Here is a 60707-nt window from a genome sequence, read left to right on the forward strand (position 1 = left end):
TTTGATCTTGTTCTTGTAGTGTGACTTGCATCCTTCAATTTTATCCAAGTCCAAATTAGTGGATCATGAGTGAAAGGTTAGCAGTGAAAAAACTAGATTTGGTCATTTTGTTTAACCTTTAAACTTTATAGGGTTTCTTTTTCATTTATATAATATTTTATTGCTTTTCTCTTATATTTAAGAGAGTAAATTGAATCACGTTTTTGAAGAGAAAACAATTCACTCCTGATTTTGAATTTAATGTTTCATGATAACATACTACTTATTAATTTTAAGAAGAAAATAATAAAAATGCCTGTAACTCTTCCTCTACTAAAAACTGTTCTAAACATGAAACACTAAACACATAAATGGGTCCAAAGCACTGAAAATAATATATCTTGTGATTCATTACATTGTAGTTCGCTAATGAGGGTTCATGTTATGCAGTAATTCAATTGTGGATAATCATGATTTAATTACTCTTCCTGCATCTAGTAATTCTATGTCTGGAAGTGAGAGTGGTGAACTTCGGGATGTGGATGATGGACCCCATCAAATGGATTCTCAATCTAATAATGTTGAGGTTGAAGATGGTGAAGTGAAAGATGAGACCCTGGAGAATGAAGGGGGTATTAGAAACCCTCAGAACCTTTTAAATTTGGAAGCAAAGGTAGACAACACTCTTGCAGGCAATTCATTTGACATGGAAATAAGTGATGAAGAAACTGAAACCCTTAGAGTTGAAAAGAAATTGGATGATGTTAGCTCTGGAGCTCATTCCATATCTTTTACAGTTGAAGAGAAATTGGGTGTCTCTTCAGTGTCTACCGAAAAGCGGCGTCTTGACGTCCTAATTGGAAGTCCCATCCAGAACCACACAATGGATGGTATTTGTATCCTTCTTCTCTGTTATCGTACTTTTCTTTATTGTGTACTCGCTGACTCTAGCTTAAGAACTTTGCCTCTGAAATTGTATGTTTCATAAGCTCAATTCCATATGACAGAAGTAAATATTTCTCTAGAATCTATGGTATGATTGTTTTTGTTTTCCATAATTAAATGTGCCAGCTATATCTGGTGTTAAAAGACCCAGGATGACATTTGATGACCAGCAACCTTCTATTCGTATTGTGTATAATTTCTTAACAAGGTTAGGACTGGAGACTAATTCTGAAAATCAATGAATGAAAATCTTCACGTTTTTATTCCTTTTGTTTAAGTTTAGTTTTGTTTAATAGACTGAAGTAGGACTTGTTAAGATAAATAGTAATTTACTTTCTTTTTAGTTATATTCCTTATTGTTATCTCCCTCTTACCTTTTTCCAGAGCTAGTAAACAGAAGCTTGAGGAACTTTTACAGAAGTGGTCAGAGTGGCAAGCTGAACATGGTTCATCATTGCAAGTATGTTTGGTTGAATTTTTGGTTTTCAGTATTCTACCTCCATTCATCACTAATTATATCCGTTTTCAAATTTTAACCGAGGGAAGATCATTGATTTACCTTTCCTTATCTTGCATGATTTGGAATACCCCATCAACAGGTTGTATATTGTTGTTTTCACCTTGAGGATATCGTATACTTCTATGTTTGAGAATCTAATGCAATTACCGTTTTACAGTACCTGCATTTTATATTGACTTAGGTATCGTTATGGACTTGTGGAGTTCATTCAGAGCATCTAGTCCTTCTAAGAGTGTTCTTTTGTAAGATAAAATTTTGAATTTATTCTTAAAGAGTAACTTCGAAAGAGATGTTATATCTAAACCGGTGTCTCCTACTGAAAGCTGTGTTATAGATGGATGGGTGCATGCATATTTTGTTTGATTGTATCTATGTGTTTTGTTGTGTGTTTGGATGGGTATGTTTTTAGGTGTACTTGTAAAGGAATATACATGTGCATATGTTGATGGATAAATGTATGCACTTGTGGGTGCATAAGAACAGATGTGTATGCATCTGTCCCTTATATTGTTATGTATTGCAGTTTTTCTAATCCTTAACATTAAGTGTAACTGAATCTTATTCAATCTGGTCAGGAAAATGAACCTACAGAATCAGGAGAAGAGACATACTTTCCTGCTCTACTTGTTGGTGCAGAGAAGCCCTCATCTGTGGTAAGCTTGTCTCTAGTCCCCTAGGCATTCATGTTTTGAACTGATGCATGCATTTAGATCTTTGTAGTTGGAATATTTTTTTAGTAGAGGTGCAGTTTGTACCTTTTAGCATTTTTTTTTCAATTAATGTCATTAGAGATCTGCTATGTTGTGTAGTAATTTTTTCATTATCAGAATTTTGAATCGTGAGTGAATTTGTTTTTCTCTTGAAAAAAGTCATTCTATTATTTACTCTCTAAATGGATTTGACATTTCAACCCTTACCATTCCTCCCTTAAAAATTGTAAATTTTATGCACATTAAAGTTTCTCAAGGTCTGTCATTTCTGTTGCAAAAGGGCTCATGGTGCAGTAGAGTTTAGTGTTTTTTCTCAATATTTTAGTTTGATTTTTATTATTGGATTTGTAGTCATTCTGGATTGACAACCAAACAAGGAATCTGCATGATGCGGAGTTCATCCCATTGGACAGTAACATTGTGCCACTTTACGATCGTGGGTTTGCAATGGGTTTGACTTCAGCTGATGCTTCAAGTAATTTGGAAGGGTAAATATCATCTGTGATTCTGTAAATATTGTTTGCCATGTAAATGGATACTGACATGCAAGTTTGTTATAAGCCTTTAGGGCCTATTTTATGTCTTTGCACAACCCACCCAAAAAAAGATAAGAATAATTATGTCGAAAAGCAGCAGTGGTAGGTTGATTGTTAAATCTGTTTATGTGCCAGTCACCTGTCGGAATTATCAAAAACAAAATATATATCATAGCAAGGAGATCTTTTCTTGCCAATTAATTCTATTAAATTCCAGAAGAAAGAGTCTACTAGTTTAGTAGATATAACCATAAGCATGGTGCATCTTGTGTCCTGCATGTCTCTCCTATGTCTATGTCTGTGATTCCACCCTTCCACTTTACATGTTCAATTTTTGTTACCTATTTATGTTTCATGTTGCATGTTGCAGAGGCCTGGAGTTAAAAGACGAGGCTTCCCGTTGTTTCAACTGTGGTTCTTATAGTCATTCCCTGAAGCAATGCCCAAAGCCTCGTGATAGTGTTGCTGTCAACAATGCTCGAAAGCAACACCAAAAGTTCAAGCGTAATCAGAATGCTGCTTCTCGCAATGCAATTCGCTATTACCAGAGCTCTCAAGGTGGAAAGTATGATGATCTAAAGCCTGGTGTTCTTGGTGCTGAAACACGAGAACTATTAGGCCTTGGGGTAATATTCTTCTCCAATTCCATGACTACTCCCACCTGCTCCCTTCTTTTTGTGGTACCTAATGATACACCCAAATATATTGTATGGAAATCAACTAGATTTTGCGTACAGTGCTAAAGTTCCCAGTCATCATACATTTGTAAATTGAAGCTTTCAGTCCCTCAAGTGACCAACATCCTATTTCAAAAGATTTTTCCTGTTTTCATTTAGTTTTATTTCCTCAACTGTATGATTAGCCTTAGTGGCAAGCCTGTCCACTCCATTAATTGGTGCCAATTATAGCTGACGAATGCATTCTGCATTTTTCTTTTGTTCGCAATGGCCATGGACCAATGACTTATTCTACATGGCTATTGAATTACATTATTATTTTGTTCATTATGAGCATGGATTATGGACTTATTCAAGTCACAAAGCAGTAAGAAATGTGGTCATTTTTAAGTTGTTGAAGTCTTATTTGACTGTTATAGATGAATACTAAAGTCAATAGAAAAAGAATTCCATCATTATCTATGGATGAATATATTAACAAGAAGCAGATGTTAATTCCTTGTTTATCTCCTTCCACAGGAGTTCGATCCACCACCATGGCTTAACAGAATGCGAGAAATTGGGTACCCACCAGGATATCTAGGTAACTGAACACATCTCAGCTGAGTTTCAACCTTATTTGAGATATAGCATTGAAACATTTTTGGTAAATAATCATGATTGGAAGAAATTGCAATCTGCCATATCTGAAGGGCCATGCCATTTGCCCCAAGCCCCCAAATATTTTTGGTCGTCTGTAATGTTAACAGATAACAGATGAGGGGTTGACCAATAAACTATAGTCAGTTCCTGCAAATAATTGGAGCAATAATGTCGGAAGGGCTCCACATCTTCAAGAAATGCATGAAGACAAATCTTATTAATTCCTGGCCTCAAATAAAAATGGCTTCCCCTTTTAGCTCTTAAATTCTATCTTCTGATCTAAAACCACCGTGTGTAAGATTGAACCATTGTTTGGCAGTTTAAATTGTGCATTAGCAGCTTAAACTTCATTTACTATTCTCTCATGATACATAAAATTGACTATCTCTAAAACTTTCAGTACCCGAAGACGAGGATGAGCCATCTAGAATTACAATATATGCTGATGCAGAAACTGATGGACACGAAGATGGGGAAATTGCAGAGATGGTGCAGCCTGAACCAAGGATGAAAATGACAGTTGAATTTCCAGGAATAAATGCATCGATCCCTGCAGAGGCAGATGAAAAACTTTGGGCTCCTGGTCATTCAAGTTCCGAATCGATTAGGAATAGGTCACAGTCATCACACTATAGGTTAAACCATTCTTCTGAACCTGGCAGCAGGGGGCTCGAACGAAGATACTATGATGATTATGAAGATGAAGGCCCTCCTGGAGTTGACACTAGAGTTAGCTCATCCTATCCCCCAAGGTATGGTAATCATGATTCTGCTTACAGTTTTCAAAGTCCAAGACAGCCTATTTCAAGGCCGCGTAGCCCAACCTCGGGAAGGTCCTATTATGAGAGGGGTAGAAGGAGCCCCTTGGTATATGAAGATTTTGCTAGTCATGGTTCCTATAGATTTTCAAGACATTCACCAAGTTCTCATGGTTCAGCCAGATATGAAAATGAGATTGATGATGGATTGGATAACAGCCATCAGGAACATTCATCTCGGTCCAGTCATCGATATCACAGTCGATGGTGAACAGCATTGTTGTAACTTCTGATTTTGTCACTAGATATGATTGTTTAGCATCTGATAAGGCCATAACTTGTAAAGGTTTCCAGATAGATGATGGATGCATTGATACTTTTAACACCAGAAAAGTGGGAGGATTATTGTACAATTGATATAGACAGGCCTTAGATGGATTTAAATGGTTTCTTTACCTAGGATGTATTCATGTTGAATTTACTATTGTTCTCTAAATAAGACCTTAATTTTGGACAATTTATCCAATATTTGAATTCATTTGTATCTGCTTATTGTACAATAATCAATATGCTCGTGATTTATACAAATTTGCATCAAACAGACTCAAGTCTGAGATCAAACCAGACACAAGACGTCCTGATCCTCCATGCCATTCTTCCTGATGGAAGCTCAATATCATAGTTCTCCAACGAGGTTAGAGTCTAGCCAACTTACAAGCAAGATCGAGGCAAGAAAACTACGAAGATTACTTTCCCTCGGACTTTAGCTGCCTTCCAAGTAAGAAAAGTCCGATCGAGGTAAGAACAGACAAGATGGTGGACGAATAGACAAGTGCAAGTAATGCTCCCCTTAGTGACTGCATCACAGACTTTTGAGTTTTAGTATCTAGCAAGGGTTAACAATTATGATAAGAATAAGTTCTAATGTAATCCGAGGTTGCGGTTTTCAAGAACCTTAGCTAGAACCAGAGCATTGTCATTTGCATATTCCAACGAACTCTCTGGAACACTTTGGATGCCCTGTGCTATTTGCCATGAAAGGATCCTGGATTTTTTAGTATTAAGAGCTGTTATTTTTAACATTTTTTTTAGAATTTGCTTTGTAGAAATCACAGTGCAAATGAGATACTTACCCGAAAACAAAACCTATAGCAGATCCAATGTTAGCTTTCTCCGATGTTACCTCAACCTGAAGTTCTCCAAACTGTAAGTGGTAAAAGCTTCTCAATGATTTAGACCCATGCAATTGAATACACGACCTGGAACAGGTGGAGAAATGACATCTACCTTAAACATTCTAGTTTCTGTTTTTGGTTGTTCTTCAGTTGTTGCAGATATTGAACTTGCGGACAAAAGTTTTCCAGCTGCATCCATTGCTTTCGCAATCTGCAATGGTTCAATGGAATGTTTTCTTAAATTTTACAACACTAGAAAAGTTTCACAGGGTTAAAACAATTATGATAGGCATGCCCTTGGAGGTAAAAATTTTGAGGAACACTTTTTCAGTCTGTAGGAAAAAGTGAGAATGTTCATAACCGTGTTACAGACTAGAGGCATTGGATGCAAGTATGTGTCAGGCACCGTTATGCTGAACTTTTTCAAAGGTTTTCATACATTTAGAGGACCATACACTCCATACCTAGGTTCAAATATGTATTGGACACAGGTTTCGGAAATGGATACTTTAGGGAAAATGAAAAGTCGAGCAATTTAGGATAAAATAGAAAAGAATACGAGAAAAAGCATCTATTTCCAGGTTACTTGAAATACCTTTTGAAGTTCCCCTTGACCATACTGTCCCATTGACTGGAACCTTCTTCCAGCAGCTACCAAGCGCCTTCCACATGCTAAAGAAGCAAACAGTAGGAAACAAACAAGATTTCAGAGATAAATTTCTTTAAGATTGATATTTAGATGACACTCGCATACGCTTTTTTCTTGCCTGCTTTCGCACTGTCGTTCAAGGAGTTCACCAGTGATGGGAACTTGCTTGCTATTTTGTAGGAAGTTGATGTATCAGCTAACTCCCAAGCTCTTGAGAGATTTAATAATGCTTCTCCCAACTCCAAGCCACACTGGAAAAGATAATTCAAAGAAAGAAGCTGCTTGTGACCAGTTTATTGAACAACATGCCTATTGCTATAATGGAACAGTTTGTCCAATCCAGAAAGCAAGATAGAGAATACGAATTGCTCCTGAATGGGTTTAGGCATCCTATCAAGTGGATTTAGACTTAGTAATGGTGGAAAGGACACACAAGGGCGGTCATGAGCTAGAAACGACACGTTAGCGTTAAGTGTTCAACCTAGAACCAATTGGCAAAGAGTAGATTGACCAAATCTGAATACAAGATCACAATTCACAGGCAACCCTGGACATAATAGATGTGATATAACACTACTTAACACTCATCCCACGTGTGACTCAACAAGGGCCATGGCGGTCTACACGACAACAACCTCACATGAGTTAGGCAAGGAGAACATAACACACATGATCCTAGTTACAAGACCTCGGGAAACCTAAAGATTTAATAGGGGTAGCACCATTAACATGACTATTTAATTGATGTGGGATAACACCATTAACATGAAGATAACTAGATAAGAACCCATTGAAATGACAATGAGGCAACGAAGCATCAACCATTTCTAGGATTATGTTCCATAATTCTTCCTAGAAAAAGATATATGATTTAATCTTCATATAATCTTGCAATTCGTTCTTTACAAATCACCTAAAAGTTTTTCCTTTTTTATATTTTTTGAAGACCAAAATATTAATTCAAGAAATTACGCTACCAATAAAGAGAGTAGAGATAACTAACCTCATCAATCACAGGTCCATTTGAAAGATCAAAAGCTGCATCATTCAACTAAAAACACACATTTATAACACCCCAAAACAACATCAAAATTTACGTGCTTTAAAAAAACCAATGAAAACCCATAAAAATAATATTAATTATATCAAAAGGGTCACTGAATTTCATTTTACATCTAATCGAAGATCACCCGGTAGCTGAGAAAAGTAATCTGAAGGAAGATCAAAGCTATCCTGCAACCATAAAAATGGCATTGAAAAAACAATGCAAATAACAAATTTTGATCAGAAAGGATAGGAATTCAGAACTTACAGAAACATGTTGGAGAATGGTTTGAAGGTCGGGTTCAAGGGACTTGGGAGAGTCTGATTCAGTAAGAGCAAATGGGACGACAAGAGGTTTTGAGATGTGGAGAGTTTTGGAGTTGTTGAAAGTGGTTTTGAAGGGGATAAAGATGGGATTATTGTGAAACAAAACGGCATTAGACGGGCATGGAGCTGAAGGAAAGGTTAGAGATTGAAATAGAGAAAAAGAAGAAGACATGTTTCCAAGTAAAGAGTTATTCAAAGCCAGAAGCTGTTTGGATTTTTTATGGTTTTGGAAGTTAGTTTCTTGGACTTGAATTTTCCTCTAAGTTCACTTGTGGATATGGGTTGGGGTTTCAGTGTGATTAAGGACCCACTGCTGATTTTTTTTTGGATAATTTGTTTATATGTATCATATATATATATATATATATATATATATATATATATATATATTATATTTTATGAATTATTTTATTTTTTTATAATCATATTTAATTTATTGATCGGTTAATTTGTATCGAATATTATTAAGTTCAATTATAAACGGATCTCTTAATTCAATTTTTAAACTCCAAACATTAATTAAATCTATCGCCTTTAAGTTTGGAACGTTAAAACTAAAAAATACTCTAAAAAAAATAAAGACAAAATAATCATTTCATGGAAACAAATTTTAACATAATACCTATTGATAATGTCTATAAATTTCAAACTTTGCATTCTTTTTCATTTTATATAAATACTCCTCTCTAATACTTATACCCTGCATATATTGGGACATAAATTTGAATGTATATCTTTTATATATATTTAAAAATAAACATATCCATACTCATTTGTTCAATACATATCCCCGACACATCTACATTGCATATAACTAAAAACAATGGATTTTTCCTTTTTGGACTTAAAGAGAGAGAATAAATAAGTCGAACAGAAAAAAAAATGCATGGTTAAAAACTTCCACCGATGAAAATGGGAACCTATGAGATACAAAAGTACCGATAACCATGTTTCTCAAATACAATTTTCCCAAGCCTAAACTTGAAAACGGGTTTAACTTACGACCTTCGCCACCTTCCTCTGCTCGAGTTGGCCCATCAATGGGCACTGCATCTCCGTCCAGCTTATTGGAACCATTGCTGCACCTACAGTAGACAACGAAGCAGAAGTTGAGGAGTCGTTGAACACATAATACCGGACACTTATGGTAGAATGCCAACGTTACTGCTAAGAAACATCTATGGTCCGGGCCATAGTTAAAAAGAAAAGAAGAGGAAGAGCAATCTTACCAGCTGAGCTCTCGGCAGACACAACACCCAGTTCATTCTTAGCCGTTGATAGGTAATAAGCCCGTGCATCTCCAAGAGATAGCTTAATAAAGGAACCGTGTTAAGGAAAACAAAACACGTGTCAAAACAAATAAATGGCAACACATTTCTCGAATTCTAATCTGACTCACACGAAAGTTAAGATCTACGAATAAGACACTGCTAGAATATAAAGGATACCGCCATAGCTCTGACAATATCACCGGGACGAAATGACAAACGCATATCCACTTCGTCAATTTCAGTTGCTCTAACATCCTGTTGCCTGTTAAAATAAAGTGTTTTTCAGTTAATGCATACCGCTCTTGAAAGATCTAGCCAGAAGTACATAAAATTGATCAAACATTTGAAAATCTCATGGAATCTATGCAACTCAAAAGTGATGGAAAAACAGCATGTTTAAACTAATAATAGAATGTAAACACCGTCAACAACCAGAGAATTATATTAACACACACACAAACAGATGTAGCAAGGATATGCATGCTAAACTCTTAACAGGAGAATTTCGTAAATCCATTAAGTCTAAATGAACACTTGGCTGTATGGAACAGCTAGCTTCCAAACATGGCGTTTATCACATAAATCATAGGCTACACCAAAATACAAATATCTTGAAAACAAATTGGTTGTACGGCCCCGGGTTCATAGAACCGAAGTACATCATGTGGTTCTAAAAGGAAATAAAACAGTTCTTTCATGTTAGAGAGAAAGGAAAGGTGTAAGTAGTTTTTGGGATAACAAATTCAACAAGGATATTTAAAACTTAAACAGTCCTTGTCAGAAATACTGACTACCCAGTTATTGAAATCTATAACTGAACATGAAAGGATGAAATCATTTTCAAATACGAAACTCAACCGTACTCCTAATAAAAGAGAAAAGAAGACTATGTACCTAATTATACCAGTGAATTTTTCTCTCACGGACTTCAGACCAACACACATGATATCAGCCGAAACTGTCCTAGCCATCACCTTAGTAACCTGTTCTATTCAAATAAAAATCACATTTTGATACCACAGAGTAAAATTAGGCTTGTTATATATAGAGAATCACGATCAATCAGCATCATATTTTCAACCAAAAACTTAAATTTAAGAGTAGCTCTCGGATAAAATGCTTCTTCAAAAAAGATAAATCCAAAACTTACTCGGGCAATGACAACCGAACCTGGCTCTGGTACAAGACCATGAGCTTTGTGACCATTTACTTCCACAATTGATCTCTGTAAATGATTATGATAAAATATGTTCAATAAAAATGTCCAGTACAGTAAACATTATATAACATTAATTTTGATTCTCAGAGCACTAATTGAATTAGAAGTATGAAAGTATGGTTTAAAGTAAGAATTATACCTAGAAGGATTTATACCTACCTAAACATACAAGAATATATTCCATCCCATGGAAGAGAAAAGAGAGAAGAATTTATCTAAGTTAAATCATAAAGCTAAAACCTTTGAGATTATTTCTATGAAAATAATAATAAACATATTGGTAAAAACTGTTCAGAGTAATCTAAATTAAAACCCCAAAAAAATACATTGAGAAACAACATATACTAAACAAGGAAAAGAATTGTGGGTAATATTAATTCAAGCTAAAACCCAGAATTATTATTAATGGAAGAATATAAAAATAACAAGAAAAATATGGGTTAAAACTGTTGTATAAAATAAAGAACCAAAACCTGGTGTTGTTCTGAGACACATTGTACGCTCCTTTCCTTGCTTTCAGCTCGGTGGCTCTTCCCAGTACCTCTCCTGGAGTTACCATCTCATTTGCTTTTTCCATTTTTCTTCTAAATTTTCCTCTTTGAAGCTGTCTTCGCTTGCTGCTGCTGCTTTGTTCTTGGCTGGAGGCTGCTTTTACTAGCCTATTATAAGACTGTTGTTAACTCAATTTTGGTTCCACAATTAAAATAAACTTTTAAACTTTTTATTTATAATAAATATTTTTGAGCGGTTATAAATAAGGGCCTAATACTTCAGAACAGTTGAATAACAGCCTTACAATTTTTTAAATTTGTTCAATTAAAGGCTATCATTTGAGTAGATTATAAAATGTTAGATCCTTATTTGAGCATTCTCAAAAGTGTTAAGCCATTATTTGTTTTTTTAAATGTTAAACTTTTATTTGAGCAATGCTTAAACTTGTAACAACTCATAAAAACTGGGTCCTAATACAACTATTTAACCTATTATATGTGGAGAATAATGTGAGGTAGTGTCAGCTTAGTTCATCGATGAATCCACACCATCCATTTTGGTACATTAGTCAGATTTAATTATGGTTATAGTCAACATTCAGCAATAGCTTTATCGTTTGGATTTAGAACTTTTTTATTTTATAAACAATTTAGGTTTAGAAGTTGGAACCACATGTAAGTTTTCTTTTCTTTTCTTTTTATAAATCTACCTTTAATTTTGATGCTTAAATTATTGTCACACATCACATTTATAAATTTAAGTGTGACACGCATTTATAAAACTTTTATTTAAATGCACACTAAACGAATGACCTAATATTTGAATAGGTCTAATCATATGAGAAATAATTATATTATATTAGTTTTAAATTGTAGATATAATAGTTGTAACCCCAGACACGGTCTGTAAATTAGACCCAAACTTAAATTGTCATATATCTCATTTAGAGATTTTTTTTATATATATTTAAAACAACTTATAAAAACATTAGAGATAATACAAAACAAAATATCGATAATACAACTATATCCAAAACGATAGCAAAATACATGTCACAAAATACAACTGAAAAACATATAGAGATATACGTTCGTACAAAATAAAGTAGTTGATCTCCCCCGACGCCAAATATGCTAGCTTATTGTCTGTTGTTATCTGAAAAATATTAAAATTACAGAATGAGCTAAAAAGCCCAGTGTGCTTCAAACAGTGTATAAAAACATACTAATAAAATATTTCAGTAAAATCAGTTCATCAAACATGTTTGTTTTATTTAAAATATGAACACTATCCCCGTCTGTCACGAACAAAATGTGTAGATTCCCCATAACCATACACCCCGTCACGTCCAGTAAGACCCTGAACACAAAGCCGAGGAGCCTGCAAGTATTCTTCCTCCAACAATATTCCCCCCAATGTCAGTAATAAACAAACATGTATTCAAGTGAAATTGGTGAATAATTCATAAAAACATGAAAATGTTTCATGCATAAAAATCATATATAGAAATACAGAAATCAGATATCATGTAATCAATATTCATAAATCAAGTATCATGTATCATGTCATAACAGTATCATGTATCATGTCATAACAGTAACATGAATTATCACTAATCTAAAACAATTCAAATAATATTTTTAAAACAGTAAAATAACACTGTCATGAAACACACCTGTAACAGTCTGAGAAATCATATAGGGAAGCTTATTACTGGGTTTGTCGATCACGCTCTACTGTAGCGCTAGATCCTACGAATTGGAAAAATTCATATTGGAATCCTAATATAAATAATCTTAATCTTTATTTAAATAATATACGGAAACCTACGGGTAATTCTTGTAGTACGAGGTTCGGGATGATCTGACGCACGAACAACTCCAGACCTAACTGATCCTCGCTCAGGTGAAACACGAGTACCTTCATAAAATATTTTATTGAATCAATTCCTTAACCAAAACTCAAATAAATAATCAAAATATTAAAATACTAAGTCTGTTGGGTTCACATGCTCGATTCGGTGATTTCGGGTCAGAATTTGGAAAAATGAACTTCGGAATCAGATTCAGGACGTCGAAAAACATAAAGTATGGCCTTCCGAAATTTTGAATTCTTGGTCGAAATCAAAGTCAACGATTTGACTGACGATTTAGAGACTTTCGGGTTCGAGTTTGGTGAAACAGACCACAAAAACGGATTCAGAACATCAAAAAATATTAGGATAGATATACTCAAAAAAGATTAACAGCCGTTTAATGGCCGGTCAAAATTGGTCAAAGTTCTGGTCAAAGGTGGTCAACAGATGATCAACAATTTTACACAATTATCACCCTTTTAAGAAATATTTACAAAATATCACCCTTTTCAAAAAAATACTAAAATATCACTTTTTTCAAAAAATTTATGAAAATATCACTTTAAAAAATTACGAAAATAGCACCATTTTTAAAATAATTACCAAATATCACCATTTTCAAAATAATTACTAAAATATTACCCGATCAACGGTCAAAGGTCAACGGTCAGGTCGGGTCGAACCGGTTCGAATCGGTCAAACCGGTTATAAACTAATCAAGCTACGGCCGAGTCTTCTCCACGCACAGTGTCAGCCCGTGGTGGCGTGTGGGACCTCCTACGGCGTACAATAAATCACGAAAAAATTTCTAAAAATTATTTTGAGCGATTTCGAGATACTTACAAAGCTCAGTTCAAATTTTTGAACGGCGAAGAGCTCGATTTCAACAAATCGGAAACTTTGATCGCTTAACCTCCTCACGCGCCGCCGTCTACGGAGACCAAGGATGACACCGACGAACTCAGAATGGCACAAGGAACACGATGGTGTGGGAGGTGTTGAAAACCGAGCGACGATCGGTGATGAATTTAAGATTTTCTCGGCGATGATGCTAAAAAAATTTCGAGACTTTGACTTGAAATTCACGACGTTTGGCAGTGTTTCACTTCAATTAATTTAAGGGGCTTATTCCTCGCTCGATGATGAACACGATGGTGTTTTCAAAACAACGATCGGAGGTCGGACGGAGTCGGGATCGTGGTTGGAAGTTGAGATGCGTGGGGGTAAAAACTTAGCAAATTGTTCTGGTATGAAACCATAATCAATTTGCACACATATAAACAAAAATTCTGCCGACACACTTTGGAAATATTCAATGATTGGTCATTGAATTTCCTTTACATTTTAAAACAGGCTACAAGTTTTAAAAACTTCCAATTAAATCCTCAATTTCGTCAATTTACTTAATTAAATATTTTTTTTCAAATTTTTGGGATGCTACAATTCTCCCCCTCTACAAGAAATTTCGTCCTCGAAATTTACCTTATGAAAATAGATGAGAAAATTGAGCCTTCATTGACTCTAAAGTCTCCCAAGTAGCATCTAAGGGGGTACGATTACTCCACTAAACTTTGACATTGGAATATGCCTATTCTGAAGAACTTGCTCATCTCTCTCTAAAACCTGAACAGGTTCATCCTCATATGACAAATCAGATCTCAGCTCTACCTCATCAACCTGAATGATGTGATCCGGATCTGGACGGTATCGCCTCAACATAGACACATGAAAAACATCATGAATACGACTGAGCTGGGGAGGCAACTCAAGTTGATAAGCAACAGGTCCAATTTTATTCAAAATACGATACGACCCAATAAATCGTGGACTCAGTTTACCCTTACGTCCAAATCTCTATACCTTCTTCCATAAAGATACCTTGAGAAAAACCTGATCTCCAACCTCAAACTCGATATCCTTACGTCATTTATATGCGTATGATTTCTGCCTATCAAATGCCTCTTTTAAGCGATCACGGATCAATCTGACAGTATCTTCAGTCTCTCGAACCAAGTTTGGACCCAAAGTTTTTCTATCATGCAACTCTGTCCAACATATAGGAGTACGACATCTACGTCCATACAGAGCCTCGTACGGTGCCATGCGAATACTTGCCTGGTAACTATTATTGTAAGCAAACTCAGCTAATGGCAAGAAATCTTCCCAAATACCACGGAAATCAATCATACAACCCCGTAACATATCCTCCAACACTTGAATAACTCGCTTAGAATGTTCATCAGTCTAGGGATGAAAAGATGTACTGAAATTCAAACGAGTACCCAGAGCCTCGTGCAAGGCCTTCCAGAACCTGGATGTGAACCTCGGATCTCGGTCAGATATGATAGACAACGGTACACCATGAAGTCTAACGATCTTAGAAATGTACAACTTAGCCAGTTTGTCCAGAGAATAATTAATCCGGATAGAAATAAAGTGCGCTGACTTGGTGAGTCGATCAACAATCACCCAAATAGAATCATTTTTTGAAGGAGTTAGAGGAAGACCAATAACGAAGTCCATCGTGATGCGCTCCCATTTCCATTCAGAAATCTTAATTGACTGTAACAATCCAGATGGATGCTGGTGTTCTGCCTTAACCTGCTGACAAGTCAAACACCTCGCCAAAAAATCTGAAATATTCTTTTTCATACTAGTCTAAAAGTAACGCTCATTAAGATTATTGTACATTTTGTCCCCGCCATGATGCATAGCATAAGGACTACTATGAGCCTCTTGAAGAATAACCCGTCTAAACTCATCATCTTTAGGGACACAGTAACGACCGTGAAAACACAAAATACCATCCTGATCAACAGTATACTCTGAACTCAATCCCTGCTTAACTTGTTTAATAATGGGAAATAATGAGCTATCCAGAAGTTGTTTGGCTTTGATCTCCTCGGCCAAAGTGGGTTTAACCTGCAACTCTGCTAACAAACTGCTACCATCAAATAAACTCAAGTTGGCGAATAAGGCTCTGAGATCTGATAACGCCTTACGGCTCAAGGCGTCTGCCACTACATTAGTCTTCCCTGGATGATATTCTATCTCTAAATCATATTCTTTTAGAAGTTCCAACTAGCGACGCTGTCTCAAATTCAATTCTTTCTGAGTAAGCAAATACTTCAGACACTTATGATCAGTATAAATATAACACTTTTCTCTGTATAGGTAATGTCTCCAGATCTTTAAAGCAAAAACCACGGCAGCTAACTCCAGATCGTGAATAGGATAGTTACACTCATGCGGCTTTAACTGACGCGAAGCATAAGCGACAACCTTCCCACCTTGCATCAAAACACATCCTAATCTAGAGTGAGAAGCATCATTGTAGATAGAAAAATCTTTCCCAGATTCAGGCTGAATCAACACTGGGGCTTGAGTCAGAACAGTCTTCAATTTCTCAAAGCTAGCTTGTTGGTTTTCAGACCAGACAAATGGAACATCTTTCCTCAATAGTTTCATCAGAGGAGTTGTAATAAAGGAGAACCCCTCAACGAAACGAATGTAGTAACCAGATAAGCCCAAGAAACTACGGATCTCAGAAACGTTCCTGGGTTACTTCCAGTTCAGAATAGCCTCCACTTTGCTTGGATCCACCCGAATACCATCAGCAGAAACGATATGTCCAAGAAAAGTCACTTCGCTAAGCCAGAACTCACACTTGCTCAACTTAGTGTATAGCTTATTCTCCATTAGAGTCTGTAGAACAATCCATAAATGCTCCTCATGTTCTGCTTCACTTCTAGAATACACCAGTATGTCATCAATGAACACAACTACAAACTGGTCCAAATAAGGTCGAAACACCCTATGCATCAGATCCATAAAAGCAGTAGGGGCATTTGTTAACCCGAATGACATTACTTAAAACTCATAAAGCCCATACCGAGTACGGAAAATAGTCTTCGGAATATCTGAATCTTTCACTTTGAGTTGATAATAACCAGACCTCAAATCTATTTTTAAAAAGATAGAAACCCCTCGAAATTGGTCAAATAAATCATCAATCCTGGGCAGAGGATATTTGTTTTTAACCGTGAGCTTGTCCAGTTTCCTATAATCAATACAGAGTCTTAATGTCCCATCTTTCTTCTTGACAAAGAGAACTAGGGCTCCCCACAGTGATACACTGGGTCGGATAAATCCCCTGTCCAACAACTCTTGGAGTTGAACTTTCAGGTCCTTAAGCTCCTTTAGAGCCATACGATAAGGAGCCATTGAAACCGGAGTGGAACCAGAATAGACTTCAATCTCAAAATCAACTTCTCTATCCGAAGGTAATCTAGGCAACTCCTCGGGAAAAACATCGAAAAATTCCTTGACAATCAGGATGCCTTCAATATCAGATTGAGAACTCCTAAACAATATATAAGCAAGAAACGCCTCGGAACCTTTCCTGATCATCTTCTCAGCTACCAAAGCAGACACAACATTCGTCAGAAATCCACGGCGTTCCCCGATCATTACAATCTTCCGATTATCTGGGTATTCAGAACAACTCTCTTGGTCTCAAAATCAATATATACTCGATGTTTGTCCAACCAATCTATGCCGAGAATCAAATCAAACTATTTCAAAGGTAACTCCATCAGGTCGGCCAGAAAAATCTCCCTATTGATCTCTATAGGACACTCTCTAAGAATACGATTCAACATTATGGACTTGCCTAAGGGACTTTAAACTATAACCGAATGCTCAGTATTCTCAACAGGAATATTTAGACCCTCAGAAATGGAATGCGATACATAGGAATTGGTAGAGCCTCTATCAAACAATGCAAAGTAAGGAACTAGATAAATAGTAACAGTACCTGCAGTCTTATTAGGCCCATCACGATCTTGTCGAAGTCTGGCAGTATAAACCAATGCAGGTTGTCTGGCCTCAGATCTGATTGGACCCTACTTTGAGATACTTGGCCTCTATTAGCCGATATTGGTGCTCTACCTTGACTATGACTCACTGCTGGAGTCTGAACAGTACTCTGAGTACGAGCTGGTGTCTGAACATAATGAGGTATCTCTGGACAATCCTTCAAATGATGGTTACCAAATCCACATTTATAACAAGTGCCCAATTTCAATCTGCATTCCCCAAAATGATGTTTCCCACAGTAATCGCATGTTGGCAAAGATTGCAACTCAAAAGAACCACTATGTTTAGAAGATTGAACAGCTGAAGAACCAGATGCAACAGGTCAGACACTCTTACCACCTCTCTGAAAGGACTTACCCCTGCCTCTTTTGCTAGGGTGTGCAGAAGAATCAACAGAACCAGAAGGCCTCTTGAATCGAGTTTGAGCTCGATCACTATCTCTCTTGTGCTCCATACCCAATCGCTTTATTTCCTCAGCAGTCTTGGCTATCTCAACCAGGGCATCAAAATTCCTCTCCCGATGAGTAGCGAGTCTACTCTTGATCTCATACCTGAGTTCATTCTCAAACCTCAAGCATTTATCTGTCTCCGTGTCAACAAGTCCATGAGCATAACGGCTCAATCGGATGAACTCAACCTCATAGTTCATAACAGACATGCTACCCTACTCCAAATTCTGAAACTTCTGGCGTCGTTCCTCCATATATCTCTCCCCAATATAGCGACTCTGAAAACGTGTCTTGAAAAGATCCCATGTTAATTGGCTCCTCGGAATACTATCAGAAATTGATTGCCACTATCTGAAGCTCTCTTTCTTTAAGATAGTTAAGGCCTCCTTCAAATTCTGCTCAGATCTGAGGTCCATCTCATCCATAATCCTCTCCGTGTCATCCAGCCAATACTCAGTGTCTGTCGGAGGTCCACCAGTAATACCCTCGAATGGAACTACACCAGTAGCAATCAAAGAATTCGAAATCTCCACTACAGTCATATTACTAGGGGCTCTTGCAGCTCTCTGAAACATGCAGAATATAGCTCTATTAATGGCGTCTTCGTTCATGTCAGTATCCTTATCTCCAGTGACGGGAGGGTCTCTCACATGAGTAAACTGGTCATCATGAGAAAGGGTCGAATTTACTTGCGGAACAGGAGGATCACGTGGAGACATCGGATCATCGATCGTAACAGAAGGTCGAGCAACTCGTCCTCAACCACGTCCACGTCCTGTCCTACGACCTTTAGCAACACTCATCGTCGGATCTATAAGGCTCTACAGAAAGAATTTAAACATATATCAGATTAGCATCAGGGATCTCGAGAAAACTTTAAATCATAAAATAAGGTGGCACATTTTTTTTCTTCAAAATTTCTTAAAAATCCAAAGTTTAGGACCCACATACAGTCTGAGTGTTTAAAACCGAAAGCTCTGATACCACCAAATATACCCCCAGACCCGGTCTGTAAATTAGGCCCAAACCTAAGTGATCACATATCCCATTTAGAGATTTTTTTAAATATATTTAAAACAACTTATAAAACATTAGAGATAATACGAAACAAAATATCGATAATACAAATATATCCAAAACGATAGCAAAATACATGTCACCAAATACAACTGAAAAACATATAGAGATATACATTCGTACAAAATAAAGTAGTTGATCTCCCCTGAAGCCAAATCTGCTAGCTTATTGTCTGCTGTTATCTGAAAAAGGTGCTTCAAACAGTGTATAAAAACATACTAATAAAATATTCCAGTAAAATCAGTTCATCAAACATGTTTGTTTTATTTAAAATATGAACACTATCCCCATCCGTCACGAACAAAATATGTAGATTCCCCAGAACCATACACCCTGTCACGTCCAGTAAGGCCCTGAGCACAAAGCCGAGGAGCCTGCAAGTATTCTTCCTCCAATAATATTCCCCCCAATGTCAGTAATAAACAAGTATGTATTCAAGTGAAATTGGTGAATAATTCATCAAAACATGAAAATGTTTCATGCTTAAAAATCATATATAAAAATACAGAAATCAGGTATCAGGTAATCAATATTCAGAAATCAAGTATCATGTCATAACAGTATTATGAATTATCACCAATCTAAAACAATTCAACTAATATTTTTAAAACAGTAAAATAACACTGTCATGAAACACACCTGTAACAGTATGAGAAATCAGATAGGGAAGCATATTACTGGGTTTGTCGATCACGCTCTGCTGCAGCGCTAGATACTACGAATTGGAAAAATCCATATTGGAATCCTAATATAAATAATCTTAATCTTTATTTAAATAATATACAGAAACCTACGGATAATTCTTGTAATATGCGGTTTGGGCTGATCTGACGAATGAACAACTCTAGACCTAACTGATCCTCGCTCAGGTGAAACATGAGTACCTTCATAAAATACTTTATTGAATCAATTTCTTAACCAAAACTCAAATAAATAATCAAAATATTAAAATACTAAGCCTTTTGGGTTCACATGCTCGATTCAGGGATTTCGGGTAAGAATTTGGCAAAACGAACTTCAGAATCAGATTCAGGACGTCGAAAAACATAAAGTATGACCTTCCAAAATTTTGAATTCTTGGTCAAAATCAAAGTCAACGGGTTTGACTGACGATACTTTGATTTGGAGACTTTCGGGTTTGAATTTGGTGAAACAGACCCCAAAAACAAATTCAAGACGTAAAAAAATGTCAGGATAGGTATACTCGGAAAAGATTAACGGTCGTTTAATGGCCAGTCAAAACTGGTCAAATGTGGTCAACAGATGATCAACCATTTTACACAATTATCACCCTTTTAAGAAATATTTACGAAATATCAACCTTTTTAAAATAATTACCTAAATATCACTTTTTTAAAAAAAAATTACGAAAATAACACCATTTTTAAAATAATTACCAAATATCATCATTTTCAAAATAATTACTAAAATATCACCCGGTCAACGGTCGGGTCGGGTCAACAGATCGAGTCGAACCAGTTCGAACCGGTCAAACCGGTTCAGACCAATCAAGTTGCGGCCGAGTCTTCCCCACGCACAATATTAGCGTGTGGGGTCGCGTGGGACCTCCAACGGCGTCCAATAAATCACGAAAAAATTTCTAAAATTCATTTTGAGCGATTTCGAGATACTTACAAAGCTCAGTTCAAATTTTTGGACGGCAGAGAGCTCGATTTCAACAAATCAAAAACTTTGACCGCTTCACCTCCTCACGCGCCGCCGTCTATAGAGACCAAGGATAACACCGGCGAACTCGGAACGGCACAAGGAACACGATGGTACGGGAGGTGTCGAAAACCGAGCGACGATCGGTGATGAATTTAAGATTTTCTCGGCGATGGTGCTAAAAAAACAACGAGACTTTGACTTAAAATTCACGACGTTTGGCAGTGTTTCATTTCAGTTAATTTAAGGGGTTTATTCCTCGCTCGATGATGAACACGATGGCGTTTTCAAAACAACGATCGGAGGTCGGACGACGTCGGAATCGTGGTTGGAAGTTGAGATGCGTAGGGGTTAAAACTTAGCAAATTGTTCTGATATGAAACCAGAATCAATTTGCACGCATATAAGCAAAAATTTTGCCGACACTCTTTGAAAATATTCAATGATTGGTCACTGTATTTCCTTCACTTTTTAAAACAGACTACAAGTTTTAAAAACTTCCAATTAAATCCTCAATTTCGCCAATTTACTTAATTAAATATTTTTTTCAAATTTTCGGGTTGTTACAATAGTTGTGACAATTGATTATAGTTCATCGTTTAATTGTGAATCGTAACATAAAGTTTGAATATTTTGAGAATAAATATGAATACTTTGATATAGAGAAGAAAAAATATTTTTTGAGAAATTGATGACTAAAATAAGATGGTGTTGAAATATTTTTTGTATATCTCACCAGTATAACTAGTCGTATACCATCTTTTAATATATATATATATATATATATATATATATATATATATATATATATACAAATAAAGGTTGAATTATGATGATGGAGAAGAAGGTGCAAATTGATAGTGTTTATCAATGGCGACAGATACATCCCAAGTACAAGTAAGATTCTGAGAGAGAGTAACAAGATCACCTGCTCCAAATTCTGTAAATTAATATGGCCCTTTTGGATAAACCTTCATTTTACCTCTCACCAAATAACAAGTCTCTTCTGCATCAAATTTCAACATATGTTTTCCTGTTGGACATCCTCATCTACCATAACCACAACAATTTAGAATACCTACAAAAACATCATTCTTTTCTTCCTTTTAAAAAGAACAAAAAAGTATATATATGTACTTACTTTGGCCATGATTGAATACCCAGCTCAGATAGTCGAGCAGCAGAAGGATTGGTTTCGACTGTAATACTTAAACTAGAAGATGAATCTGGTTCTGATGTTGAGGTTTTCGCATGAATTCAAAGCAGAACAAAATAAAAAGGAGGGTGAGAATAAATAAAGGAATGAGATGGCTAAGTAACAGCTGGTCGTTGGTTTTTTGCCTTTATATATATATATATACACTCGAAAAAACAATAAGGCTAGCTTAGCTGCCGGTGCATTTAATTAATATGAATAAAAACATATATTCTTATTTTTGGTACATTTTCATGCGTTTATTTAATTTTTTATATTTTTAATTAAAATATCATGTAATAAAACTTCGTGATTTTTTAAAGGTCCAGGACCTGATAATTTTATACTGAATGAAGTTTGAGGAATCAAACTTACCAAAATAGTAAAAATATTAAAATAAATAGGATAAAGTCGGTATTAAATCTTTTTTTTTATAAAAAAAATAATATAATTTTATTCAAAATAAAAAATATTTTAAATTACAATAAATATTTACAATCATAATCGTAAATTAAATACATAATTAGGACAATTTCTTATAATCATTGAAACAAAACTAGTAACTTAAGATCACATAAAGATCATACAAGAAAATATTAATATCTAACCAAGAAAACTCGAACAAAGATAGATACAAACATATCAGATCGCATCGGCTAACGAACCATAAAAAGGATCAAGCTATTTAAAGACCACCGAAAAATTGCAAATCAAACTCGACCGAAGTGAAAAACTATACACGAACGCATAACGGGTATCCAAATCCAAAGTAGGAAATATCAACAATATAACAAATAAGTGTCATCTTAATCAGTCGTGACGATGTCTATTCAATACTTAAAAGAAGATGAGTGAAAACAACGTTTAAACGGCCAAAAAATGTGTCAAAAGATAGAAGAAAACATGTTATACAATTAAATTTATTAAAAAATAAAAAAATAAAAGGATAATAAAAAAATATCTATGATCAATCACTAATATTAAAATCGGTGTCACCGTCGATAAAAAAACAAATAGAAAAATAAATGAATGACCTATCAATGAGAAAAACTATTTGATTACTTTGTTACCTTCAACAACTTTCTTTCAACAGTATTAAATCTAAATATAATTAAACATGTAAAAGTATCTTTCAATTTTTTTATTACTATTTTGAACGTTTTCGTATTAGTCTAAAACATGTCCGGACAAGGAAGTTAAGTTTTGGGCCGCAGCTTTGCATGGCCGACGGCTTATGACAAGTACGCTCTATACAATTTGAAGTTTTGGTTAGATATAGAGATGTTTTTATTATCTTTTTAGGAAACATGTGAAGACGTTAATTAATTTCTTTTGTTTTTATTCCTTCGTAGTTTTTAATTTTTAATTTTAATAATATTATCTCTAAAATTTAAATATTGAGTTCTCTCTTTATAAATACATTGTACTTTTTCGTTATATCCAACTCTTGTTAGATTTAAGAAGGATCGAGATGGCAACGGTCCGGGTTCGGGTCGGGTATTGGTCCTTCCGTCTCCGTCCCCGTTTAAAAAATTTTATCCGTCCCCGTTTAAAAAACTGCAGGGATTTAAACGGGGATTTTCATCGGGTAATCGGGGAAAATCGCGGGGAAACGGGTATCCCCGTTTAGCATAAACGGTTATTTAAACGGGTATCGGGCCGGATATATATATTTAAATTAAATATATAAATATTATATATATTTTTTAATTTAATTTAAATTTATTAATATTATATATATATAATAATAATTTTTAATATTTATCGGGCCAGGTAATCAGGGCGGATATTACTAAACCCGTCCTCGTTTAACATAAACGATTTTTTCCCATCCCCATCCCCATCCCCGTTTAATTCAATTTTCGATTTTCCCGGTCGGATTCAGGTTTTTTTTTGCCATTCGTAATGACCACCTTTGACGCAGCCCATTTCGATGGCTTCTGTTTTGGCTTGAAGCACACACACATCAGTCTGCTTTAATTCTATCCAAATACATATTAGTGTAAAAATATGTCTTTATTTTATTTTTTGTATCATAAGGAACTGATCAGCGTTGTTTTGCTCTCTCCTTTCTTTCTTTCTCCGGAACAATTTCTTCAGTATTTCATAAAACGACCTATCTCCTTTCTTTCTCCGGAACAAAATTGTTCTCATCCTCAAGTCGCTCGCACAATTCACGGGCAACACATTATAACGGAAGTAAGATTTTATGTTAAAAATGACGAATTTATAAAATTTTAAAGGGACGCGAATTTATAAAATTTTGAAAATGGTGAATAAATTTTAATAGAAAATAAAAAAAATATCCAAAATATATATATAAATTTAAAACTTTTAGGGAGACGACCATCCTCATTCACCTCCTTGCTCCTTGATCCATCAACAATAGAAATCTTGATTATATACATGTACAAATTGAAGTACCCTATGGAATTTTTATATATTACAAAACTAGTAAAACTATGGACCAGGCAGCTTGTTTAGGATCCAATACTTTAATGGGTTCAAAGTCATTTACAATTTAAGCCTGCTTTAGGCCTGCAAAACATCCTTATTTCTTTAATCTCTTTTTTCCTTAAACAAAACATCCTTATTCCTTTCAGTTAATCCCAATTTTAATCACCTAAAATCAAACTTTAATAAAATAAATGTAATTTTCAAAAATCCAAATCAGAAAGTTCAGATGATCAAGTAATTATAACCATAATCTATGGTTATATAATATTATATATCTAAGTGTAAATTAAAATAAATCTACATTAGAAGATTTAAATTAGGATAAATCTTTAAAAAAATTAGTATATACAATGATAGTTAAATCTATTATCACAAAATTATTGCAAGCTAAAAAGATCTTGCAGTAATAGTACTAATTAACCAGTTTCAATGGAATCCAAAAATGTAATTATTTATATATTTTATCCTAAAATATAAAATGAGTAAATGAAAAAGGCTCATTCCCCAACATCAAACATTGAATGAAATTGAATACGATGCCACTACACTCAACTGCCAGCCTTCATTTCCTGAAATCCATTTGACTTGCCCATTCGCTTCTTTTGTTCCTGCCTCCATCAATTTAATATTATGCCTACCTTTTTCTACCTTTCTTGGGAATAACATGCTCCTCCTTCACTTTGTGTTTTTCAATATGCCCTAAACCTTTTTGCCAAAATTGAAATCCAAAATCCTAATTAAGTTATGAATGTTTTAATTTTTTTTTTATAATTTTTGAGGATGTTAATTCTTTTTGTTCGTTTATACATATGATTTGACTAATTTTAATTGAATATTATAGAGATATATTATAAAATCATCCTCTCAGTCTAATTTATTGTACTTACAATATCATATTTAAATCTCTACTATTGGTTAAAGAATTTAGTACATCGTCTTATTAGAAGAATTGATTGTTGTTGAATATGTCATTTTTTAATTGTAACTTTAACAATTTTTAAAACCAAAAACATAATCTAAATTAATTATTTATATTAACCAATTAAATTAAATCTGTTTTTTCAAAAATACAACTAAATTTACCAATTTAAAAGCTTAGACTTAATTAGCTTAGTCAAACAAAGATTTGAGTCTATGGTAATGGAACAATACTAAAAATGTTACAATTAAGGGAAAAATCACATTGAACCATAACCTATTCCCAAAACATTGCTATTTCCATGATTGTAAGTGCGATATTTGCCGTTTGTCTTACTTAACTAATAATACACATTTCCTTCCTCGCCATTAAAGGCCAACTAAATTTAGCAAAGCAAAAAACAAGAGTTGAAATAGCATAATACATACTTACACAAAATTAAGAATATTTTGACAATATTTTTTGCGCCATCTAAAAAATAATAGTTTATCATAAAATCGACCAAACGTCAATAATAACAACGATGATGATGATCAAGGACACCGTGGATTATTCCCGGGCCCTCCGTAGTAGAAATATGTGCCCCATTCGTTGTTGTAAGAGTTCTTGATGTTGTAACAATTTGTATTCTCAGCTAGGGTTGATATGTCATGGACCGAAGTCAAGCTATTATCGGTATCAACTATCTCTAGGTTTCGAAAATAGCTTGCTTTTCCAAATCCGTCTTCGGCGAAATGACCGGAGCCCATTTCCGTTGATGTGTGCTTGCCGTTGGCCCTTGAGTTCACTACTTCACCACCCCATTCCACCATGGTGGCATGGTCTGCTAGGTGAGTAAACAGCTCTGCTGGCCAATAACCTACTAGGGTATTATCACCAAATCCCATCCACCAATTTCCTAGCTTAGGATCCTAAATTTGATAAAGAAAAATTACGATTAAATATTGAATATATGAATCAATTGAATTAAATTACAAGTTTATAGTATTTATAAAATAAATTAGTTACCTTCCAAATTAGGATGGTAATATCATATTGATTTGCAGCATACTGGGAGAAAGGAGAAATGGCAGCCCCAATGGCAATTCTACTATTTGTTTGGACAAAGCCTGCACATAGAAGGTTGTAGCACCCTGTTGCTTGATAGGAATCAGTCTGCAAATAATAGAAAAAAAAAGGAATTTAATCTTATTAATAATTGCACAAACAAATTAAATAATTGTATTGATTATTATCTTTTTTTAAACAAATTAAAAATATTCAACTTACCATAAATACATCGTATTATAAATATTAAAGATATCTTGTATTTACCTCATATTTAGAAAAAATAATAATGTTCTTGTCATTATATGAACATAAATATATTATCCTTAACAAATAAATGCCGAATTCCACCCAATAAATGAAGTCTTTTAACTTCAACATATTTAAAAAATCTGTTGAGAAGCTTAAATCAAACAATCAGAATATTGTTTTTCTCTATAGCGTTAATATAGATATAAGTTGACATAATAGGAAAATACGATAGGAATAACATCTGTGCATATGTTTACATGACGGATAGAAAAATAAAACACCACATATGTACACGACTTATTATGTGTATTGTTGAATGTTTCAGATATTTATTGAGATGTAATTTATATAATATTTTTTTAAAAATAAAATCACTCACTATTAGATTAATATATTGGAATATTTTATAGCCCACAAAAGTTAATTTAAAGAATCCGCAATAATAATGGACCCCTTGTTGGTTTCATCTAATTATGGGATGTTTTAGATTTGGTTTTGATTGAGCTTTAGCTTCAAAGAATGGTTTAGCCAATCAGCTTTAAAGAACACAACTTCGAGAGTAAATGATATTAAATACTAAATTTTATTTAAAAGATTTTATATCTTATATCACTAGATCAAATGATAATTTCTTTATCTTATTTTTATGCTATAAATCAAATTGTATAATAAAATTAGTGAAAATTATAATTTTAGGAGAGAAAAAAAAAAGAGAAGTTATAAAGAACTCACCGTCCAATATGTGAACAATCTTGGCCTGCTGTCACCATAAAGCTCCGGACTGACCTGACTAGTAGAATTATCAAAACTTCAGAAAACTCTAATACCTTATTTTTTTTCTTTGTTTAATTATGTTAATAAAATAAAACCACTCTTTTTTTTCTTTTTTTTAATTTTTAAAAACCATATAATTAACATATAGGTGTATTATCAATCGTACCCATTTTCTTAGTATATCTAATATTTTTAAAATATTTTTTATAAAAATGATCTATTTTGAATTAATTTTCAATATACATACATAAATAAATGAGAAATGGAAAAATAATTTAAAACAAAATAACAATATGCACAATCAAAGAAGAATCTTAAAGTGAATAAATACTAATAATGATAGTAGTTATCATTGTTTATCATTATTTCGTAATTGAAAGAAGAGAATAATAATAGTTAATAAGTACTATAGTAATAATAAAAGGACGGCGTATGGAATTACGTGCATGTAAGGACAGGAAATGGAAGGAGTACCTGCCATCCAGCTTCGATGCTGTTGAGATCAGAGCCGTCGAATGATCCCGAAAGTATCCAAATCTGTGATAGACTGAATTCGTTGACCTCTTGGATTGATGGGTCCCACACGTTTATCGTCGCCTTTGCCCCGTAAACCTCTTGGGATGTTCCCGTATATGCAATCGCATGCTGAGAAAATGTACACATGCATCAATCACCATCCAATTGCGATTCGTTTTTTACTTTCTTCGAGAAAATGAACTATCGAAGGTGAAAGATACTAGTCCCCCAAAATTAATATTTTGGGACCCATATGTTTATATTCATGCAATTAGAAGATTTGTGAACGATAATTAAGGAAAAAAGTAATTAGTTAATTGAAAGAAAATTTAAAAATCCCATTTCACTTTGAAAGGCCAACAGCTCATTTTCAAGAAGATGATCAATCACATCTTTTTCTTATTTTCAATCAAAAAATTTATCCATTAATTTAGGGTCATTAAACTTTTTAGAAAATAAAACCCTAGCAAGTCAATGCCCTTTTTTATACTACTTGTTCTTGTCAATTTCTCTTAATTTGTTTTCTTTTATAAATGGGATGATTTTTTAATTTAAATTTATAAAAAAAGTAAATAAACTAACGTACTTCGTGTCCGCCGCCACTAACGACATCAGGCGCGTCGGTCCGGCGAGACGTAGGGTTGATGATGGTAGATTGTTTCTTGCCAAAGTGAAACAAAGACTTGGCTCTCAAAACATCATGAGTTGTGCTCCGCCGTATGGGAACCGTTCCTTTGGGGCATCTTGTTCCATTCCTATGCCACATTTGCCATACTAAATCTTCTCCTTCTCTCCTCTTTGAATCTCTTTTATCTTCATCGTTTTTCAACATTTTCACCTTTGGCATCTCTGGGGCAACTTTCTGTCACGTATTTCACCATTAAAACTCAGCAAGGTTTTCAAAACTAATAAACTCGACTTTTCAAAATTAATATATTTACCTGAATCTTGTGATTTTTTAAAAGAGGATGATCCAAAGCTGGCTGTTTCTTTTTATGAACACAATCTATGATATCTCCATCTGGACTCTGATTTAAAAAAAAAAATCCATGAGAACAATGAAGGAAAAAAAACAAGAAATATAGTCTAGGGCAAGGGTTATATATTTATATGTATATAATATGTACCTCAATGGTGATGACAGCAGGCTTGTTAATCTTTTCCAAGTGCTTCTGAATTCTTTCAAGCCTCAAGCTACTCACTTTCCTACTGTACTTCGTGTAATTTAAGCCCGAAACGAGATCGAATTTCGCGGCAAATAAGATAGAGAAAAGAAGAAGAAGATGTCGAAGACGACGAAGATGAAGATGAAGATGAAGATGAGACGAAACTCCTCTCTTATTAGCAATAATGTTAGTGTTGGAAGCCATTATTATCACATTCAGAGCCAAAGGAAAGAGGTGAAAGGAGAGAAGCTAACAAAGCATTACTATAAAAAAATATAGGTAAAAAACACTCTCCCTTACCTTGGGACTTTTTCTACCAGAGAAACAAAGAAAATAAATGAAGAACAATGGTTTTTTTCCTTTTTTTCTTCTTCTGTCTATAAAGCTTTAATGGCGGAGAGAAGAGAGGTGGTGGAAAGGGTTTTAATTAACCCTGAAACAATGAACACAAGCAAGGCAAAGGCAATGGCTGGCTTACTATTTCACTATCAAAATCATGATTGCCTGCAATCGCATTGGTTTCATATACTGAACCGAAATGCAAAATCATATATTTTATTCAAACCCCATTTTTTTAAAGTTTAATTTTGCGGTGTTAATTTGCACCAAAAGCAAAGAAATCAGAAAAAAAAAGAGAGTTGAAGGCATTAATAAAATCCCAGACCTACCCAACTAAACAGGTCCCCCTTTTATTTTCATTGCAGTTCTCCTTCAATGTTTGTATCTGCCACCTTATACTTTGCCATTAATATTTCTTCTCTCATTCATTATTTATTTATTTGCTTATTTACAAATTATTTAATACATAAATCCATTTTTCTTATTTATAAATACTTAATTTATTTGTTTTTGTTATATGTATACACAACTGTTCAGGTTGTTGTATCTTTATCTTTTCTTTACTTCTCAGACTCCCCATTTCTTTTACCTTTTATTGAACTCCAAGTAGCACTCGATTGGTATCGTCTTTTTTATCCTTCCTTTAAGGCCACCACATGTCAATGCATCAACATTTCCTCTCACCTAATTCGTACCTCTAATTTATCCAATTCTTTAACATTAAATCTTACCATATTCTTCAACCCCATACATCACTTTTCATCATCTTGTATAATATAAATCTTATATTATGAAATTGTAATTATATCTGCATTCTTATTTTTCTCGTATTCATTGTCTGTTCAATGATAAATTATATATAAGTAATTAGTCGTCATTATCAGCATTTAATATAGATTTAAAATAATAATATTACAATAAAAATAATATGTTAAATAATTTCAAAAAAATGAAAATAAAGCTCTTGTTTGATTGAGAGTGTTAATCAATATAATAATTATTAGTGTCTCGAGTTTAGATTTGGTGATGAAACCCAAGGAAAAATAAAAATAGAGAGCGTGTTGTTTGTTGAAATTTCAACTTATTGGGGAGGCTTCTACGCTTGTAAGTTTCTTCTTTCTTTTATAATAAGTTTAATTTTCCTTTAAATTGGTAATGTAAACCGGAAGCAATCCAATTCCTCGAAATGTGCTGCAAAACACTCATCTCTATGCTGGAATCCGATCTACATATACATTAAATCAATGAGGGTAGAACATTACTAATAAATAAATAAATTATTCAAGTTTAAAATTAAAATAAAATAAAATTTTATCATTTTTATTTCATTTCAGTGAAATCTCAATTTTTTTATTCACAATGAAAATTTAATTAAATATAAATAAATAAGTTTATTTACATACAATAAAATATAAAATTATTATTTGATACATCAACATGAATGGAGAAAATTTTTAATTTCATAAGTAGAGTTAAAATACATTTATCTATTTTATTTATTTAGTTTTATTTTTTTTAAAATACATGATAATTTCTAATCTAATTTAATAAGTTTCAAAAAAATTTGAATCACATAATTATCCCTATATATAGAAATAAAATAATTTAAGAATTATTTAATATATGAACTAATATTAAATGCAATTGAAGATAATGAATATAGCTATTTATTATGGGATTGGATTAAATTGAACGAAGATCTTCTATTCTCAACCTTGAATTCTTTCTCCGCTCCTTCAAAGTAGATAAAAATTGATAAACAAATAAGTATTATTTTGAGCTTCCTTGACTCTACCAACCTGGAACTCTGGTTTTGACTGAAATAATTATGCGAAGCAAAAGTACTAAATAACGTTTTCATGAATTAACCTATATGCCCCTATTTATAGTTCTATTTATTTTTAATTGCTTGGCGATCTTGCTCCAAAGTTATATTTAATGCTGTCTGGTTTGATCGTGTGTAGATGAGATATTAATTTTAAATCTTGAGATTAATTAATTCATCTTAAATTTAGGGTTTGGATTCTACGATTAGTATTATAAATATATATCACAGATTAGAAAGTCAAAATATAAAGAAGTTATTGATGCAAATATTTAATTGGGACGCCTAAACTGATCCTACGGGCGGATTTAGTTTTAGGAGTTAGTTCAAATGTTGCAAGTTTGAGATTTAGCTTTTAAAGTTTAGAATTTTTTTATTACATATTTGTGAATTGAGTTGGATGGATGAATGATCGATTGTTGTTCATATTTTAAAATGAAGTTATGGTTACACTCGATAGTTTGCGTAAAGTACCAAAATGTTATATTAAAAATTAATTTTATTATAGTTTAATTTCTTATCACTTGAATTTTGTGCTTGTTCAAGAAAAGATGATATAATCGTCGTGAATGACGTCATTAGTTGTATGTTATTCCGATTTCTATATACCATTCTTAAATTACTTGAGGGTGATATTAATGGACCAAATAAATTCTTTTACAAAATATAAGTCGTTCATTTTATTAAAATTGAAAGAATATCCAAATTATAATAAAATTTTATAATTATAATCGTAAATTAAAATACATAACAAGAATATTTTTTTATAATCATTAATACAAGAAACTAACTATTTAAGATCACAATGACTATATAAGGAAAATGTTAAAAACCTAGCCAAATAAACTCGAATAAAAAGTAGATATAGGTAAATCTGACTGCATTAGCAAACAAACTGTTAGGTATGGCTCATAAATATACCAGTAAAGAGGACAGGAGATGGAGCGGAGTGAGCGAAGCGAACATCAACTGTCCTTACAAAGAAAGTCTCGTTGTGGGGTTACGAATTATGTGGGTTGAGGGTGCGGGGGCGCAGCCCCCGCGGTACGGTACAGGGTTAATTTTGTAATTATGTACCAGGGTTTTCTATTATAAATAGAGATGTAACCTAGACCTAAAATATCATTGAATAAAATTCTAGCGCCGCCTAGGCACCGAGGACGTAAGCACATTGCCGAACCTCGTAAAATTCTCGTGTTCTTTCGTTTTCTTTACCCGTTTTCGTCAACACAAACTAAAAGAGGGGATCAAGTTATTGACAGACTATCGACAAACCGCAAATCATAATTGAGCGTGTCGAAACGATTTTTTTAAACGGGGGCGAGGGTGATTTGGAAAACCGCATCATCTTTAGTTATTATCTTTTCAATTGGATTTTTAATTAAAAACAGTGCGATTTTAGAAAACCTCTCGTTTCGAGAAAATTGGAAATTCCTTTACGATAAAAATATAAGGTTCGAGGAGTCGCCACCAATCTTTGATTAGGGTGTGATTGGGCACCCAAAAACATTGTCATTTTAAATAAGAATTAATTTTAATTAAAACGACAAATTAAGGTCTGCGTTATCAAAATCTGAGTTCGGGAGTCGGTTACGCGTGGGGAAGGATTAGCACCCCCACAACGCCCTAAATCGGTACCTCGTCGATTAATTATTGTCTTTGCAACGAATTTCACAAGTTCGAATTTAATTTGATTTATGATCCCTTAAGACAACAAAATGCAAATTTGAAACATTGAAAAGGAACAAAACAGATTTAATTAAAATTACCAAGTCATTAGAAAGATAAAGGATATTCGATTATTTAAAAATATCGAGACCAGATCTTTAGTTCAGTTCTAACGACCTTTTCTCGAAAAATTTAAATAGTCGAATATTTTCTTTTCTTTCGCTCCCAAATTTTACAATGATATATCCAAATTTAATTAGGTGTTACTGACGGGATACCATTTTAATTTAAAATCGTCAAAACAACTTTCTTGTAAGTTAAGAAAAGCCATTCTGATAATTTTAGATTAAAAGGGCATTACCCTTAATTCCGATTATGTGATTAGATCGAGTTATTCACGTGAGGCTATCATGCAAATTATGTTGATTGAATGTCATGCAAAGAGTAATAAATATTATGATTAAAATATCATGTACAAAAGAAAAAAATATATACATATATTTTAATTTAAAAAAAAAATTAAAATAAAAAAATAAACCACACATGTTAACGTATAATGTACAAACATGACTTAAATGTAATAATAAAAACATGACATGCAAAACTACAAAATTAAAATATATATAGATATATACATATTTTAAAAAGTGACTAAATATGAATAAAATCAAAACTAAACATACTAATCAAAAGTTAAACAAGGGTTAAAATATAAAGAAACTAAACAGTAGGCTCATTTCATAAAAATTCATTTCCATGCACTGCAAGCATAATATTACAAAAGTGCCATACAGGATCACAATGCACATTTCCGAAATTACATAGCCAATGTCAAATTTGCACAAAATGGCCAACATAGGTAACTGGACTAAAATAAGATGAGCTATAAATTAAGAGCCGAAATTAAAATTGCAACAAATCTCGGTTAGGGACTGTAACAGAACGGGTTGAAATTGGGAGGACCCAAACAGATACTACACCATCTAACCCTAAAACGCACCGTTTCCCCCTAAACATCAAAATGCCGCCGTTTTGAACCTACATGATGCGACGCCGTTTTGGCGTGGTAGCATATGAGACATTAGGGTATCTTCTAACCTAGCCTTCATTTTATTCTCAACCCTAAACAACTCTCAGCCGTTTTCTCTCAACCTTTGCCAGATACCCTGCCGTTTTCCTCAAATCCCTCTCCTCTCTTCGCCTAACCCTACGCGAAACAGAAGGCCACCGCGGCCTCCGTCGCTCAACGGCTCCGATGGGGAGCCACACAAGCCCCGACGATAACTCGAAGCAGACCTCTTCCTAAAATAAACGCGACCCTAACCCATGACTCAAACCAAACCCTCGAATCCCACTCTGTTTCACTCTCCAGTAGACCTACAAAAACCACGGCCATCGCGACCTTTTTCCTTCCCCAAAAGACTCCGATGAGAGCCACCATCCAACTACCCGGCCAACATATGACCAAATCTACACCGAACCCTCCAAATCCCTAAAGCTCGAGACCTAAAACCGACATGCACGACTCCAAATGAACGGGAAGCAAAAGGTTTTACCTTATCGCAGACGGGGTGTGGATTTCTAGTGACGAAAGTTACTGGATCGAAAGGGTAAGTGTCTTGCCTTGGGTTTGTGTTCTATGGTTGCTGGTTGCTGGGTATTTCGTTTTTTTTGTGTTCTTTTTGGGTTGTATTCTCTGTTGTTTTCTTATGACTGAGGGATTGGTGTTTCCCTTTTTTTTGTTCCTCTCCGTTGCCGATGACCGAGGGCTCTCCCTTACCCCCTTCCTTTCCTTTATATTTCTAGTTGATAGATTTCTTTCCAGTTTTCTTCTTTTCTGTTTCTGTTCTCGTTTGGTGTGTTTGCAGGGCTCTGGAGCGAGCAAGTCACGGGCGCGAGCAGCCTGGGCACAGGCGATGGGGAACAGTCCCGAGAGACTTCACGTGGGTAGCACCCGGTTGGTTCGTGCTGTCTTGGAGTTCCGAGTGCGTTAGGAGCCGTTGGATCACCTCCGATCTAACGGTGGAGGCTTCTGGGAGGATTGAGAGTCGTTGGATCATGAAGCCAGATCCAACGGTGGAGGCTCAGCTGCGCATGGAGATGGTGACAGGAAACCCTAACGGGTCTAGGGTATCCTCAAATGGGCTGCTACTTTGGGCTTGAGCCTGTTGTATTTTAATTGTTTGGTTCGGCCTGTAACAAAAATGGCAATATTTAGGGCATATTTTATATATTTAATTATTCAATTATTTAACTATTTAATTACTTATCCGTATATATATATATAACTACATAATACCAAATTTATGCTAATAACCGAAATTGCAATAAAAACAATAATAAAACCCGATTAAACACGAATAACACCCCGGACAAATTGAGCGTCTACAGCTGCCCCTCTTTGCTCATTGTCGTGTAACGAGAATAGAGCAAAGATCAATAGATGGACAAATTTGTCTGGTCATGAAATATTCAAAAGATTAATCCGTTTCCGCAACTTCGGGATAGTGAGACTTAAAAATATTCGGAAAACGAGCTCGCTCCCTCATTTTTAGGGAGTATAGAACTCGAACAATTTTCTGCGAACGAGTTCACTCCCTCTTTCTTCGGGGAGTATAGAACTCGAACAATCTTCTGTCAACGGGTTCGTTCCCTCTTTCTTAGGGAGTAGGAACTTGAAGAATCTTCATCAATCGTGTCTGCTCCCTATTTCCTCAGAGAGTATAAGACCCAAACAATCTTCAACAAATCTTGTCTGCTCCCTATTTCTTCAGAGAGTATAAGACCCAAACAATCTTCATCAATCGTGTCTGCTCCCCATTCTTTCAGAGAGTATAAGACTTGAACAATCTTCATCAATCGTGTCTGCTCCCTATTTCCGCAGAGAGTATAAGACTCGAACAATCTTCATCAATCGTGTCTGCTCCCTATTTCTGCAGAGAGTATAAGACTCGAACAATCTTCAACAATCGCGTCTGCTCCCTATTTCTTCAGAGAGTACAAGACTCGAACAATCTTCATCCATCGTGTCTGCTCCATATTTCTGCAGAGAGTATAAGACTCGAACAATTTTCAACAATCGTGTCTGCTCCCTATTTTTTCAGAGAGTATAAGACTCGAACAATCTTCAACAATCGCGTCTGCTCCCTATTTCTTCAGAGAGTATAAGACTCGATCAATCTTCGATTATCGTTGGGAAATCTGCAAACATTTAAAATAATCATGCAATGTCATGATCCTATTCATGCCTACGATGTATGCAATTTAATCCACTTTCTTCTTCGAAAGAATACTATCCCCTTTGATTTCAGTGGAACTCGGTTTCGCTTTGGGCATAGAGCATTTCACCAGTTCACCCCAGTTGATACTCTCAATACTATAACTTTTGGCTTGACAAGACTTTGACTTCTTTCTTTCTTGAGGCCTGCCAGTACCCCTGACCAATCTTCTTGATAAATGACAACATCCTTGGGTCATCTATTAATGGCTGTGATTTTCTATGAATTCCAAAGTTTTAGCTTTTCCCAACCATACAAGCTTATGGGTAAAACCATTGCTAGCTTCAGAATACATGCATTTCCAGAACCTTTTGCATAATAATACAAAATGATCTCATGTACCACCAGTTAAGCTATGCGTTTTAACTTTCTCAAGATTAGATGCTTGTAAAAGGGAAATTAAGAAGGGAAAATATCTCTTTATTTATATAAATGGCGAAGAATTTTTAGGCAACTACATGACAAACTTTTAATCGGAAAAGAACAAAAGGATAGGTGTCTTCAAATATCAATAACACAAATGCTTTTGAACTGGCACGCCGTCAGAATGACTCGAGTGTAGCTTCTGTCAAAAGGACCTCCAAAATGGTGATGACACCTAAGAGTGCGAAACTCTTTCTGAGCCCCAAAATCTCCCATTATTGGATGCCATAAACCAATATTGAATCTCACGTGCATTCAATTCCTCCTCTGGTTGTCCTCATCGAGACTCATTGATCTTTGGTCTCAACCCCAATGGCCATTGTCGTTACCCATGTCAGGAGCTCTTCCTACTTCCAAAAACAATTCAGATTATCCACCATGCACGAACTCTGAATTTAAAACTCAAGTCGCCCTTTGCGGGTTTTCGACTCGAGACCTCCTTTGGTTTCAAGACGCCCTTTTCGAGTTTTCATCTTGAACCCTTCTTTTTTTCCATTTTTTCATTTTTTTATTTTTTTATTTTTTCTTTTTTCATTTTCACTCATTTTTTCTTCTTCTTTTTTCTTCAAGCAAAATACTTCTTAACTGCGTCAGAATTCACTGGATGAGGTAATTCAGACCCATCCATCTCAGTTAAGACCAGAGCTCCCCCAGAAAAAACTTTCTTGACAACATAGGGTCCTTCCCACTTGGGCATCCATTTCCCTCGGAAATCTTTTTGAATGGGCAATATCCTCCTGAGAGCCAAATCTCCTTCGTGGATTTCTCGAGGGCGAACCTTCTTATCATGTGCTCGTATCATCCGCTTCTGGTATATCTGACCGTGACAAATAGCCTTCAATCTCTTTTCTTCAATCAGATTCAATTGGTCATATCTGGCATGTACCCATTCTGCCTCATTTAGCTTCACCTCTGATAAAACCCGGAGCGAGGGAATTTCCACTTCAATAGGGAGGACAGCTTCCATCCCGTAAACTAGAGAAAACGGAGTTGCCCCAGTAGACGTTCGTACAGAAGTCCGATAGGCAAACAGAGCAAATGGCAACTTCTCATGCCAATCTTTATAAGTTTCAGTCATCTTCTCTATAAGCCTCTTAATGTTCTTATTAGCCGCCTCTACTGCCCCATTCATCTTTGGGCGATAAACCGTGGAATTATGATGCTTTATTTTGAATTGCTCACATACAGATTTCATCATCTTGTTGTTTAAGTTCAACGCATTGTCAGAGATAATTCTCTCTGGTAAGCCATATCGGCAGATGATTTCTTTCTTCAAGAACCTACATATCGTTGACTGGGTGACACTTGCATAGGAAGCTGCTTCTACCCACTTGGTGAAGTAATCTATTGCTACCAGAATGAAGCGATGACCATTTGACGCTTTTGGAAAAATTTTCCCAATAACATCCATGCCCCACATAGAAAACGGCCACGGAGCTGTCATCACATGCAACGGATGAGGAGGGGTGTGCATTCTATCCCCATAAATCTGACACTTGTGACACTTTCGGGCATAATTGATGCAATCAGTCTCCATAGTTGACCAATAATACCCAAATCTCATAATCTGTCTGGCCATTACATGCCCATTAGCATGGGTGCCACATATTCCTTCATGTACTTCTTCAAGAATCATTTTCGCTTCTTTATTGTCCACACACCTTAATAAGACCTGATCCATGCTTTTCTTATATAAGATCTCACCATTAAGCACATACCCTGCTGCCATTCTTCTAATGGTCCTTTTGTCATTCTCAGTTGCCTGTTCGGGGTAACTTTGATATCTTATATACTGGAGGATATCATAGTACCAAGGTCCTTCATCATCTTCTTCTTCAATGTCAAAGCAGTGGGCTGGATATTCATAAGCCTTCATCTCAATAGGCATCATATTTGAATGCTCGTTCATCTTAAAGGCCGCTGCCAAAGTAGCCAAGGCATCCGCCATTTGATTTTCTTCTCTGGGGAGGTAATTAAAAGTCACTTCTTCAAATTCTTCAATAAGTCCCAGAACTAATTTACGATATTCCACAAGTTTGGGATCTTTGGTTTCCCATTCACCTCTGAGTTGGTAAATTACCAAAGCTGAATCCCCATATACCTTCAGCATTTTTGCTTTGAGTTCAATAGCTGCTCTAAGACCCATAACACAAGCCTCATATTCAGCCATATTGTTTGTACAATCAAAATTGAGCCGACTGGTAAAAGGATAATGCTCTTCACTTGGTGAGACCAAGATTGCCCCAATCCCATGCCCCAAGGCGTTTGAAGCACCATCAAAGTTCATCTTCCAGTATTTACCGGCAAGAGCAATTGTTTCTTCCTCCGAGATAGCCATTAAATCCTCATCCGGGAAATCGAAATTCAACTGTTCATATTCTTCTGAAGCCCTACTCGCAATGAATTCTGCTATGGCGCTCCCTTTAACTGCCTTCTGGCTTACATACTGGATATCAAATTCGGACAACAGGATTTGCCAACGGGCTAACCTTCCAGACAATGCAGGTACCCCCATTAGATACTTTAAAGGGTCCAGCTTAGATATGAGCCAGGTAGTATGATACAACATATACTGTCTAAGTCTTCTGGTAGCCCACACTAAAGCGCAACACAATTTTTCAATTGGTGAGTATCTGGCCTCACACTCAGTGAACTTCTTACTGAGATAGTAGATAGCCCTCTCCCTCTTCTCAGTTTGATCATGTTGCCCCAACACACATCCCATTGAATTGTCATAAACGGACAAGTAAAGAATTAAAGGCTTTCCTGGGATAGGTGGCGCTAGGATCGGAGTATTCGAAAGATATCTCTTTACTGCCTCAAAAGCCTCTCGGCAATCTTCACTCCATTCTCCTGAATCATTCTTACGAAGAAGGCGGAATATGGGATCACATCTTTCGGTCAGCTGCGAGATAAACCGAGCGATGTAATTTAATCTCCCCAAAAATCCTCGAACCTCTTTCTGTGTTCTTGGGGCTGGCAAATCTTGAATGGCTTTTACTTTATCGGGATCTATTTCGATTCCCTTTCGGCTCACTACGAATCCCAACAGTTTTCCCGATGTCACCCCAAAAGTACACTTATTTGGGTTAAGTTTTAGTTGGCACTTCTTTAATCTTTGAAAGAGCTTCCTCAAATTCTCGACATGTTCCTCCTCCGTCTTGGCTTTGACAATCATATCATCGACATAGACTTCAATTTCTTTATGCATCATGTCATGAAACAACGTCACCATGGCCCTCTGATAGGTTGCCCCTGCATTCTTTAATCCAAACGGCATGACTTTATAGCAAAACGTCCCCCACATAGTGATAAACGTTGTTTTCTCCATATCTTCAGGGTACATTTTAATTTGATTATAGCCGGAGAAACCATCCATAAATGAGAATAAGGAATTTCCAGCAGTATTGTCCACTAACGTATCTATATGTGGCAAAGGAAAATTATCCTTTGGACTAGCTCTATTCAGATCTCTATAGTCGACACACATTCGTACTTTCCCATCCTTCTTTGGTACTGGGACAATATTTGCTACCCACTCAGGATATTTGGCCACTGTGAGAAACCCAGCATCAAATTGTTTCTTCACTTCTTCTTTAATCTTGAGCAGCATCTCGGGTCTCATTCTTCTCAGTTTCTGTTGTACGGGCTTGCAATCAGGCTTTATTGGTAATTTATGGACAACCAATTCTGTATCCAGCCCTGGCATGTCCTCGTATGACCAAGCAAATACATCCTTGAACTCTTGAAGTAATTCTATCAAGCTTTGCCTCCCTTCAGTAGACAGGGTGGTACCAATCTTTATTTCCTTTCTATCCTCATCTGTACCCAGGTTCAAGATCTCTGTAAGCTCTTCGTGAGGCAGGATCTGCTCATCTTCCTGTTCCACCATCTTTAGTAATTCTGAGGGTGGTTCACATCCCTCATCCTCATCACAACCTTCGATTTCCCCTTGACATATGGGCATCTCGAAATCAATCTCCGGGTCAGAGTCATTAGCATTCGTATTATTGATATCCGAGTTCCTGAAAGGATAACGAAAAAGAAGATATATACATATATACATATATACATATGGGAGAATCTTTTCCCATATAAACAAATAGAAAGAAATAATATATGTGTATATTCAAACAAAAATGCATGAGGAAGTGTTTGCCATTCGGGAATTAACAAAACACATCTTTTATTGAAAGCAAGTAAAAACACACAACTTAACCCTTTACATCAAATCACCTACTGTCCCAGGGTATGAACAATAGGGAAGAGTTCCAGTGTATTACTCTGCAAAAGATTTGTAAACTACGGGCAATTCCTCCGCAGTCCAGTTGTTCAACACAAAGCCCAGTGGCGCAGGGTAAATGCCCATAGCTCTCATTTCTTTGAACTCCTCATCAGTTATGACATTAATGCCCAAGTCCTCCAAGGCATTCTCAACTATCCCTTTACTGCTTTCCAAAGTCCCTTGAAACATATATCCTCCTGATACGAAAATGCTGCTCAATGGCGGGAATGTCATGGGCTCCCAGCTTGGGTCCTCACCAGTCAATCTTGCCTTTCTCAATTCCTGAATCTTCTTGATGCTTCTCATTCTTTCTTTTAAAGTTGGCTGATACCCTAAACCGAACCTGTCTCTTTTAGTTACAGGGTAGATTGGGCCTACCAGTCCTTGCAACCGACGTCCAAACCCTTTGCCAATTTTTGCTCCTCTTCCAAGAGTCAGCTTAAGCCCCATTTTGGTGCAGCTTGACAATCTAGGCTTCGGGATCTTCTTTCCTTCTGCCGCAAACATGGCATTGACGTATTCCAACGATATGAAAGAACATTCAACAGCTTGCTCTTCCACTTCAACGTATGGAGCAGTAGTAGAAACCGAAGCAATAATGTCTTCCTCAGCATGAATGCATATAAGCCTCCCATCCATTGCAAATTTTATCTTTTGGTGCAACGTTGACGGAACCGCACCGGCCTGATGAATCCAGGGCCTTCCCAATAAACAGTTGTATGTAGGCATGATGTCCATCACAAGAAACTCTACTTCGTATATCGCCGGGCCAATAGTCAAAGGGATATCAATCTTGCCTAGAACTTCTCTCTTCGTTCCATCAAAAGCTCGAACCACACTTTGACAGCTTCTCATCAGGGTGCTGTCCACTGGCAATTTTTTCAAGGTCACCAAGGGCATCACATTTAACGCCGAACCGTTATCTATCAGTACTCTGGATAGAACATGCCCTTTGCACCTAACTGTGATGTGTAGGGCCTTATGATTGCCAATCATCCCAGAGGGGATCTCGTCCTCAGAAAAAGATAAAAAATTATCGGCCTGGATGTTGGCAACTAGTCGGTCCAGCTTTTCTGTGGGTATCTCCTTGGGGACAAATGTTTGGTTTAAAACTTTTAACAGGGCGTTGCGATGAGCCTCTGAACTCAGAAGAAGTGATAGGACAGAAATACGGGCAGGCAGCTTGTGCAATTGCTCAACAATACTGTATTCACTATGTTTCAGAAATTTTAAAAATTCCATCGCTTCATTCTCCGTTACTGGCTCATTGACTATGGGTTCATCTTCTCTTATCTGCACATCGATACTTTTTCCTTTCTCGACAGTAATCTTTTTCTCAGGTTCTTTGTGATAACATCTACCACTCCTGGTCATGTGTCCCACTTCATCTACCTCTTCCTGTTGCTTTGTCACCTCTCCTATTTGACAAGTATATCTCTAGGGTACCTGTTTATTGTCTTTGTACAGGAACGGAGAGGGAGGCGTAATAATCACCTTTGGAGCTACCTTCTCAGCCACTCGATTCTTGGGAGTAATGACGAGGGGACAACTAGCACTATAGACCTCTTTGGATGATCCCTCAGAGGCGTAAACTTCCGCTTCTTCTTTCTCAGCCCCTTCTTTGAAGAACTCGATTTCCTTACTATCCATCATCTCTTGTACCAGCCCTAAGAAATCAGAACACTGTTGTATACTGTGTTTTGTGCAGTTATGGTAGTGGCACATCTCTTCGTTATTGAAATGTTCACGTGGCAGATTAGTCTTTAATAGTCATACCTTGACCATTTGGCGCCACACCCAAGACATGGGTGACATCACCTCCCTAACATTTTTTACAGTCGTTTTTCCTTTCTCTTCAGCGACTGCATTAATCCCGGCTCCTGCATGGTTTGGCAATGGATTCTGGGCTATGTTTGGCTGTTCACTGTCACCAAAGTTGATGACGTTTCTTCGTCTCAGAGCTTGGACGACCTTTTTGAAACCGGGACAATTTTCAATAGAATGTCCGGAAACCCCTGCATGGTATTCGCACTTAGCACTAGCATCATACCACTTGGGATACGGGGGTTGTATAGGGTCCACATGATAAGGTGAGACTACATGTCGATCATATAATTCGTGGAATAACTCCTTATAAGTCATGGGAATCGGATCAAATTGAGGCCTCTCTCTCCTTGGATCTCTTGCCCCCTGCCTATTGTCAATTTGGGGTGATGCTACTGTTCCCTGTGGTCGGGACATTGTGATATTATGGGAATCATACTGCCTTATTTTGTTGACTTCGTTTTCCTTCTTCCTCATCGGTTGTTTCTTGCTGGAATCTCCTCCCTCAAGCTTCCCGCTTTTGATCGCCATTTCAATCATTTCTCCCGCCGTAACTATATCAGCAAAACTTCGAGAAGGATTACCAACAAAATGTGAGAAAAATGGAGCCTTCAAGGTATTAACAAAAAGTAGGTTCGTTTCTTCCTCTACCAACGGTGGGTGGACTTGTACTGCTATCTCTCTCCACCTCTGAGCATATTGTCTGAAACTTTCACTATGCTTCTTCTCCATCGCTTGCAGCACCATTCTGTTAGGCCTGACGTCCTTCACATGTTTATACTGGTCGAGAAAAGATTTGGCCAGGTCTTTCCATGTCCTGACATCAACTCTCCTTAGTTGATTATACCATCGCAATGCTGAGCCTACTAAGCTTTCCTGGAAACAGTGGATCAACAGCTGGTCGTCCCCTACGTAACCAGTCATTTTCCTGCAGAACATTGTGATATGGGCAGAAGGGCATTGGGTACCGTCGTATTTCTCGAAGTCAGGAGTTTTGAACTTGGGAGGTAGGACCAGATCAGGAACTAAACTCAGTTCCTTAGCGTCGAGACCATACAAGCTGGTATCTTCTTTCATAGCTTGTACTTCATTTGCTAGCTGCTTATATTGCTCCTGTAACAACTTGTTTTCGCTCTTCTTTGCTTCTTCATCAAGGTCCGGGACCTGGTGATATGGGCTTTCTTCGGGATGCGAACAAGATCCAGGTTGCGGATTCACTGCAATGCCGTCAGGATTTATGTGTACTTTGGTATGGACAGATGTTCCTTGGATATTCGGAGACTGTACCGGGGTAAACCCTGGGGGGTAAAGTGGTTCTTCACTTGTTTGCTCATGGGCCTTTCCGTGCTCTGGATTTCTCCCTCCCAGCATATTTGCCAACTTAGACAACATATCCTCTTGAGCCTTAAGCATCTCTTCTTGCATTTTCCTCAGATCATCTTGCAACTGCAATTGAGTTCTTTCTATTTGAGCAATCTTATCATCCATGGCCTTCCTTGTGTTATAGTGATGCTTGAAATTTCCCAGTATTCTGTAATGTATCCCTTATTGTTAATTTTAATGCTTTGAGGATGAATGCAAATTATGTAAAGTGCGATAAAAATGCAATACAAAACTTAAATTGCAAATAAAATGCAAATGCATGCAGAAAGACATTGATTCATAAGACGCGATCAGTCTTAGAACAACTTTCATTTAGGACAAAAGCATCATCTTTACAAGAAAAAGTCCACTACAGAAATGGCCTAGCCCTCATGTTCAGCTCTACTATCTGATTGACAAGCCAATCGACCCTCTTTCCTACGCCTGATGCTGGATTGGCATAGCTCTGGATGACTTTTGCTTGGAGGTCCATCTCTCCCAACTGCCTCGCAACGCCACTTAACTGATTCATGGTCTCTCGGATCACGTGATTCACGTTTGTCTTCCAGTCTCTAAAGTGATCGTTTGAGTTTTGCCATTGCAGTCTGGTGCCTTGGACGGTGCGCTCGAGACCAGCGATTTGTGTCTGGAAGCTTCGTAAGGCAGCCTCTAAATCATGAATCTTCTTTTGCAAAGCAGCGTTCTCCTCGAGGCTAACCCTTTGATCCACTTGGCAACGCTGACTGTTTTCTACAGATAAGGAACTTTCAAGCTGCATAACGTAGGCACTGTACTCTTCATTCTTTGCCTTAGCTCGAGCTAACTCTTCCTCATGCCTTGATTCCATTTCGTGCATCTCTTGATTGAGTACCTCTATCCGTTCGTTCTTTGCTCCACACCTCTGTATCCAGAGGAATACTTCATCCTGTTTGCCTTGGAGCACATTCTCCCGATGTTGCCTTTCTAATTTTAGCTCTTCTTTGCTTTGCCTCTTCTCAGTTTCGAGCTCGTCGATTCTTTGCTTTTGAACCTCAAGTTCAAGTTGCATGTTATTTGCCTTCATTCTGAGTTCTTCAATATTAGCATGCAATTCTTCTTCTCGCTTCTTGCTCAAGGTGTACCTTTGTCTTAACTCTTTAGCCTCTGTCCTTTCGCTCTTTAATGCCCTAACCCAGGACCTTCTCTCGGACTCAAGTTCTTGATTTCTTTTCTTCTTCTCTGTCTCTACTTCTCTGACTCGGTGCTCTCTCTCGGCTCTGACGTCTCTAACTCGACGATCCCTCTCAGCCCGGAGCTCTAACCGCCACTGCTCTGAAGTTCTCCCGAGGCCAGCAATTGCCCGTGCTCGACTCATTTTTTGGTAATCGCTCTGTAGACTAGTGAGATTGGCCTCCACTTCATTCTTTCTCTTGCGCATAAGCTCAAACTGTGTATTATAGAACCCCCTATCGATGTCCAACATGAAATTCTTTTGTCTAAGGGCCTCACACTCTGCTTCCTTCCTGGCGATTTCCGCTTCGAATTCACTCTTTAGTATCTCCAACTTAGACGGCACGTATTTAAACTGTGCTTCCAAAGGAATTGTTTGGTCACGATCCGCCAACGGAAGGATATCATTCTTTCGTGCCGCCCTCCATGCCACGTAGTCTGGGGTCAGCATGACCTCAGCTGCTATGAAATCAGTTCTAAAGGTTGACTTCCACGCCTCTGACATTGCACGAGCAGTCTTCTTGTAGTGATCTCCACAGTACACAAATTCAGATGCCTTCAGACCGGATGTAGCTGGGATGAATTGGCGTGCCCCAAATTGTCTCAGTACCATCAGTGGCGCATAACCTACTCCACCCCATAACCCTAATAGGGTTACCCAATCGGAATCCCCGCATTTGTACAACACATCCACAAAAGCTAACCAGGGGACACGCCACACTATATCATGCTCCTGTAAATTTCTGAAGAGTGAGACCCAATCCTTCCTAGTGAGATGCTCTGGCCACTCTTTAGTGAGGAAATCTTTTAAGGGTGAATAGGCCGTAGAAAACCGTCGGCTATACTCTCGGTCAATTTTCCAGAAGTGACTGCGTATCCAAACAGTAAGCAACTGGACACACCCGGTGAAGCGGCTACTCTCAGCTCTTCTGCAACTGCTAAGTGCTCTGAATGTTTCAACCAAAACTGCAGGAACATGGTTTACCTTCCTTTCCAAACGCTCGAATAAATCGACCACTGCGGCTTCCACGTGATAAAGAACTTTCGGGAAAATCATCAAACCATAAATTCCCAAGGCGAACATCTCCATGCTCTTCTCGATATCGCTATGCTTGACAATGAGCTCCTTGAGGCATGACCAAGGGAAGCAATCGGACTCTCCCTTCTTTTGGATTCGATCAGCAACCCAATTCTCTCCCATCCCAGTAATCCTTGCGAGCTTGCTCTTAAAGGATTGTGTCCTTGAGGCTTTTGAGTAGATACGGTCCAAGTGTATCGTCTCGAAATGAAACAAGGAGGTGTATTCTTCTAACGTGGGAGTCATATCTTCCTTGTTGAAAGTGAAGTAGCTATATGCGGGATTCCAAAACTGGACGAGAGCTTTGATTAGGGGTTCGTTTACTTTCACGTACAACAGAAGGGCGATGTCACCATACTTTTGCCAGAAAGAGTATTTCACATCAGAATTCCAACTTTCCCAAATTTCGCGTAACTCTTGCAAATCGTTTTGCTTTAGACTGACCGGAGCAACCTCTGGTAGTACTGATATGTAATCTTCAGTCAAACTGTCACCTTTCTTCCTTTGACTTTCTTCGGACCACGACCTCACTTCTGCGTTATCCACTTCCTTGTTATGAAAGCTCTTGTCCATTTTATGACCGCCTTCTACTTTTATGACCACCTTGTGAATCAACACCTTTCTTCATGAATGATGATGCAATGCAGCAGTAATAAATAAAACACAAAACACAAACAAAAATAAAACTGTGTTAGTATATACAATGAATAGTCGAAGAATACATAAACAACATGGAGATAGAAAATATATACATCTTAAACCTTATTCACATGATATCTACCCAACATGATATCTACCCAATCATGCTTTAGTAGATCCTACCCGACATGATATTTACCCACATTTTTTGTTACTCATAAAAAATCCTAACCGCATGGTATCTAATTCACATGCATGTTTGAAAAATAAACCTAACCACATGATCTCTAGTTCGAATACTTTTTGCAAAAAAAAAAAAAAAATTCGAGGGAAAAGTTAGAATGAGTTTCCCCTTTGTGTCTGTGGACAGAGATTCAACATAAGATGGGCAGAGTTTCAGTATTTCTAAAAGGGTCCTCGAATTGTCTTTTGCTGGTGCCCCCCTTGGGCTTGCCAGACCCTCGATCCTCGCCCATTATAGGCTTAAAACGGATCAAGTTCAATTTTGAGAGGATACATTTCCCTATGTCCATGCGAGGAAACTCAATGTTTCACTCGTAAACATAAGGCATGTACCCCAGAGGTTACTAGCTAAAGCCCATGCGGAGAAAAATAATTTTCCTCACGTAAGCGTAGCTTTCACCCCTACCTAACGGGACAGAGCACAGTAAGAAGGCTCTAAATATCGAAATGGTTGTAACGACAGTGAGGGGAAACCCATAATCCTTTGCCTCGATCCAAGAAAAACAATAGACTAAAGTGAAAGTCAGAAAACTGAAAACATGTAGATCACACATTAGTACAACTATTTATTTGTTAATTAAAACGCAAATTAAAATGCAAACAACAATTTAAAACAAATCAGGGATCAAAAATCAAATTAAAGTGAACTTACAACTTTCGTTTGCAAAGACAATTAATTAATCGACTATAGGCCTGACTCTCTAAAAAGTCCCCAGCGGAGTCGCCAAGCTGTCGAAACGATTTTTTTAAACGGGGGCGAGGGTGATTTGGAAAACCGCATCATCTTTAGTTATTATCTTTTCAATTGGATTTTTAATTAAAAACAGTGCGATTTTAGAAAACCTCTCGTTTCGAGAAAATTGGAAATTCCTTTACGATAAAAATATAAGGTTCGAGGAGTCGCCACCAATCTTTGATTAGGGTGTGATTGGGCACCCAAAAACATTGTCATTTTAAATAAGAATTAATTTTAATTAAAACGACAAATTAAGGTCTGCGTTATCAAAATCTGAGTTCGGGAGTCGGTTACGAGTGGGGAAGGATTAGCACCCCCACAACGCCCTAAATCGGTACCTCGTCGATTAATTATTGTCTTTGCAACGAATTTCACAAGTTCGAATTTAATTTGATTTATGATCCCTTAAGACAACAAAATGCAAATTTGAAACATTGAAAAGGAACAAAACAGATTTAATTAAAATTACCAAGTCATTAGAAAGATAAAGGATATTCGATTATTTAAAAATATCGAGACCAGATCTTTAGTTCAGTTCTAACGACCTTTCTCGAAAAATTTAAATAGTCGAATATTTTCTTTTCTTTCGCTCCCAAATTTTACAATGATATATCCAAATTTAATTAGGTGTTACTGACGGGATACCATTTTAATTTAAAATCGTCAAAACAACTTTCCTGTAAGTTAAGAAAAGCCATTCTGATAATTTTAGATTAAAAGGGCATTACCCTTAATTCCGATTATGTGATTAGATCGAGTTATTCACGTGAGGCTATCATGCAAATTATGTTGATTGAATGTCATGCAAAGAGTAATAAATATTATGATTAAAATATCATGTACAAAAGAAAAAATATATACATATATTTTAATTTAAAAAAAAAATAAAAATAAAAAAATAAACCACACATATTAACGTATAATGTACAAACATGACTTAAATGTAATAATAAAAACATGACATGCAAAACTACAAAATTAAAATATATATAGATATATACATATTTTAAAAAGTGACTAAATATGAATAAAATCAAAACTAAACATACTAATCAAAAGTTAAACAAGGGTTAAAATATAAAGAAACTAAACAGTAGGCTCATTTCATAAAAAATTCATTTCCATGCACTGCAAGCATAATATTACAAAAGTGCCATACAGGATCACAATGCACATTTCCGAAATTACATAGCCAATGTCAAATTTGCACAAAAATGGCCAACATAGGTAACTGGACTAAAATAAGATGCGCTATAAATTAAGAGCCGAAATTAAAATTGCAACAAATCTCGGTTAGGGACTGTAACAGAACGGGTTGAAATTGGGAGGACCCAAACAGATACTACACCATCTAACCCTAAAACGCACCGTTTCCCCCTAAACATCAAAATGCCGCCGTTTTGAACCTACATGATGCGACGCCGTTTTGGCGTGGTAGCATATGAGACATTAGGGTATCTTCTAACCTAGCCTTCATTTTATTCTCAACCCTAAACAACTCTCAGCCGTTTTCTCTCAACCTTTGCCAGATACCCTGCCGTTTTCCTCAAATCCCTCTCCTCTCTTCGCCTAACCCTACGCGAAACAGAAGGCCACCGCGGCCTCCGTCGCTCAACGGCTCCGATGGGGAGCCACACAAGCCCCGACGATAACTCGAAGCAGACCTCTTCCTAAAATAAACGCGACCCTAACCCATGACTCAAACCAAACCCTCGAATCCCACTCTGTTTCACTCTCCAGTAGACCTACAAAAACCACGGCCATCGCGACCTTTTTCCTTCCCCAAAAGACTCCGATGAGAGCCACCATCCAACTACCCGGCCAACATATGACCAAATCTACACCGAACCCTCCAAATCCCTAAAGCTCGAGACCTAAAACCGACATGCACGACTCCAAATGAACGGGAAGCAAAAGGTTTTACCTTATCGCAGACGGGGTGTGGATTTCTAGTGACGAAAGTTACTGGATCGAAAGGGTAAGTGTCTTGCCTTGGGTTTGTGTTCTATGGTTGCTGGTTGCTGGGTATTTCGTTTTTTTTGTGTTCTTTTTGGGTTGTATTCTCTATTGTTTTCTTATGACTGAGGGATTGGTGTTTCCCTTTTTTTTTGTTCCTCTCCGTTGCCGATGACCGAGGGCTCTCCCTTACCCCCTTCCTTTCCTTTATATTTCTAGTTGATAGATTTCTTTCCAGTTTTCTTCTTTTCTGTTTCTGTTCTCGTTTGGTGTGTTTGCAGGGCTCTGGAGCGAGCAAGTCACGGGCGCGAGCAGCCTGGGCACAGGCGATGGGGAACAGTCCCGAGAGACTTCACGTGGGTAGCACCCGGTTGGTTCGTGCTGTCTTGGAGTTCCGAGTGCGTTAGGAGCCGTTGGATCACCTCCGATCTAACGGTGGAGGCTTCTGGGAGGATTGAGAGTCGTTGGATCATGAAGCCAGATCCAACGGTGGAGGCTCAGCTGCGCATGGAGATGGTGACAGGAAACCCTAACGGGTCTAGGGTATCCTCAAATGGGCTGCTACTTTGGGCTTGAGCCTGTTGTATTTTAATTGTTTGGTTCGGCCTGTAACAAAAATGGCAATATTTAGGGCATATTTTATATATTTAATTATTCAATTATTTAACTATTTAATTACTTATCCGTATATATATATATATAACTACATAATACCAAATTTATGCTAATAACCGAAATTGCAATAAAAACAATAATAAAACCCGATTAAACACGAATAACACCCCGGACAAATTGAGCGTCTACAGAGCGACGTGAGAAAATTATCCACAAATGCAATCACATATCAAAATACAATCCGATGGTCCAAATGAGGGAAGATCATCATGATAACACAACATTGAGAAAAATGATAAACGAAAATAACTGTCAAACGACCGAAAACGTGCAAAAAGGAAAAGGAAATATGTCATAAAGACAGAAAAATACGTCATAAAAGTAGAGTTATTACAAATTGAAAACAAGAAAAAGATATAAAATACGTCATAGTAAAATAAAAATAATAATAATAAATACCGACGGTCGACGACTAACACTAAAATTAATGCCAACCTCATTTATAAAGATGAAGAAAAAAAATAGAAAAAAAAGGAGAAAAGTTAGAATTAAAAATCCATACGACGTCTTTGGGGGCCAAGGAACTTTTAACTTTTTAGGTTTTAGACCTAAGATAGATATGTTCTTTAATTTATCAAGAAATATTCATTTTTATACATTCTTATTAAATAATTTTAGGTTGAAAAAATCAACTTCAACTATAAAAAATATATTTGAAACTCAATTTATAAACAAATATAATTTTTATAATTAGTCATCTTACTAGATATAATATATTTTAAGAAATTTATATTAAGAAATCGAGATAAATTAAATTTTCAGGTTAAAATATATAATATTTTTATATATTTTAACTTATTTCATATTATTATATGTGGACAAAAATATTGTATTAATAATATGGTTTACACGTTAAGTATACGACAACTGAAGCCGATGAATAGAAATATCATGATGACCAGTAGAAATTTTTTTAAGGTAAAAACATATATATTAATAACACAATTTTTTTATATAGAGTAGATACAAATAACATTTTAGGGTAAAATTGAAACAACAAATAAAATAAATAATAATTAAAAGAATTTATATTTTATGGTGGACACATGTCTACTCTCGACTCAACGTGGATCCGCCTCTGATGATGACACTAAGGAATGTTGGAAGCCCGGTTGGTGCAAGTTAAACTCAGATGGTGCTCGCAAATTAGGATCAGGTGTGGCTGGATATAGGGAAGCTCTATGGGACGCTAATGGAAAGTAGATAGAGGGATTCTCCAAAGCCCTTGGACGATGCTCAATTATGGATGTTGAGTTGTGGAGAGTGATCGTAGGTCACGAAATGGCGTGAAATCTTGATATACAAAGTGTTTTAGTAGAGACGGATAGCAAGGAGACCTTCAAGCTACTAATGTAAGTTATGTCGATAGACAAAATATTACCAATGGAATTGAAGGTTATTATATGGTCGAGTGAAAAAATTAATTTGTTTAAAATTCATGAATTGGTCAAGTGATCAAGGATGTCCTCGTATTATCTTATTTTGTATGAATTCGAATCTTAATATTTACCTTAAAAAAGTAAGACCTCTCTATTTAATCAAAAAATTAGTATAAGACAACGTTTTAACATTAATAATATATATAGCTTAATTTTCCAAAAAATACAATTTATAACTTTATAAATCATTGCAACTATTAATGAAAGACAATCATGTATTATTTTGAAATTCATGCATACCGTCTTTTCATTTCGACTATTTATTATTTTCTATGAACATTGAGTCTTAAAATTAAATGAATAATAATTTAAGTTTATGAATCGAATAAAATACGAAATAAAAATTATATATATAAAAAATCTGATCATAGTCCAATCAAACTTATAGATAGATTCAATAAATCTTCAACACTCTGCACTTAAGATATACTGTTCAAGCTTAAAGCGAAAATGACCATATGAAACTTTAGAAGCCATGGGATTCTACTGGTCCAAGTTAATTATATCAACGTTTAAGTAGAGAAAATGGGCATACGGGAAACACTTATTCAAAATGAAAGTTGAATCCAAAACCTTCCGTTTAGAGTGACTTCATAAAATTAACGTTAATTAATGATGGATCTATAAATATTTTTGATGAATAAATATATATTAATAACACAAATTTCATGAGTAATGGCTGATGAACATGTACTTCAGGGTGGACACATTTCTTTATATTAGTTGCTTATTTTAATGATGGTATTCACTCTAAAATTTTATTTGTGCTTATCCTATACGAATTTTTATTATTATTAATATATATAAGTCTTCCATGAAAAATATTTATGTATCCACCACTACATATGAGGTGAAGATAAATAAAATTTCAAAATGTCAAATTCCAACGTAAAGAAAACAATTAAGACAAGTGTTTGTAGGGATGTGAATATAGTTGAATTGAAGAGAAGGGACAACATTTCATACCCAAGTTTTTATTTTTTGCTGGAATTTAAGAGCCTAAAACACAGGTTTGAGGATCAACAATAATAGTTTAATTTTGTATGAAAACTTTGGTAAAGTGGTTCATTTAATCTATATTTCCAGCTAAGTAAGGTTTGCAATTTTTTGTAAGCAGTGGGGAAATATTTTCCATTTAATTTGAGTGGATAGTAGGTGTAGTTTTAAAACCTACATACACACATTTGTAGGTGACTTTCTCTTTAGATATAAATATATAAAAAGAAGTATAAATATATTTTATAATGCTAGAATTAAATATTTTATTTTAGAGTACTCGATTATGAAGAGTAATTTCAATATAAAAATATTAAAATAAGACTAAAAATTTGAAGGAGATTAAATTTAAGTGTGTATATCAGTTAAGATGAATTATTCACATTTTAATTTATAAGAGAACTTAATATTTTACAAAATAAATTTAAATTAATATATTTGTCTTGATAACCATTTAAGTTAAATATATAATTCAAATAAAAGGTAAACACATAAAATCTTTAATTTGATTATTTTTTATAGAAGTCGTTAATTTTATTAAAAATAGAAAATATCCAAAATATAATGAATGTTGACAACCACAACCGTAAAACTGCACAATAAAGACAAAAAAAACTAGTCACTTAAGATCACATTAGAACCATACAAGGAAAAGATTAAAAACATTACTAAATGAAATTTAGTTTAATATAGTCTTTCAAACGTCTACTGCACTCACGATTTTCGGCCCCTATTCGACCTCGAGTTTTGACAAAAATAAGAAAAATATAATATGTTCATTTCTTAAGTGTCGAGTGCTTCTGCCCCTTTCCTCTTTAGGGCTCCTACTACTGTCTGGTTTTTTTGTCATTTTTGAATCGGAATTGGTAAAACCCAGTTTATTCGATTACTACAAGGATGAACCCAATTCGGGATATGAACAAAAAAAGAAAAGACCTATTCAATCGGTTACAAAAATACCAGTTACAATACCTATTTGCCAAAGAGGAATCCTTTTAGTAGTAGTGGCCATTTACCCCACTTCTCTCCACATTTCATCAAGCGGCCATGCTAGAGACATCAACAGTCATGGATAATTATTAGATGAAATCCTCCCGAATGGGATAATGGAATTCCTATTATTACTATTCTCTTTCTTTATCTTCATTTTAGAAAAAAAAATATAAATGAAAACATGTTGAGATTATCGATGAAGCTCAATGATCAATCGAATATTGCCAAGAGGGAGTGAATTGACTTTTTGAGTTTAGGGAGTAAAGAGAGGTAGGAAAATTTGCACAGGGATTTATAGTGGTTCGACTTCTCAACCAAGTCTACATCCACTACCTTTGCTCCTCACTAAGGATTTTCTAACAAATTCATTAATTTGTTTTTTTTACAGGATTAAGATATAACATTTACACTCCTTAGCTTTTCACAGGCTAAGCTAAAACCAATCCCCTTTACAAAGGAAAAGAAATGTAAACAAGAAAACCTTTAAAGGTAGGGTGTTTACAAAGATTTAAGCTCATAAAAACAAAACCTAAGGATATACAATTAAACTCACACACAAATATTTACAAGAAAAAGAAAATAAAGATTGAAAAACTTTTCTCTTGTGTATGAATGCTTGGATAGGTATTGGTAACCTTCTTCAAGTGTCATCAACTTGTTTTTATATGTTGGAATGTGTTTGTGGTCGTTTTTAGCCGTTGGGGATGATTTGGAGCCGTTAGGGATTAATTTTTTGCAAAATAAAACTGCTCAGGACAGGGAATATCGGTACTACCTTTATAATTTTTTAAATAAACTATCCGTTAAAGACCATTGGGCTTGACCAATATCGATAATATTCCTCATGGTATCGATACTACAATGTAAAATAGTATCAGTACCCCTTTAGGTATGGATATCTATTTTGCATTATGGAATTTGAGATATTTGAAAAAACATGGTAGTATTGATACTACCTAGAGAGTATCTATACTTCTCTTACCTTTGGTATCCGTACCACGCGAACAATATCGCAGTATCAATACTGTAAGAACAGTATTGGTACTACGTACCCAGAAAAACATTTTTGTGCTCAAATTCTAGTTTAATGGACTTTGAATTATTTTTTGAAACTTTTGAAAACTTTGAACAAATTCAATCAAGTCCAAAAACATTTTACCTTAATTTGTTGTATCAAAATATTATAAAACATGGTTCAACAATCTCCCCCTTTTTGATATAACAAAACATTTGAAAATTTGTTTTTGAAAAAACTCCCCCTTAATAAAATATTTAATGAAAAAGAGAAATATTTGGAAAATATTAAAGCTCCCCTTTTTCATTGAGAAATTGAATTTTTCAAATCTATACTTCTCCCCCTTTTTGTTATATAAAAAATAATTAAACTTTAAAGTTAAAAAATAACAAAGGAGAGTAAGTGGTAAATTTAAATTTAAAATCATTTGAAAAATCAAAACTCCCCCTCAATAAATGCATTCCAAACAAAAAAATTAACTTTAAAAGCATGACACTTAGACATTGAATTTCAACAAAGATGAACAAACATGTTAGTAACACATGAAATTCAATATATCCAAGTCTAATATACTTTATGCAATACCAAATGTTGTATTTAAGTGCATGTACATAAAGCTATCCAAAAATGTTATGCATTTGAAAAATTGATATCAATTGTTAGAGAGATATCATTTGTAATAAACCACATGCATAAACATTTAAATTAAGGTTAAAAACTAAAATTTGTAAAAAAAAAAAGCATTTAAAACCAATCTTGACCAAAATTCATTATGATGAACAAATATTATGAAAAACATTAAAACTTTAAAAATGTCCATCATAACATATTTTCAACATACATGAGATAGAAAACATAAAATTATTTAAAATCAAAAATCATGCATGCTTAAACTAAATGAGCAACCAATTATGCAAGATAATTAAAATAAGCTTTGAGGTTACCCATTTCATATCAAGTGTGGCTAGAGCATTTGAGTATCTTCACTTTCATCACCATTGCTCCCACACACCTACAATAGAACCATTGATCTCACACACCTACAATAGACATTCATTTGGATTTTGGTATCCAAATTTCTTTGGATCCTTGGACGTTAGTTTAAATGCCCCTTGTTCTCTTAGGAATCCATACTTGTTTAATTTTAAAATGTTTTCCTTTCTTTAAAGGAAAAGTATGTTCCTTGTGATCATGATAATGACAATGTGAACATTTTGTCATTATGAAACTAGATGAATTATTTAAAATGAATTCCTTTTCTTTTGTTAAACATTTAAGCTTAACTTTTAAATCAAAATATTCTTTTTCAAAATTTTCAATTTTTTACTTTTGAAAGCTCTAAATCATTTTCAAACTTTTTCAAAATTTCATTTTGATTTTCAAAATCCATTTTTTGCTTTTAAAAGAAAACCGTTTTTCAACTTTAAATTTTGAAATCATTTTCTCATATTTGAAGTTTATGGTCTCAAACTCCAAAAATAATTCATCGTATGTATCTTGTAACTCATTAAAAAAATATGAATTAGATTCATTAGGTTAGAAGATACCTCGGGCTCTTCACGAGCCATAAGGACACTGCCTTTGTTGGTTCTTTTTTCTTGTTTCCATGTATCTTTTCGAGCTTATTCCAAAGCTCATTGGCATTTGAACAAGAAGAAATTCCTTCATAAATATTGGGACCAAATGTACAAAACAACATGTGCATGGCCTTGGCATTTTGTTGAGCTTTCTTTCGTTCTTGGGCACTCCACTCCTCCGTCTTCTTCTTTGGAGAAGAGTAGTTGTTCTCGATCATCTCCCATACATCAAGATCATTGGATTGGATGAATAGCTTCATTAATTTCTTCCAATGGCGACAGTTACCTCCATTGAAGTATGAAGAATTATTAATAGATTGAGAGTCTTCCATGTGGAACGAGTCGAATGTGGAAGTCATCTTCTTGGTTGTATCGGGAATCAGTAGAGTTTTTTCAAGGATCATCTCAAGGTTGTTAAACCGTCTAATAAGTCAAGCTCTGATACCAATTGTTGGGATTATCGATGAAGCTTAATGATCAACCGGATATTGCCAAGAAGAAGTGAATTGGCTTTTTGAGTTTAGGGAATAAGGAGTAAAGAGAGATGAGAAAATTTGCACAGGGATTTATAGTTGTTCGACTTCTCAACTAAGTCTACATCCAATACTTTAACTCCTTACTAAGGATTTTCTAACAAATTAACTATTTGTTTCTTTTTACATGATCAAAAGATAACATTTACACTCCCTAGCTTTTCACAGGCTAAGCTAGAACCAGTCCTCTTTACAAAGAAAAAGAGATGTAAACAAAAAAATCTCTAAAATGTAGGGTGTTTACAAAGATTTAAGCTCACAAAAACAAAACCTATGGATATACAATTAAGCTCACACACAAATATTTACAAGAGAAAGAAAATAAAGATTGAAGAACTTTTCTCTTATGTATGAATGCTTGGATAGGTGTTGATAACCTTCTTCAAGTGTCCTCGACTTATTTTTATATGTTGAAATGTGTTTGTGATCATTTTTAGCCATTGGGGATTATTTTTTTGCAAAATAAAACTGCCTAGGACATGGAGTATCGATACTACCTTTATAATTTTTAAATAAACTAGCCGATAAAGACCGTTGGACTTGACCAGTATCGATACTATGCCTCATGGTATCGATACTACAATGTAAAGTAGTATCAATACCCCTTTGGGTATGGGTACCTATTTTGCATTATGGAATTTGAGTTATTTGAAAAACACATAGTAATATCGATACTACCTAGAGAGTATCGATACTTATCTTACCTCTTGTATCAGTGTCACGTGAATAATGTCAATATTATTCATGAAGTATCGATACTGTAAGAACAATATTGATATTATGTACCTAGAAAACATTTTTGTGCTCAAATTATAGTTTAATGGACTTTGAATTATTTTTGGAAACTTTTGAAAACTTTGAATAAATTCAATCAAGTTCAAAAACATTTTGCCTTAATTTGTTATATCAAAATATTATAAAACATGGTTCAGTAAAACAACCAGTTTAACTTGTCATATATAGGGTAAGAACCCCCAGTAGAGACTAATACGATTCAATTCAAAATTTTGTTTGTTCGGATTTGATTGTGTTGTAGCTCTATAATTTAGATTGGGTTTATCGTTGGATGAACTGCATTGCTGATATTTATCCCAAAAAAGAAAAGGTGGATACAACTAGTTCGTGAACAACCAACCATCACACTGTCAAAATTAGATAGGTTCGCTCTGTAGAATACAATTTCTTTTTATTCTTTTCTTTTTTTAATTCCCATATCTCGGTAATGGGGTTTGTTGATTCGAAATCACGCTCTGTAGGATTTGAACCTATGACATTGGACCAACTACAAATTGTAAATAAGAATTGAGCAACATGAAAATATTATTCACGAATGCAAATCGCATATCCAAATCCAATTCGAGGGTCCAAAACATGAAAGATCAGTATGATAACAAATTAACAATATCTTGATCGGTCGTGGCGATGTCAAATCTAACCCTGAAAAAAATAAACGAAAACAACAACCAAATGACCGAAAATGTGTCATAAAGACAGAAAAATATTAATTTAATATAATATATAAATATATATGTATATGAGGTAAGATAAGTTATATGGTGTGAAAAAATTTAATTTTACATTAATTTAGGATTAGATGAATGTAAATTGATGTATAAGATTAAAAATAAAAAGATTTTTACAAAAAAAAATTAAAGTGGATAATCCTAATCATCAATTTACTTTTATCAAATGACCTAAATTAATATAAAACTTTTAAATTTATATATATATATTATTAGTGTGTGTGTGTGTAATATTAAAAAAACAAATTAAAATTATCAAATACTTGAAAAGATCAAATGGAGTTCTTTAAAAACAATTAAAGAATCTAATTATAACTTTTTAAAATTCGAGAGCCATGACCCCTCAAGTAGTTCGGTCACTGCACATTTATATGACTCTTTATTAGCACCACATTATTTTTATTGGATGCTACATTGTTAGCACGTCATTTTAATATTTTTATTTATAATTGTGGGTCTGTCATTTTATATATTTCTTTTAATGTATATTTATTTTACCGCCCAAACTAGTTTTTTTAAATTCAAACATTATAACATTATAATTTATTGTTTGATTAAAAAGAATAATATATGTATATTGTGATTTAATCATGACTCCTAATATTGTAGAATTCTTAACGTAAACATAACTAATATGATACATACAAATATGATACAATTGCATAACTTATTATATATACTACATATTAAGTGAAAATCAAAGGAGATTTAAATATCTCCAAGCAATTCTTTGTATAGGTCAAAATTTGAATGTCCATATGAACTTGTAGGTCATACTACAAGGTAGGGTAAGCGTGTCCTTCCCATAGTTTTAGGATAAAAATCCTTTGGATACTTTTCCCCCTTAATTTCATAAAGTAGATGAAAATATTAACCTCGTTTTAGATGTGAGATTCCCCCCTTGATTCTGAAATAAGGTTTATTAACTTGCACGTAAAAACAAATTTAAAGTTAATTTTATATGTTATAATATTAATTTTTTAATTGTGAATGAAACCATAACCATTACCTTAATAATTTTTTAGACGAATATAAGAACCAAGATATTCACTCTGTAACAAACTAATTATGTCATTATATTTAGAATACTTTCAAGTTTTACGGCGAAATTGGCAGCCATGTTGACTGTCGATTAAAGATATTAGTTAGGGACAAGCACATAATTTTATGTGAATGTAAGTTTTTAGAAAATTAAAATTTAAAGACACAAAACTATAAAATTTTAGAGATGTGAAATTAGATCATTAATATAAATATTTTTTTTTATCTTAAACGACAATCCTATTTAAAACTACTTTGATTGCCGCATATGGTTGTATATGAGGTAGCTGATAATACTTTGGAAAAATAAGAGTTTAAAGGGTTAATAGTTAAGCACATGAGAACCAGAAATGATGTTCTGGGAAACCTAACCCGTCGACCATTTGCAAGCCTCAAATATTGAATTATATCCATCATATTTTTAACTTATTTTTCTTTCTGGAAATTGAAAAATTTTCTGTTCTAAAAGGTATTGGCTTTGATTGTGTAGGCCATGTTATTCTCCTTTGAGAAGAAGGCCTGCATATATTTAAGCAGTGCCTATTCTTTGAGATTTACATGCAAAGACAAAATCTCCCATAAAGAACTATCTTTGTGTGCTTTTTCTTCCTTTTTGTTTTTCTAATTCCATGGCAAGTTCAGTTGTTTCATGGATGGTTTTAAGCATTTTCATGGCAATTTCAACCACTCAAGTTAAAGCTGCTGCCAGGGCCTTTTTCGTATTTGGTGATTATCTGGTTGATAATGGCAACAACAATTACCTCTCCACCACTGCTCGAGCCGACTCGCCTCCTTATGGCATTGATACTTCTAGCCACCGCCCAACCGGTCGTTTCTCCAATGGCAAAACATTCCT

The 60707-nt window shown here is 35.3% G+C and overlaps 3 protein-coding genes and 1 pseudogene across 4 annotated transcripts; 1 reads left to right on the plus strand and 3 right to left on the minus strand.

Annotated features, from left to right (window-relative positions):
• LOC120117894 lies at positions 1-5222 on the plus strand. 2 transcript variants are annotated; one of them, XM_039138061.1, is made up of 9 exons: positions 1-76; positions 430-875; positions 1051-1132; positions 1309-1384; positions 2020-2097; positions 2506-2642; positions 3061-3316; positions 3887-3950; positions 4410-5222. In XM_039138061.1, the coding sequence occupies exons 1-9, from the start codon at positions 66-68 to the stop codon at positions 5036-5038; spliced, it is 1779 nt and encodes a 592-aa protein (XP_038993992.1). In that variant the 5' UTR covers positions 1-65; the 3' UTR covers positions 5039-5222. The 2 variants fall into 2 exon arrangements, with proteins under 2 accessions (XP_038993992.1, XP_038993993.1); XM_039138062.1 differs by having other exon boundaries at positions 430-869.
• Positions 5223-5323: 101 nt separating this feature from the next.
• Positions 5324-10310, minus strand: LOC120117896. The gene is made up of 13 exons (XM_039138065.1): positions 10128-10310; positions 9411-9495; positions 9192-9273; positions 8959-9047; positions 7904-8221; positions 7765-7824; positions 7595-7642; positions 6710-6842; positions 6538-6614; positions 6055-6153; positions 5901-5971; positions 5722-5812; positions 5324-5624 (listed from the first exon to the last, which is right to left on the minus strand). Exons 1-13 carry the CDS (start codon positions 10202-10204, stop codon positions 5514-5516), a joined length of 1341 nt encoding a protein of 446 aa, XP_038993996.1. The 5' UTR covers positions 10205-10310; the 3' UTR covers positions 5324-5513.
• Positions 10311-21695: 11385 nt separating this feature from the next.
• On the minus strand, positions 21696-22122 carry LOC120117893 (annotated as a pseudogene).
• A 3827-nt stretch (positions 22123-25949) lies between these two features.
• LOC120117895 lies at positions 25950-29811 on the minus strand. The gene is made up of 8 exons (XM_039138064.1): positions 29801-29811; positions 29156-29663; positions 28970-29056; positions 28615-28890; positions 27987-28157; positions 27471-27524; positions 26448-26594; positions 25950-26350 (listed from the first exon to the last, which is right to left on the minus strand). The coding sequence occupies exons 2-8, from the start codon at positions 29396-29398 to the stop codon at positions 25973-25975; spliced, it is 1356 nt and encodes a 451-aa protein (XP_038993995.1). The 5' UTR covers positions 29399-29663; positions 29801-29811; the 3' UTR covers positions 25950-25972.
• Between the last annotated feature and the right edge of the window lie 30896 nt (positions 29812-60707).

The sequence above is a fragment of the Hibiscus syriacus genome, unplaced genomic scaffold (assembly GCF_006381635.1).
Source record: "Hibiscus syriacus cultivar Baekdansim isolate YM2019G1 unplaced genomic scaffold, ASM638163v2 tig00110322_pilon, whole genome shotgun sequence".
NCBI classification, from domain to species: Eukaryota; Viridiplantae; Streptophyta; class Magnoliopsida; order Malvales; family Malvaceae; genus Hibiscus; species Hibiscus syriacus.

Coding starts and splice junctions, on each gene's coding strand:
- LOC120117895 (XM_039138064.1), bottom strand. CDS start 29,398: ATGGCTTCCAACACTAACATTATTGCTAATAAGAGAGGAGTTTCGTCT. Junction 28,891..28,969: donor TAAAAAATCACAAGATTCAG/GTAAATATATTA, acceptor AATACGTGACAG/AAAGTTGCCCCAGAGATGCC. Junction 27,525..27,986: donor GCATCGAAGCTGGATGGCAG/GTACTCCTTCCA, acceptor TCTACTAGTCAG/GTCAGTCCGGAGCTTTATGG.
- LOC120117894 (XM_039138061.1), top strand. Junction 1,133..1,308: donor GTGTATAATTTCTTAACAAG/GTTAGGACTGGA, acceptor ACCTTTTTCCAG/AGCTAGTAAACAGAAGCTTG. Junction 2,098..2,505: donor CAGAGAAGCCCTCATCTGTG/GTAAGCTTGTCT, acceptor TTGGATTTGTAG/TCATTCTGGATTGACAACCA.
- LOC120117896 (XM_039138065.1), bottom strand. CDS start 10,204: ATGGCTAGGACAGTTTCGGCTGATATCATGTGTGTTGGTCTGAAGTCC. Junction 6,843..7,594: donor ATGGACCTGTGATTGATGAG/GTTAGTTATCTC, acceptor TATCTTTTCCAG/TGTGGCTTGGAGTTGGGAGA. Junction 6,615..6,709: donor GAACGACAGTGCGAAAGCAG/GCAAGAAAAAAG, acceptor TTGCTTCTTTAG/CATGTGGAAGGCGCTTGGTA.